The sequence below is a fragment of the Coccinella septempunctata genome, chromosome 4 (assembly GCF_907165205.1).
Source record: "Coccinella septempunctata chromosome 4, icCocSept1.1, whole genome shotgun sequence".
Classification (NCBI taxonomy): domain Eukaryota; kingdom Metazoa; phylum Arthropoda; class Insecta; order Coleoptera; family Coccinellidae; genus Coccinella; species Coccinella septempunctata.
This window is the reverse complement of record NC_058192.1, coordinates 27234496-27306584: the sequence shown is the minus strand read 5'-3', so window position 1 is coordinate 27306584 and position 72089 is coordinate 27234496. Positions and strand designations below refer to the sequence as shown.

The following is a 72089-nucleotide window of genomic DNA, read 5'->3' as shown; positions in this document are numbered from 1 at the left end:
AGTCTCGGGATTGTGAGTGGTTTTAAAGGCGATACTTTGGTTTTGGAGCAAAGCATTGTAACTTTGCATTCCTTGGACGGAGTTCGAACGAGAAGGTAGAGAACGGCTGAAATGGCGAGTTGAGATGCATCAGAGAAGCCGTGGACTTGAATGAAAGAACCCTCTTGAGTGTTAATCCATCTTGGAATTGTGATGCTGGCCAGCTTGGAGAGATCTTCACTGATGTCGTACCATTTCTGTTGGAGTAGTTGAGGTAGAGGTTCGTCCCATGATAACTTTTGGAGCCATAATTCCTGCAACAACATTTTAGCCCTAATCGTAACAGGGGAGACTAAACCGAGTGGATCAAATATTTTAGCAATATGAGATAGAACTGATCGCTTGGTGATCAAAGACCCAGATAGATTGGAGCTGACTTTAAAAGTGAAATAGTCTTCTTGAGGGTACCAGATTAGACCTAACACTTTAGTTGAGTGAGAACCTTCATCGAATGAGATTGGAGTGGGTGTTGATTCTTCCTCTTGAGTGACGTGAGAGAGACTTGAGACGTTTGACTGCCATTTTGCTAGCGGAAGGCCGGCCGCCATGCAAAGGTTCTGGAGTTGTTTGGCAATTTCGAGAAGTTGATGTTCAGTATCTGCTCCACCACAAATATCATCAACATAACGACCTTTTGTTAATGGAGGAATGGCTAGTGGAAAGTTGTGACCCTCATCTTTGAGAAGTTGGAGAAGAACTCTGATTGCCAAAAATGGAGCTGATCTAGTTCCGTATGTGACTGTTGTGAGATGGTATGTCTTTACGTTGTTATTTGAGTCGAGCCAAAGGATGCTTTGAAGATCCCAATCATCAGGATGAACAAGAATCTGTCTGTACATCTTTGTGATATCTGTAGAGAAGACAAATTTAAATTTACGCACCCACATAAGAACATCAATCACGTCGAGTTGTAGTTTCGCTCCGGTGTGCATAATATCGTTGAGAGAAATGCCAGTCGAGGTGGGGCTGGAGCCGTTGAAGACTACTCGCAGTTTCGTTGTAGAGCTGTCTGTTTTGAGAACACCATGATGAGGAAGAAAATATCTTGAGTTGACCTTTTCTGACGAGACTGGTTGCATGTGCTGGAGGAGTTCATATTCATCGAGAAATTGGTGGTAGAGCAGAGAGTAGTCAGGATCCTTGTCGAATTTCCGAATCAAGGCTTGCAGACATCGGAAGGCTCGTTGTCTGGAAGAACCTAAGACGTCGATAGATGATTTCAATGGTAATCTTACCATGTATTTCCCTGAGGAGAGCCTAGAGTGAGTGGAGACAAAGTGGTTTTCACATTCTTGCTCGTCAGAGGTGAGATGTGACGTAGACGTTGGTTGAATTTCTTCCTGTTCCCAAAACTTAGTGAGGAGATGATGAAGGTCTTCATCTTGAACAGTATGAAACATTGGAGATTGGATTGGAAGGCGTTCCTGTTCTTGACACACAGGGCCTAGGATTAGCCAGCCGAAGATTGAGAGTTGCGCGATTGGAGATGATGGAGGGCCTTTTTTCATCTGAGGAAGAACAACTGAGCCATATACATCAGCACCCAAAATGATGTCGATGGCTCTTGAGATGTGGTATTCTGGATCAGCTAACTTGAGATGCTGGAGATGTAGAGATTGCTGAAAACATGTATAGAAGGAAGGCAAATTAGAGAAAGATGATGAGAGAATGTGAGCATCAATATTTATGGTTTGATGGTCATACGTCGACTTGAGAGTAAGGGCAAGAGATCCCTGTGTCTTAGAAGTCTTTCCATGAATTCCCACAATTGTAACATGCGACTTCCTTCTAGAGGTGTTGAGTTTTCTGGCTAGATCTTGAGAGATGAAGGTCAGCTCGGATCCACTGTCGATGAGTAGTCGAACCGTGTGTGATCCTGTTGAGGTGATGAGATGGGCGATGGCAGTGGCGAGGAGAGTGTTGAGTCGTGGTTGAGGTAGCTCCCTTTGAGCAGATTTTTGAGATGTGAGAGCGTATTGTGGAAGCACTCGAGGGGGTACCGGTGGAACTTTGCAGTGTGGTTTACTGCTGAGAGAAGCATCATGTAGAAGAGTGTGATGACGACTTCCACAGATTTTGCAGATCTTTGTCGTTCTGCAAGAGTGGCGATGATGTCTACCGAGGCAGTTAGAGCAGAGGATGCGATGTAATACTACATCAGCTTTTTCTTGAGGTGAGCGTTTGGAGAAGCGAGGGCAATCTGCAGCGAAGTGGTCGCGTCCACAATCATCACAGGTGTAGCCCGGCATAGAAGAGACTTTCGAGATTGGAGTGTTCGAGGAGGCCGATTTGCTTGAGATGAGTGAAGGAGAAGGTTTAATTGGAGCAGTAACCTTTTGAGAGATGGTGTGCACTGTTGTGCGAGAGCGAGAGGATTCTTGAGGTGACTGTCTCTGATTGGACTCAGTCCATTCTAGAGCTCTGGAGCGAGATTGGAGGAACTCCATCAACTGAGCGAAGGAGGGAAATTCGTTATTAGAGGAGATGAGAGTTTCCCAATGAGTGCGAGAGGCGTGATCCATACGATTGATGATATGGAACACCAAGAGATTGTTATTCTGCTCTAGATCTTCACCTAGAGCTTTCAAACTTTGGAGAGGATTGACGATGCTGTCAATAAATTGACGAAGAGATGAGGCGGTAGAATTTTTCTGATTCGCCAATGAGAAGGAGAGAAGTTTTGAGTATTGAGAAGAGAGGAGCAGCCTTTTATTTTCATATTTATCCATAAGCTTCTTCCAAGCTATGGGAAAAGAGACTTCCGTTAAGGGAAGACTAAAGATGGCGTCGAGAGGTTCGTGAGAGAGACATGTGCGAAGGTAATGTAACCTTTCAATGTCAGAAATTGAGGTGCTATTGATCACGAGTGATTGAAAAAGGTCTCGGAATGCAGGCCATTTTGAGAAGTCGCCTGAGAAGGTGGGAATTGAGATGTCAGGCAATCGAGGACGAGTTTGAGAAGGCTGAGGGGCTTGAGCAGAAGTGGATGGCTGTGAATCCACAGGATTGAGTGACATATTGAGTTGTATTAATTTCGAGATGGCTGATTGGTATAGAGAGTATTCCTCGAAGAAGACTGAGGATGCGAAGTATTCGTGGTCGAGACAAGACTCAGGCCACGCTGACTCAAAATACGAGTGAGTCTTTGAGAAGTTCTTATGAAGGTCTTGCAGCTGTTCTTGAGTGTGTGACAGGTCTTGCACAGTCCATGTTGAGATGTTGGACAGCTTGGAGAAGATGTCCTTCATGAGTTGTAGTCTACTCAGTTGAGTAGCGACTTTCAATTTGAGGTTGGTGGGAAGACCAGCCGAGCGAGTTTGAGGTCCCACATCAGGCTGCGAAGATGTGGAAGATCTGGATGATCGAGTAGGAGGGACCTGGAGTTGAGCGTCATCCTCTTTTGGAGATGGAGAAGATCTTCCCGACTTTTGAGACATGACCTTTTGAGAAGAATGTGATATGAATGAATGATTATTCCAATTCAACCATCCGGCCCGAAGGACCAAATGTTCAAAAATCTGGGTGTTGAGATTTTTGGCAATTACTTAAAAGTGGACTGTTACCAAATGATTGAGTTGGAGATGGTAAAATAAAATCTTTATTGTATATCAAACACGTCACATAATAAATAGACACTCGCATGAAGTAAAATTGTATACAACATCTAAACAGAGTGAACCTATTTACAAGTATTGAGAAGTTATTGAGAGAATTTGAAAGAAATATTTCAATGAGAAAATCAACGTTGTATTTGCTTGAGAGAAAGAGCAGGTTGAGTGAATTTCATGTATCGAGTAACAAGATCAATTATTATGTGTTTGATAAGAATTGAGAGAATTGAGATAGATCTACATCAAAACGTGTTTATGTATTTTGAGTTGCATAATAATTGAGCTTGATAGTTATGAATTGATGTGAGTGTTATCATGCAAGCACAACGTTTACAGTGATAGAGTTTACGATTTCATAAACTGTCTCGCTATCAGAAAAACAGAAGGTTGCAGTGACAACTTGAGAAGTTAGAGATATGTAATGTAGTGAGACAGGTGTAATGAGACAGAATGAGAGAGATGATTACCAACGCTTACAGGAATAGCAAATCTATTAGAAAAGCAGAAGGTGTTTTATGAGAGTACATAAATTGAGGGAGTTGTGTAACAAATGTAATGTAGAGAGATGATTACCAACGCTTACAGGAATAGCAAATCTATTAGAAAAGCAGAAGGTGTTGTATGAGAGTACATAAATTGAGGTGAGTTGTGTTACAAATGCAATGTAGAGAAATGAAATATTGTAAACGTAGAAGGAATTAATGAATAGTATTCATAATTGAGATGAAACAAGAAGAGCAGTTCACAACGTTACAGAAAATAAATAAGGTATCATAAGTTTCAGGTAATAGAGACATGCAAAAGTGTATAATAAATTAAACTTATTGAGTTGAAATCAGATTGGACCTCCTCGAGCATTATCACAAACCAGTCTGTCCAATAGAGTTGATAGAGTGTAGTCCATTATTCAGAGTTCTGAGTGTAGTGAGATGGATTTCGATCTGGTCTATGAGAAGCCTTCGAAGTGTCCAACTTGAGCGTAGAGGTACCTGAAACTTAAGAGGCCTGAGAAGTCTGATCGTAAGAGGTGTAAAGTTAATCTGAGATGACATAAATACAAAATGAGAGTGAATACAAGTATATAAGCTTCTAATAGAGTGGTGTGAAATGTGAACTTGGTGCTAAAATTAGAGAAATTAAAATGTGAGTGGTTGTCGAGATGATGTGATTTTAGGCGAATGGAATATCGATGCATTTTGAGAAGGTTGAAGCAGTTAGGTACATTGAGCACGTGGTTGATTGAGAGATTTGGAGAAAATTGAGAAAATATATATGCAAATATGATATAGAGATGTAGAGCAGAATATTGCAAATGTAATTGTGAGAAAATGCATAGCGATGGAGTGAATGTTGAGAGGAAAATTATGTAGAATGATATTCTAACGTGACACATGCAAAAAATGATTACATTTTTTGTTGAGTGAAAAAAGTACTGTAACTTTTGAGATGTTAATCCTATAATTATTATGAATTAATATTAATATGATTTGAGTTGAATGAATTTAGAATGAGTGAGCACTAAAACCACGATATCGATTACACCAAGTTAACAAATCACTTGAGCGATCGAAGAATCTAGAGAGGATGAATTAAATTGAGCAGATTCAACAGGTTCCACCGGTTTTTTTGAACAGCTGATTGACAGCGATTTAAAGGTTACGTTCACAGAAGCATGTAACGATAAACGTAGTCACTGAGTTGCTAGAGATGTCATCGAGTGGTAGAGTTGGGTTAAAAATTCCTCCAATTTTTAACATATATACTACTTCTCCCCTTGCTGTGTGCGCAAATAATACTCCAAATCGCAGAAAAAAGGGAAAGAAAAAGCACCGAAAAACTAATGGTAATTGATCGAGAAGATTCAAAGGACATACACTTAAACTATTTAATAGACATAAAAATATGCTGACAAACGAAGATTTTTTCGTGATATTTGGATGGTAAATATGTAAATAATACATTTGAATTATACTTTAATTATTCTGTGATATTGATGGTTTCATGAATAATTTTTTTTTAAGAACAAACGAAGATTTTCTCGTTATATTGGAATTGTAAATATGTAAATAATATATTTGAATTGATTGTACATATAGATTGTCCTATGATATTGATGACTTTATAAATATATTTTTCTTAAATATATCTCTTTTTCTCACAAAATCTACATAAAATATATAACATAATATTAAAATTAATAAGATGACAATAAATCAAAGTTGAAACTTTATTTTTGATATTCATCGAGTCATTTTAAATGTCTATACTGCATTCCCATTTATTTTATAGCTCGGTTGGCCATAGAAATTTGACACATTCTACTCTGTTTAGTAGAAAAATGTGGGGTTTTGACGCTTTTCAGAAGATTTCTGGTTCTAGTTCAGCGCTATCTTGAACATTCTATATAAAAGTCTCAGTAATCATGTATTTTCTACAAAAAAATTAATTCGAAAATATGTGATTAACATAATTAACGTTTAAACAAACTGGTTGAAGGGATTCCTTATCCAGTTATTTGCATGGAAAGTACAAGATATCAGTCTTTAAATATATTCATTTTTGCGATGGGTGAAATTTGCTTTAGTGACACATAATAATACGCAGTTGCTTGAAAGGAATTAATGTTGGTTATCTTTTTTGGCCTAATGTTGAAGCCGTTGACGAATAGAAGAATCATTCTATTAAATCCGAGTATCGTCAAGAAACACAAATCTGATATTTTATTCCAAAGATTCATATTGCAAAAATTTCGCTGGAAAGTAATTTTGGCTGCAACGACATGCTTTTGGTCACATAAAATTTTGCGTTCCCTCAACCTTCCGTATTTATAACCCATTGATTTTAAAATTTTTCAAGTGATGTCTGTTCCCCTTTATATTACAAATTATTTTCTGCACAATTAAGTAGTGTGTCAATAGATACTGAAGTATTCATTTTTCAAATCATAATTCAAAATTTGATGTTTTCCAAGGCTCTGTATGATAAGAACTGGAAATGACCAGATGGAAACTGTTCAAAAGAGTTTTAGATGTAAATAGGTACATCAAAGAATTTTGTAACAAAATTTAGGAATTCCGATTAGTGATTAGTTTCAAAGGTTTGATTGATTCGGTCTTTACTTGATGGAAATTCATTTTGAATTAGATGAAATTAAACGACAACTTCCACAAAATATTTTAATAATTTACAACAATTGTTTCGCTTACAGTGAAGCTTCATCAGGTTTTTACAAAAATAATAATATTTTCAAAGTACCCAATAATGTTCCTCCATATAACCAGAGTAGCTGCGTAGGTAATGAAAGTTCAGTGAATACTGGAAGTTATTCATTCAAATGCGTTATTAACACCATTAAGGGAATGATGCATTCCTCAAGGTGGATATAGGTACTTGTTGTCCAAGGAATTCAGGCATAATCAACATTAATACCCAGTTGAATGAAAAAAAAACTTAAAACCAATACTAAAAACATTGACTGTCTCCTTTTTCCCCACAAAAATCTCTCAGAAAGAGACTATCATTTCATTCGGTTTGAACCTAAATGCCTTTAGGCAATATTTCAAAAATTAATGCTGAATTTATCCATTCAAGAAAATGGTTCACCTGAATTATGTTGATATAAATATCTGTTATAAGTATGAATTAACTTAGAGTGGATGCTACAATATTCATTAAATAATTAATCCCAAAAAGTTTCAAATATTCTGACCTCATCCATAATCATAACACAGGCCAACCCACATTTTGGTGCCTGCGATTTTTTAACTATTCCTGAGTAATTTTTGGATGCAGAATCTGAAAGAGTTCTCAGATTTTGTCTATCAGATCTAGTTTTTGAGATTTTCTGAAAAAATTGTGTATATAATTTACGTTATAACTGTTATTATATATAATATTACTATTGACAGTTAAAAAAAACAAAGACACATGGATTTAAGTATTTATTGCAAAAACTTAATTTTCTTTTAATCTGGATGCAAGTAATTCAGGGGATTCCTTTAAGAGATTCAGGTCTCTTATAAGATCGTTTAGTTCTTCTTGATTGAAACACTGCGGAGTTGCTAAATCTGCTTCAAAATCGCTGTCGTTTTCTGATTGAATTCTTTTAACTTCGTCAGACGTTGATGTTTCTGTATCATCTTCTGTCAGTTCGGGTAGACTGCTAAATGATGGAACGGGTATTTCTTCCCAATGCACTACAGGCCTTCTTGCAGAATATAGATCAGGATATGTCCATTTGTGTCTATTGTTTCTATTTATGCCTTTAATATTAACGAGACAAAAATAGCAGTCGTCATTGTAATAAAGCACCCCGTTTCTCGATCAATGGAAGAGCGGCTTTCCACTGATCATGGGATGATTATTTTTAGATGTTAAGTACACAAATTGAAGGCCCTCGAAAAGGGAAAAAATGTGGATCCGGCCCGTCGCACGAAGGACAGGTCTTGAAGTTGAATATTATTATTTCTGGGGAGATGTTTAAATGAAACTCATGAAAAACTTTAACAAATAAATCTATTGGCAAAATAAAATTGGAACTTCTCTACAAATACGTACTCGGTCGAAGACGACCAACAAAAATCTTCAATTTCTTAAACACATGCAAATAAGCGCAAAACAATAAAACATACTTTCATAACCAAAATCTTGGGTTAAAATTCAACTTCCCAACTTAGCGCTCAATAATAAATCAATACTTTATCAATGAATTTTAGAGGAGCTTTCAAGACTCTGGACGAATAAAAATTGGAACTTTCTACCTTTTTCTGCGACTGCTGTTTGTCTGACGCTGCCGATGAAAACTTTTCGACACCAGACTTTACCCGCACTAATCGGCGAAGTCTTTACACTCAACCGAACTTCCCGCACCTTTCCGTCGCAAACGTTTTTCGCTTTAAGTTTCCCTATCTAAAAATTTCAACACAAGTTTATATCTGGTCGTACTACGAATCAAAATAGACGATCACTCCTCGAATGCTACTTTACTGATTTCCGATAAACTGACTTTAACTTCAAATTATTTCCAAATTTCTTCAACTACCAAATTCCTGATATTCCGGTTCTACTTGAACAAAATCAACAAAAACAAAGGACTGGACTTTTCTTTATACTCAACTTTTCCAAATATTTATGAGCCGACCGAGTCTCCGATTCTATTCCGTGATCTACCTATACTTTTCTCTTATTTCGTGAAAACCTACTTATTCTAAGTCCCTTTTCTCTATCTTTAATTGCTGACTCTACAATGACTTATAATTTCTCTTCTTATCCGTACCGACTCGAAGGGGTATATTTTCGATATTTTTCAGATCACGTCCCCGGACCGACTTGAAGGGGTATTATTTTTGATCACGCTCCTCGGACCGACTTAAAGGGGTATTATTTTTGATCACGCTCCCCGGACCGACTGACTAACTTTTTCCGATGTAGTTTTTCCCCGGTCTTTCTCTCCCATCCTATGGGTGGTACCAAAACGTCCCAAAATTGAAATCATTGGACGATCATTCTTGCTGAGTTGAAAAATCAGCGTTCCCAAGCTCGGCGGTCACAAGAAAATTTCGGCTACTTCGAATTCTGAGAACTGTTTTCCTCTCAGGGTCTCCAGACTAATAAATCTTTCTTAATCTACACGACTGACCGTTTTCGCTTGTTCCGAAGTCCCTATCACCGGATATTGAAATCAATTAAAGATCTCCTTACTGAGTGTCATGAAAAACATTTTCAACTCTTATCGGTCAGGTTATTATTTAAATTCCCGCGACTTAATACCGTCTGATCTCAAGCGCCTCAAAGTATCGTATGTCCAACTAAAAATCGCCTCTGCAGCACGGCTGCAACAATGTATGAATGTTCCAGCGATACCTCGTTTCAATTAATTCGAATTCTCTTATTCCGATTTATTACATCATGATGGTTTCGCGGTTCTCTACAAACCATTGGTACACCAAACTTTAGGCACTTCCTCTTTCCAGTTGTCCACTGTCGCAAATGTTCAACACATGTTTTACATATGAAATGTGGGGCCCAAGATTTATCTTGATCTCCTAAATGCACGCCAAAATAGGCAAGATAAGCTCTTTTCACAAAGTCAGAAATCGTTTTTTTGCTCTCTTTCAAAGTGTATTCACCACACACATAACAAAAAACATCGGGATGATTTACACAGGTACGTCTGCTTGTGGATGCCATTGTTTATTGTTTATTGTTTATTGTTGTTAATCAGGACACATACAGGTAATTGAATACCCAAAAAATGGTCACGATTTAGATTAAAAAAAAATAGAAGTACCTTAAAAAAAAGCAAAAACCACTACAACAGTATACATCATCCATGTGGGCCGAAAGTCAGAATACCACGATCAATGGTAAGATGTGATGAAATAACTCTTTAGCCTTGACTTGACAGAAATTGTGCTGAGAAAAAATGGGTCAATTACTTCTTTGAAGCTGTTTCATTGACTGAGCATTCTATGAACAGGAGAGTTCATAGCGCTATTGGTTTGTCTCTTCGGTATGTGAAAGATGTCAAATTGCCTAATCCTCCTTATTGGAGCGTAAATATTCAGTCTGGAGGTGATGAAGATACTTTCCAGGTCCCCATTTATCAATTTCCGAAGAAATATGATGTCACCAATACATCAGCGATCCTGAAGTCTGATCATATTGAAATATCGCAATCTTCTACTGTAATTTTCAGGATCCCCCGACTCAAATTCATATTACACTTAAATCCTAAAAATCTCAAGAATCTACGTTGAACCTTTTCAAGACGATTAATATACACCAAATAACATGGATTCCATACAATAGATGCGAAGTTCAATTTATTGAAAACATAAGCAAAATAGATTATTGCTCTGCAGTTAGAGAAGCATCTACTCTGCCTCAGTATAAATCCTAGCATTCTATTGCATGAAGTGACAACACAATCAACATGTATATCAAATTTCAACTTTGAGTCAAATGTTACTCCCAGATCCCTCACGTGTGATGACCGCTTCAAGATGACATCATGCAACATGTACTGATATGAAAAGATATTTAAATTCCTAGTATGGGAAATTACCTGACATTTTGCTAGGTTCAAGTAGAGACCCCCTGTCTCACAAAAACGCATAAGAGCATTTAAATCATCCTGCAGAAACCGGCAGTCGTGCTCACCTCTGATTCGGAAGAATATTTTTAGATCGTCAGCAAAAAGTAAGATTTGACAGGTTTCAAGACAGTTTATTATGTTATTAATGTAAATAACGAAAAGTAGGGGACCTAATTGGGAACCCTGAGGAACACCAGAAGTTGACATGAAATACCTGGATTTAAAACCTTCTATAAAAACGTACTGTGACCGATTAAGTAAATATGATTCAAACCATCTAAGAAGCGAGCCGCAAAACCCAACCGCCAGCGGTCTGGAAACCAATTTTTGAGTACTTATCCTATCAAAGGCTTTGCTGAAATCAGTATATATGCAGTCCACCTGAATTCCACAATCAAGGTTCTCCTGCAAATACTCAACGAAAGATACCAAATTTGTTTCTATTGAGCGACCCTTAACAAAACCGTGCTGTTCAGGAATGATCTGAGTTTTTACCAAATGAAACAAATGTGGATAAATCAATGTTTCGAATATCCTCTCGAAGATACACAGCTTGCTAATTGGTCTGTAGTTCTCAATCTGATCTCTACTGCCGGATTTAAATATTGGGGTAATGGAGGCTACCTTCCATCGGTTCGGGAAAACTCCACTTTCCAGCGATTTGTTAAAAATGATTGTCAAAGGATACGATAATTGTACACTGCAAGCTTGAACAAAGCAACCAGGAATTAAATCCGGCTCTGAACCTTTCCAAACATTCAATCCTCTGAGCGCAGCCTCCACATCATCTCTTGCTAAAGTAATATGACTTAGATTACATGTACTGAATTGACTGTACCGGTCGCTATCATCATCAATTTTGCTGTTCGATTGTACATAAACACTTTCGAAGAATTTAGCAAAGAGATTACTTATTTCATGAGCTCCAGTTGCGGTTTCATCATTCAACGACATAGAGTTAGGAGAGGTGGAAAACTTATTCTTAGAAGAGACAAAATCAAAGAATTTTTTTGGATTATTCAACAAATCAGACTCAATTGAATCTTTATAGTTTTCGAAATCTTGTTTGACTGAATATTTGCATCTAGAGCGTAGAGTCCTAAATTCAAGCTGATCGGATATATTATGATATATTTTCCACTTTTTATGGAATTTCCTCTTACGTTTTATCAATTCAATAGTCTCATAGGAGAGCCATTGTTTCAGTTTAGTGTCTTGATACTACAAAATTTACACAAAATGATAGCACAACTCCACTTGGGAAAACTAAGTAATATACTAAATCAAGTACAGCCAAGCAGGTATAGAAGGATCGGGTCATAGGCAATTATAGGTATAAAAGTAATTAAGAGCATTGTATTGAGTAGTTCCTAGTATAGGAACATTGGGTCAGGGACAATTCCAGGTATCCATTTGGCTAATTAGATTCTGGGAAATTTCTATTTTGACGATTAATTACATGTTTATCTCTTTATTTGTTGTCCTTTATCAGAAAAAAATATACCATTTAACCTGTAACATGTATCTCATAAAATAGAGCTGATAGAAAAAATCTGGTGGCATTTTTGGAATCAGCACATTAAAAATATCTAAAATCAGATGTTAGATTTCCGGCACCAATTTTTTTTTTTCATTTTGTTAGCCTGTGTAATCATGCAACAGACAAATATGAAATCTAGTTATTAAAATACAATGAGTTCATTCAAAAAGAAATATAAGAACAAATATTTACTTGTAAAACAGATTCATTAGAAGGTATTGTTCTAATTTTAATACAATTCTGCCAATTGATGGAAATCAAAAGCTTCTAACGTTTTGAAAACAATCGTATTCTATTATTTCAGAAACTCCTCATATTAAATATCACAATCGAAAATAAAATATATATATATATATATATATAAATCATAACCAGAAACCCATAAATTTTTCGCCAATTTGAAAAAAAGTTATTTTTACTCCAGTAACTTCGCACTTAATCAAAGGAACAATAAGTATGGAAACTAAATAATAGTAAAGTTTTACTAGGTACCAAATACATTAAGATACGCAAGCGCATCTGTCAAGTGATTCCTCTACTAAGCGGACAATCATAGAAGAGTAGGGGTAACTCAGAAAAAGCTGGCAGGTAGAAAAAAGAAAGTTTCTCATTTTATACCGATAGTTTGAAGAGTAGAGTGCACGTCCCATTGAGATTGAACAGTTGAATTTGAAGTTGCGTGTTGTGTTGTGTGGTGCGTATCTGAAAATGGTAAGTTAAATTCAATTCAAGTTATCATAGTATTGAGAAATTAGTCTTAGAGTTTGACTAAACATTTTGATTTGAAAGTAACCAAGTGGATAAAATATATTTAGAAGGAATCTAATACATTTATTTTATAGTTATTAATTCCTAGTGGGCAGTATCGTTTCCATAGTTATAATTTTGAGTTTTGTTTTTCATAATAAGTTATCGAGAATATTGTGATATTGCTTATCTTATTCCACTTGGGTTTCTGAGTATTAATACCGATTTATAAGATTCTTTATTCTCACTTGAAACTTTTAACAGATTTTAACCGGAAGTAATAAAAAACATGTCATTAAAAACATTGAAAAATTATGGAAAATCATATTGAATACATACCTGAAGTAAAATCGGTATTAGAAGTCAGAAACCCAAGTGGAATAAGATTAGCAATATGACAATATTCTCAAAAACTTATTATGAACGATTATTATGAGAAACAAAACTTAAAAATAGAACTTTGGTAACGATAGTGCCTACTAGGAATCAATAACTATAAAATAAAAGTATTGGATTACTTTTACATATATTCCAGGAACTGTATTTGACATTAAATCTCTACTGCGTTTTTTTTCTAGAACTATAGATGTAGAATTTAACTAATATTTCCCATTGATTCTAATTTTCTTCTTATGTTTTTTATTTCTAGAAATTTGAAATTTTATTGAAATATTCCGTAAATAGTATCGAACTGTTGATAGTGATAGTTTGAATGTATTGACATTTTTTGTAATGGTTCAGTTATAATCAAATTTTTGTAAATAATGATATTCTAATATTTGTTTTTGTTGCAGACGATCAAAATCTCAAGAAAGAACGGAAACATCAACCCAAAAAGTTCCATCAATTTTACAAGGTTGGTCATATCCACCCAAGAAAAAATGGAAACTGTTAAAACGGAAGATTTGCGGAAAATAGTGATTATAGGAAACTTCATAGAAAATAATGAGAGTCTGCAGAAAGGGCTGCAGAATTTGTCATGCCCACCAAGCAAGAAGAAAAAATCTTCAGGCCTTCTCGAAGAGAAATTGGAGAAGGCATTTTATATGAAAAATATTTTAGAAGGGGCTGTGCAAGGGAATAAACAAAAAAAAATAGCACATAATGAATTGGCTGAATTATGTGAGAAACGAACGAGGCAAGTCAGATTCAGGCATCATGATTTTATATATACTTCTTCTCCCCTTGCTGTGTGCGCAAATAATACTCCAAATCGCAGAAAAAAGTGAAAGAAAAAGCACCGAAAAACTAATGGTAATTGATCGAGAAGATTCAAAGGACATACACTTAAACTATTTAATACACATAAAAATATGCTGACAAACGAAGATTTTTTCGTGATATTTGGATGGTAAATATGTAAATAATACATTTGAATTATACATTAATTATTCTGTGATATTGATGGTTTTATGAATAATTTTTTTTTTAAGAACAAACGAAGCTTTTCTCGTTATATTGGAATTGTAAATATGTAAATAATATCTTTGAATTGATTGTACATATAGATTGTCCTATGATATTGATGACTTTATAAATATATTTTTCTTAAATTTATCTCTTTTTCCCACAAAATCTACATAAAATATATAACATAATATTAAAATTAATAAGATGACAATAAATCAAAGTTGAAACTTTATTTTTGATATCCATCGAGTCATGTTAAATGTCTAAACTGCATTCACATTTATTTTATCACTCGGTTAGCCATAGAAATTTGACACATTCTACTCTGTTTAGTAGAAAAATGTGGGGTTTTGACGCTTTTCAGAAGATTTCTGGTTCTAGTTCAGCGCTATCTTGAACATTCTATATAAAAGTCTCAGTAATCATGTATTTTCTACAAATAAAATGATTCGAAAATATGTGATTAACATAATTAACGTTTATACAAACTGGTTGAAGGGATTCCTTATCCAGTTATTTGCATGGAAAGTAAAGGAGATCAGTCTTTAAATATATTCATTTTTGCAATGGGTGAAATTTGCTTTAGTGACACATAAAAATACGCAGTTGCTTGAAAGGAATTAATGTTGGTTATCTTTTTTGGCCTAATGTTGAAGCCGTTGACGAACAGAAGAATCATTCTATTAAATCCGAGTATCGTCAAGAAACACAAATCTGATATTTTATTCCAAAGATTCATATTGCAAAAATTTCGCTGGAAAGTAATTTTGGCTGCAACGACATGCTTTTGGTCACATAAAATTTTGCGTTCCCTCAACCTTCCGTATTTATAACCCATTGATTTTAAAATTTTTCAAGTGATGTCTGTTCCCCTTTATATTACAAATTATTTTTTGCACAATTAAGTAGTGTGTCAATAGATACTGAAGTATTCATTTTTCAAATCATAATTCAAAATTTGATGTTTTCCAAGGCTCTGTATGATAAGAACTGAAAATGACCAGATGGAAACTGTTCAAAAGAGTTTTAGATGTAAATAGGTACATCAAAGAATTTTGTAACAAAATTTAGGAATTCCGATTAGTGATTAGTTTCAAAGGTTTGATTGATTCGGTCTTTACTTGATGGAAATTCATTTTGAATTAGATGAAATTAAACGACATTTTCCACAAAATATTTTAATAATTTACAACTATTGTTTCGCTTACAGTGAAGCTTCATCAGGTTTTTACAAAAATAATAATATTTTCAAAGTACCCAATAATGTTCCTCCATATTCACAGTCCAGATGCGCAACGTATGAGACGTGCCTTCGTATCGCTCCCTATAAACTGAATATACAAAATAAGAAATAATTGTTTTAATTAAGCATACCATCAAGATTTTGTGAAATTCAGTATGCCTCCAAAAACAACAGGTGACATTAAAAATGCTATAAAAGATTCGCTTCGAGAACTGCTCTGCGATGAAGAATTCATTGGTAATTTACTAGCCAAGGTCGAGGAAAAACTAGCTACCTTCCAAAAAACTGTTGATAAACATACCGATGCGATAAGGATTCTTGAAGAGAAAATGGACAAAGTTCAGCAGAACGAGAAGGTAAACAATATATGTGTTTACAACTTGCCGGAAGAACAGGATCGAGATACAAGGGAAATTTTCATCCAACTTTGTAAGGATAAAATGAACATCAAAATACCTCAAGAAAACATCGCTACATGCTACAGGGTCGGCAAGGTCAGTGAGAAACCACGGCCAGTGATCATAAAATTTCAGCAATATGCAGCGAAAAAATTAGTTTTGAAGAATGTTTATAAATTGAAAGGAACAAAGGTGGGCATTGCGGAAGATTTGACGAAGAATCGTCTAATACTATACCGTTCGGCACAGGAATTGACTTACAAACAAAGTGTTTTCACTAGATATGGAAATATTTATGTGAAGATAAACGAGAAAGTCCACAAGATACCTGATGTTAAATCAATGAAAAACTTGATTGAATGAGTTAGGTTTTGAATGTTTTGATTTTGTTTTTCCCATAATCTTTTTAAATTGTAGTTCAGTATCTATTAAAGATAAATAATTTGGAGTGATGCGGCGACGCTGCCGACGTACTTTTCAGTAAAATTTCTGCTTTTTTGGATTTTAGTGATGAGCTTGGAGAGTACAGTGGGCTGGACGCGAGAGAGATTGATGATTTGGTAGAGGTACGTACGATTTTTGAAGGTCCAAATAGGTTGAACATTGTTCATTTGAATATTCGTAGTCTCCATAAGAATTTTGACGAACTGTTGGTATATTTGCACGCGATGAATCTTGATGAGATAGATGTATTGGTTTTGTCCGAAACTTTTCAACTTAATAACGTGGATATATTTCGATTGCCTGATTTCGATATATTGTACAACAATTCTAAGTTCAATAGAAATGACGGCTGTATAATTTATATTAGAAAGTCCTTTAATGCTTCATCAAATGTGATTGAATTAACTGAAATAAATGTAATCAGATGTGCGTTTACAGTGAATAATGAACGTTTTGGAATTACTGGTGTTTATAGACCGCCACCTACAAGGTTGGATGGCTTTCTGCATGAGATGGAAAATATGTTGTTAAATTACGGGTTGAACAGTGAAGTTGAAATAATGGTTGGAGATTATAATATAGATATATTAGATGAGACAGAGCTCTCTGTTGCAAATTACTTGAATATTATGGCAGTCAATGGTTTTATTCAATGTATAAACAAACCTACAAGGGTGACCGCTAGTTCTTCCACATGTATCGACCACATTTTCGTTAAAAATTTAGACAAAATCAAACACCAGATGATATCGGCGGTGATTCAAAGTTCGCTAACTGACCATTATTTTACTATTTTGAGTATCAATTTACCGGGTAGCGCGCGCTCAATTCCTAACAAGCAGGTTAAGTTAAATAAAATACTATGTTAATTTGAAAAGAGAATTAGAAAATGAAAACTGGAACGAAATTCTAGAAAATAATACCGATGTTGAAGTGGCATATAGGGGAGAGTGGGGTAATTGGGAACGGCGGGTAATTGGGAACAGATAGATAAAAAATACTTCCTCATGTGCGACACTGTCCTCAACATTTTCAACGGATGCATCTGGCGATTCTCAGGGCTTACTCAAAAGTTGCAGCGATAAGTTGCATATTTCCTGTAAGAGTGAGTCGATGAATGGATTCCGCATTTCAACTATAATTTTTTCGTGTGTTAATAATAATTAAAACTATCTTATTTTGAAGTTTAGAGGGGCCATATTTTGTTGATTCCATACTGGTACTATGTTTTTCCAAAACCTACGTGATTTGAAGTTTAAAGAAAATGGGTAAGTGAATGCCAGCCATTTTTAATTCTTTTGATAACTTGGGGTAATTAGGAACGATGTCAGGTGGGTAATTGGGAACGTTCCTTATATCCCTTGTATTCCCGATTACTTCTGTGCTGCTCTGGTTGATGGTTAACGAATATATTAACGTTGAAATGTGTTCTATCTAGATGCCAAGAAATTATACAAAGAAGACCGAAACTAAATATAAAATTGAATATACCTCCTGTGTTTTCGAAGATTTAAGAAACAAAAAGCTCACTTAGGCTAAGCTTGAACTAAATACTCTGTTCCGAAAATTGAAATAAAATGAATTCAAGATATTATCAAGTTCACTAATGAAAAATCAACACGAAGAAAAGCAAAGAAGGCAAATACCTACAGAGAAATGTTAAGAAGGAAAAATATGACATAAAGAACCTAAAACCAACATAAAAAGCGTACAAAAAGGCACGCCAAAAGCAAAGGACTGAGAAATTCAACCCAGGTCACACAGAAGAAGAATTTTTCTGCATAATTTGCTATGTAAGGTATGAAGCCGCACCAATGGAAGATTGGATCATATGAGATACCTGCAAACTAGGGGCACATGAAAAATGTACTGCAAGAGAAACAAGACGTGGATACTTGTGTTATATGTGCCACTTCTAATTATTTTCATTTGCTCCAGGATTGTTCACAATTACCCCATAGGGTGTCGGGTAAATAGAAACGACAGTATTTTTTGATTTCGTTGATATTTTTTAGGAAACGTTGATTTTTTATAGTTTTTTGTTTCCGATTAGTACATAAATGAGCAAAGTTCATTCTTCAATGGAAGTTTAATACTTTTAGTTATTTTTTGTATAATTTTTCAGCGTTTGAAATTAAGTGTTCCCAATTCCCCCACTTTCCCCTACATTTTTTATAGAAAATCTGAGAAAATATATTGATAGGAACACAGAGACCATTGTTATATCGAGCAAAAACCATAAGAGAAAACCATGGATTACTGAGGGAATTTTAAACTCAATAAAACACAGAGATGCAATGAAGAAAAGACTTATTCGTAACTCCTCGAATGACGCTTCAGAAATTCTTGAATACAAACGTTTTAGAAATCTCTTGAATAAGGTTATAAAGTCAGCAAAAAATGAATATTATAAATATAGAATTATTGAGTCAAAAAATAACTATAAACAAATCTGGAATTTGATTAATGATGCAACTAACTCACCAGAAAAGGAAAAAATTCGAAATTTCAATTTGAAAGTAAATCACTCCCACATAACAGATGAAAGAGAGGTAAGTAATGAATTCAATGACTTCTTTATCAACATAGGTAAGACAATACAATCTGGTTTAATGGGGAATTCGGGCATTCAGTATAGAAAAAAAAAGGAAGATGAACTCGTTCTTTTTGAGTCCGGTTACTCGCAATGAATTGATTATACACATCAATACGTTGAAAAATCACTCGGCCCCCGGAAAAGACGGAATTACATCAATAATGATTAAAAACATCCATAACAGCATTTTAGAACCTCTGCTTCATATAATAAATTTATCTTTTGCTACCTCAACAATTCAATCTGGCTGGAAGACATCACTTGTCACCCCTGTATTCAAATCGGGAAGTAAATGTGAGTTGAATAACTATCGTCCAATATCAGTCATCTCTTGCTTCGCGAAAGTTTTCGAAAAATGCTTAAAAGAAAAAATCACGAATTTTCTGGAAAGCAACCACTTACTTTATAACAAACAGTTTGGTTTCCGAAAGGGTAAAAATACCGAGGATGCGATATTAGAACTTGTAAGTGAAATACATTCCAATTTAAGAAATGAGAAAAAAAATCTGGCAGTATTCCTTGATCTAACTAAGGCTTTCGATACAGTCTCACATGAGTTGCTTTTCGACAGACTTGAGGAAGTAGGAATAAGGGGAGGGCCACTGAATTTACTAATTAACTATTTATCAGAAAGAAGTCAGTGTGTTAAAATTAATGATGTAATTAGTGAAATGCAGATAATAAATACAGGTGTGCCTCAAGGTACAGTTCTGGGCCCCCTCCCCTTTCTTATCTATATAAATAACATAGGTGAAATCTTCGAAGAATGTCGTGTTATATCGTATGCTGATGACACAGCTCTGTTGTTTTCGGGTAATTCTTGGGACGAGGTGTATGAGCGGGCGGAGAGGGGTGTCAGTGCAGTCTACACGTGGTTAAGTGATGGCCTCCTGGCCTTAAACTTTACCAAGACCTTTTTTATGACTTTCAGTGCTACAATGGCTGATCAGCCATCACAAACCATAATAAAAATTCATAATTTTTTTTGTACACACAGCACATGCAATTGCCCACAAATCAAAAGAGTAGACAAAATGAAATATCTAGGTATATTTCTTGATCAAAATCTCAGATGGGACGAACACCTTGCCTTTTTGAATAAAAAAATCAGAAATATTTTTTATAAATTCTATCAATTGCGCGAAATATTGAATAATGAAATGCTCAAAATCGTGTATTATTCATTGGTCGAATCAAATTTGAGATATTGCATTGCCGTGTGGGGGGGAGCCTACAATAATGTTTTTAAAAGAGTAATGACCTGCCAAAACTTAATATTGAAAATCATATGCAGAAAACCGTTCAACTACCCTTCGATCAACCTTTATGAGAACTGTAATATACTGAGAGTAAGAAATTTATATGTGCACGTCGTTTTGGATTACATAACTAAAGGTCAAAGCCTATATGTAAATCGATTTTACAACACGAGACATGCTTGTCAAAAAAACTTGCCGGTGCCTTTAATGCCATCTGATCTATGTCAGAGATTTTTGACTTATTTGGGTCCTAAATTATTTAATAAACTACCAAGTGAGATAAAGAATCGGTATGACTCAAAAGAATTCAAAATCATAACCAAAAAGTTTTTACTTCAGAACCAGGAATACTTCAGCGATTTCTTTTGATTTTTGTTGTTAAGATTGTACTGTTTTTGCTCGCCCGCTGTGCTCTCTTCGCTCTCATTGTTGCTTCATTTTTTATTCTTCATTTTGCGTTCATGGGTGGAGGTTTTTAGGGAACTTCATATCAGCACACAAGATTAGCATCTTAGGCTGGTTGAATTCCTTCATTTTACAGAGTGGAAAAGAAAAAATAATGTCTGTTATTGAGTAGTTTGTTAGTAGTAAGTATAACTGCCTGTAAAACTATTTGATTTATTTAACTTGTTAATAAAGTTTGATTTGATTTGATTTGATATAACCAGAGTACCTGCGTAAGTAATGAAAGTTTAGTGAATACTGGAAGTTATTCATTCAAATGCGTTATCAACACCATTAAGGGAATGATGCATTCCTCAAGGTGGATATAGGTACTTGTTGTCCAAGGAATTCAGGCATAATCAACATTAATACCCAGTTGAATGAAAGAAAAAACTTAAAACCAATACTAAATACATTGACTGTCTCCTTTTTCCCCACAAAAATCTCTCAGAAAGAGACTATCATTTCATTTGGCTTGAACCTAAATGCCTGTAGGCAATATTTCAAAAATTAATGCTAAATTTATCCATTCAAGAAAATGGTTCACCTGAATTATGTTGATAAAAATATCTGTTATAAGTATGAATTAACTTTGAGTGGATGCTACAATATTCATTAAATAATTAATCCCAAAAAGTTTCAAATATTCTGACCTCATCCATAATCATAACACAGGCCAACACACATTTTGGTGCCTGCGATTTTTTAACTATTCCTGAGTAATTTTTGGATGCAGAATGTGAAAAAGTTCTCAGATTTTGTCTATCAGATCTAGTTTTTGAGATTTTCTGAGAAAATTGTGTATATAATTTACGTTATAACTGTTATTATATATAATATTACTATTGACAGTTAAAAAAAACAAAGACACATGGATTTAAGTATTTATTGCAAAAACTTAATTGTCTTTTAATCTGGATGCAAGTAATTCAGGGGATTCCTTTGAGAGATTCAGGTCTCTTATAAGATCGTTTAGTTCTTCTTGATTGAAACACTGCGGAGTTGCTAAATCTGCTTCAAAATCGCTGTCGTTTTCTGATTGAATTCTTTTAACTTCGTCAGACGTTGATGTTTCTGTATCATCTTCTGTCAGTTCGGGTAGACTGCTAAATGATGGAACGGGTATTTCTTCCGAATGCACTACAGGCCTTCTTGCAGAATCTAGATCAGGATATGTCCATTTGTGTCTATTGTTTCTATTTATGCCTTTAATATTAACGAGACAAAAAAAGCAGTCGTCATGATGGTTTCGCGGTTCTCTCCAAACCATTGGTACACCAAACTTTAGGCACTTCCTTTTTCCAGTTGTCCACTGTCGCAAATGTTCAACACATGTTTTACATATGAAATGTGGGGCCCAAGATTTATCTTGATCTCCTAAATGCACGCCAAAATAGGCAAGATAAGCTCTTTTCACAAAGTCAGAAATCGTTTTTTTGCTCTCTTTCAAAGTGTATTCACCACACACATAACAAAAAACATCGGGATGATTTACACAGGTACGTCTGCTTGTGGATGCCATTGTTTATTGTTTATTGTTTATTGTTTATTGTTGTTAATCAGGACACATACAGGTAATTAAATACCCAAAAAATGGTCACGATTTAGATTAAAAAAAATATAGAAGTACCTTAAAAAAAAGCAAAAATCACCACAACAGTATACATCATCCATGTGGGCCGAAAGTCAGAATACCGCGATCAATGGTAAGATGTGATAAAATAACTCTTTAGCCTTGACTTGACAGAAATTGTGCTGAGAAAAAATGGGTCAATTACTTCTTTAAAGCTGTTACATTGACTGAGCATTCTATGAACAGGAGAGTTCATAGCGCTATTGGTTTGTCTCTTCGGTATGTGAAAGATGTCAAATTGCCTAATCCTCCTTATTGGAGCGTAAATATTCAGTCTGGAGGTGATGAAGATACTTTCCAGGTCCCCATTTATCAATTTCCGAAGAAATATGATGTCACCAATACATCAGCGATCCTGAAGTCTGATCATATTGAAATATCGCAATCTTCTATTGTAATTTTCAGGATCCCCCCGACTCAAATTCATATTACACTTAAATCCTAAAAATCTCAAGAATCTACGTTGAACCTTTTCAAGACGATTAATATACACCAAATAACATGGATTCCATACAATAGATGCGAAGTTCAATTTATTGAAAACATAAGCAAAATAGATTATTGCTCTGCAGTTAGAGAAGCATCTACTCTGCCTCAGTATAAATCCTAGCATTCTATTGCATGAAGTGACAACACAATCAACATGTATATCAAATTTCAACTTTGAGTCAAATGTTACTCCCAGATCCCTCACGTGTGATGACCGCTTCAAGATGACATCATGCAACATGTACTGATATGAAAAGATATTTAAATTCCTAGTATAGGAAATTACCTGACATTTTGCTAGGTTCAAGTAGAAACCCCCTGTCTCACAAAAACGCATGAAAGCATTTAAATCATCCTGCAGAAACCGGCAATCGTGCTCACCTCCGATTCGGAAGAATATTTTTAGATCGTCAGCAAAAAGTAAGATTTGACAGGTTTTAAAACAGTTTATTATGTTATTAATGTAAATAACGAAAAGTAGGGGACCTAATTGGGAACCCTGAGGAACACCAGAAGTTGACATGAAATACCTGGATTTAAAACCTTCTATAAAAACGTACTGTAACTGATTAAGTAAATATGATTCAAACCATCGAAGAAGCGAGCCGCAAACCCCAACCGCCAGCGGTCTGGAAAACAATTTTTGAGTACTTATCCTATCAAAGGCTTTGCTGAAATCAGTATATATGCAGTCCACCTGAATTCCACAATCAAGGTTCTCCTGCAAATACTCAACGAAAGATACCAAATTTGTTTCTATTGAGCGACCCTTAACAAAACCGTGCTGTTCAGGAATGATCTGAGTTTTTACCAAATGAAACAAATGTGGATAAATCAATGTTTCGAATATCCTCTCGAAGATACACAGCTTGCTAATTGGTCTGTAGTTCTCAATCTGATCTCTACTGCCGGATTTAAATATGGGGGTAATGGAGGCTACCTTCCATCGGTTCGGAAAAACTCCACTTTCCAGCGATTTGTTAAAAATGATTGTCAAAGGATACGATAATTGTACACTGCAAGCTTGAACAAAGCAACCAGGAATTAAATCCGGCTCTGAACCTTTCCGAACATTCAATCCTCTGAGCGCAGCCTCCACATCATCTCTTGCTAAAGTATTATGACTTAGATTACATGTACTGAATTGACTGTACCGGTCGCTATCATCATCAATTTTGCTGTTCGATTGTACATAAACACTTTCGAAGAATTTAGCAAAGAGATTACTTATTTCATGAGCTCCAGTTGCGGTTTCATCATTCAACGACATAGAGTTAGGATAGGTGGAAAACTTATTCTTAGAAGAGACAAAATCAAAGAATTTTTTTGGATTATTCAACAAATCAGACTCAATTGAATCTTTATAGTTTTCGAAATCTTGTTTGACTGAATATTTGCATCTAGAGCGTAGAGTCCTAAATTCAAGCTGATCGGATATATTATGATATATTTTCCACTTTTTATGGAATTTCCTCTTACGTTTTATCAATTCAATAGTCTCATAGGAGAGCCATTGTTTCAGTTTAGTGTCTTGATACTACAAAACGACCAAAATTTACACAAAATGATAGCACAACTTCACTTGGGAAAACTAAGTAATATACTAAATCAAGTACAGCCAAGCAGGTATAGAAGGATCGGGTCATAGGCAATTACAGGTATAAAAGTAATTAAGAGCATTGTATTGAGTAGTTCCTAGTATAGGAACATTGGGTCAGGGACAATTCCAGGTATCCATTTGGCTAATTAGATTCTGGGAAATTTCTATTTTGACGATTAAGTACATGTTTATCTCTTTATTTGTTGTCCTTTATCAGAAAAAAATATACCATTTAACCTGTAACGTGTATCTCATTAAATAGAGCTGATAGAAAAATCAGGTGGCATTTTTGGAATCAGCACATTAAAAATATCTAAAATCAGATGTTAGATTTCCGGCACCAAATTTTTTGTTTTCATTTTGTTAGCCTGTGTAATCATGCAACAGACAAATATGAAATCTAGTTATTAAAATACAATGAGTTCATTCAAAAAGAAATATAAGAACAAATATTTACTTGTAAAACAGATTCATTAGAAGGTATTGTTCTAATTTTAATACAATTTTGCCAATTGATGGAAATCAAAAGCTTCTAACGTTTTGAAAACAATCGTATTCTATTATTTCAGAAACTCCTCATATTAAATATCACAATCGAAAATAAAAAAAATATATATATATATATATATAAATCATAACCAGAAACCCATAAATTTTTCGCCAATTTGAAAAAAAGTTATTTTTACTCCAGTAACTTCGCACTTAATCGAAGGAACAATAAGTATGGAAACTAAATAATAGTAAAGTTTTACTAGGTACCAAATACATTAAGATACGCAAGCGCATCTGTCAAGTGATTCCTCTACTAAGCGGACAATCATAGAAGAGTAGGGGTAACTCAGAAAAAGCTGGCAGGTAGAAAAAAGAAAGTTTCTCATTTTATACCGATAGTTTGAAGAGTAGAGTGCACGTCCCATTGAGATTGAACAGTTGAATTTGAAGTTGCGTGTTGTGTTGTGTGGTGCGTATCTGAAAATGGTAAGTTAAAAACAATTCAAGTTATCATAGTATTGAGAAATTAGTCTTAGAGTTTGACTAAACATTTTGATTTGAAAGTAACCAAGTGGATAAAATATATTTAGAAGGAATCTAATACATTTATTTCATAGTTATTAATTCCTAGTGGGCAGTATCGTTTCCATAGTTATAATTTTGAGTTTTGTTTTTCATAATAAGTTATCGAGAATATTGTCATATTGCTTATCTTATTCCACTTAGGTTTCTGAGTTTTAATACCGATTTATAAGATTCTTTATTCTCACTTGAAACTTTTAACAGATTTTAACCTGAAGTAATAAAAAACATGTCATTAAAAACATTGAAAAATTATGGAAAATCATATTGAATACATACCTGAAGTAAAATCGGTTTTAGAAGTCAGAAACCCAAGTGGAATAAGATTAGCAATATGACAATATTCTCAAAAACTTATTATGAACGATTATTATGAGAAACAAAACTTAAAAATAGAACTTTGGTAACGATAGTGCCTACTAGGAATCAATAACTATAAAATAAAAGTATTGGATTACTTTTACATATATTCCAGGAACTGTATTTGACATTAAATCTCTACTGCGTTTTTTTTCTAGAACTATAGATGTAGAATTCAACTAATATTTCCCATCTGATAGTGACAAAATGTTCTAGAAATATTTCGGAAATTCCCATTGATTCTAATTTTCTTCTTAGGTTTTTTATTTCTAGAAATTTGAAATTTTATTGAAATATTCCGTAAATAGTATCGAACTGTTGATAGTGATAGTTTGAATATATTGACATTTTTTGTAATGGTTCAGTTATAATCAAATTTTTGTAAATAATGATATTCTAATATTTGTTTTTGTTGCAGACGATCAAAATCTCAAGAAAGAACGGAAACATCAACCCAAAAAGTTCCATCAATTTTACAAGGTTGGTTTTATCCACCCAAAAAAAAATGGAAACTGTGAAAACGGAAGATTTGCGGAAAATAGTGATTATAGGAAACTTCATAGAAAATAATGAGAGTCTGCAGAAAGGGCTGCAGAATTTGTCATGCCCTTCAAGCAAGAAGAAAAAATCTTCAGGCCTTCTCGAAGAGAAATTGGAGAAGGCATTTTATATGAAAAATATTTTAGAAGGGGCTGTGCAAGGGAATAAACAAAAAGAAATAGCACATTATGAATTGGCTGAATTATGTGGGAAACGAACGAGGCAAGTCAGATTCAGGCATCATGATTTTATATATACTACTTCTCCCCTTGCTTTGTGCGCAAATAATACTCCAAATCGCAGAAAAAAGGGAAAGAAAAAGCACCGAAAAACTAATGGTAATTGATCGAGAAGATTCAAAGGACATACACTTAAACTATTTAATACACATAAAAATATGCTGACAAACGAAGATTTTTTCGTGATATTTGGTTGGTAAATATGTAAATAATACATTTGAATTATACTTTAATTATTCTGTGATATTGATTGTTTCATGAATATTTTTTTTTTAAGAACAAACGAAGATTTTCTCGTTATATTGGAATTGTAAATATGTAAATAATATATTTGAATTGATTGTACATATAGATTGTCCTATGATATTGATGACTTTATAAATATATTTTTCTTAAATATATCTCTTTTTCTCACAAAATCTACATAAAATATATAACATAATATTAAAATTAATAAGATGACAATAAATCAAAGTTGAAACTTGATTTTTGATATTCATCGAGTCATTTTAAATGTCTATACTGCATTCCCATTTATTTTATTACTCGGTTGGCCATAGAAATTTGACACATTCTACTCTGTTTAGTAAAAAAATGTGGGGTTTTGACGCTTTTCAGAAGATTTCTGGTTCTAGTTCAACGCTATCTTGAACATTCTATATAAAAGTCTCAGTAATCATGTATTTTCTACAAAAAAATTAATTCGAAAATATGTGATTAACATAATTAACGTTTATACAAACTGGTTGAAGGGATTCCTTATCCAGTTATTTGCATGGAAAGTACAAGAGATCAGTCTTTAAATATATTCATTTTTGCAATGGGTGAAATTTGCTTTAGTGACACATAATAATATGCAGTTGCTTGAGAGGAATTAATGTTGGTTATCTTTTTTGGCCTAATGTTGAAGCCGTTGACGAACAGAAGAATCATTCTATTAAATCCGAGTATCGTCAAGAAACACAAATCTGATATTTTATTCCAAAGATTCATATTGCAAAAATTTCGCTAGAAAGTAATTTTGGCTGCAACGACATGCTTTTGGTCACATAAAATTTCGCGTTCCCTCAACCTTTCGTATTTATAACCCATTGATTTTAAAATTTTTCAAGTGATGTCTGTTCCCCTTTATATTACAAATTATTTTTTGCACAATTAAGTAGTGTGTCAATAGATACTGAAGTATTCATTTTTCACATCATAATTCAAAATTTGATGTTTTCCAAGGCTCTGTATGATAATAACTGAAAATGACCAGATGGAAACTGTTCAAAAGAGTTTTAGATGTAAATAGGTACTTCAAAGAATTTTGTAACAAAATTTAGGAATTCCGGTTAGTGATTAGTTTCAAAGGTTTGATTGATTCGGTCTTTACTTGATGGAAATTCATTTTGAATAAGATGAAATTGAACGACATCTTCCACAAAATATTTTAATAATTTTACAACAATTCTTTCGCTTACAGTGAAGCTTCATCAGGTTTTTACAAAAATAATAATATTTTCAAAGTACCCAATAATGTTCCTCCATATAACCAGAGTAGCTGCGTAAGTAATGAAAGTTTAGTGAATACTGGAAGTTATTCATTCAAATGCGTTATCAACACCATTAAGGGAATGATGCATTCCTCAAGGTGGATATAGGTACTTGTTGTCCAAGGAATTCAGGCATAATCAACATTAATACCAGTTGAATGAAAAAAAAACTTAAAACCAATACTAAAAACATTGACTGTCTCCTTTTTCCCCACAAAAATCTCTCAGAAAGAGACTATCATTTCATTCGGTTTGAACCTAAATGCCTTTAGGCAATATTTCAAAAATTAATGCTAAATTTATCCATTCAAGAAAATGGTTCACCTGAAATATGTTGATATAAATATCTGTTATAAGTATGAATTAACTTAAGTGGATGCTACAATATTCATTAAATAATTAATCCCAAAAAGTTTCAAATATTCTGACCTCATCCATAATCATAACACAGGCCAACACACATTTTGGCGCCTGCGATTTTTTAACTATTCCTGAATAATTTTTGGATGCAGAATGTGAAAAAGTTCTCAGATTTTGTCTATCAGATCTAGTTTTTGAGATTTTCTGAAAAAATTGTGTATATAATTTACGTTATAACTGTTATTATATATAATATTACTATTGACAGTTAAAAAAAACAAAGACACATGGATTTAAGTATTTATTGCAAAAACTTAATATACATAATTACATAAGTCACTAATCACATAAAAACCTCGACAAAGTAGATTTTTTTTCTTTTAATCTGGATGCAAGTAATTCAGCGGATTCCTTTGAGAGATTCAGGTCTCTTACAAGATCGTTTAGTTCTTCTTGATTAAAACACTGCGGAATTGCTAAATCTGCTTCAAAATCGCTGTCGTTTTCTGATTGAATTCTCTTAACTTCGTCAGACGTTGATGTTTCTGTATCATCTTCTGTCAGTTCGGGTAGACTGCTAAATGATGGAACGGGTATTTCTTCCGAATGCACTGCAGGCCTTCTTGCAGAATCTAGATCAGGATATGTCCATTTGTGTCTATTGTTTCTATTTATGCCTTTAATATTAACGAGACAAAAATAGCAGTCGTCATGATGGTTTCGCGGTTCTCTCCAAACCATTGGTACACCAAACTTTAGGCACTTCCTCTTTCCAGTTGTCCACTGTCGCAAATGTTCAACACATGTTTTACATATGAAATGTGGGGCCCAAGATTTATCTTGATCTCCTAAATGCACTCCAAAATAGGCAAGATAAGAATATTCGAGAATGGCGGACGAGAGTGACGATGTCTCGGAAGCGGGCTCTCAAAAGTATAATTCTGTTGATAATAATGGACTAAAAATCGAAAAAAGTTATTCATGCTGCTCAAAACGATGTAGTGTTGTGATTTGTGTATTCTGCGATAAAATAATGCATAAATCTTGTGTCAAGAGAATGGAAAATGTAAAATTCATTGATGATTTTCATATGAACTGCTGCCAGTCAAGCGAAATTACACCAAAAAACGCTGATAAATCGACTGTGTATACATCAGATATTGCCGATCGAAGGATACTGGAAATGAAAGTTCAGTACTTAACCCAGTTATTGGAATCATCAAGGGAAAATAATGAAGTCCTGAAATTGAATAATTCACTTCTACTGAGGAGAATAAAATATGATATCGAGAGTAAACAAGATCCGTTAAATAAAAAGGTACATAAATACAAACCTTCAACCGATTATCATGAACATATGTCTCACGGTTCAATGCCGGTCATCAAAATCGACGAAATAAATGAAATTCCTCCCGAAGCTGTAACTAATGATCCTAATAACACGATGAGAATGGAAGTTGTTTCTCCATCCCTCCCTGTAACTGGTGATCTTATCAGGAGTACCTCTAAGTCTAAGGGTCTCCAATCGTTTAAAACTGTCCGACCTACCAACAATGAACAGGAAAATATTAGAAATATGCAAACGTCAAATGCTAACACGTCACGACAAAGTGAATTTCAATGGACCACGGTGGTAAAGAAAAAACAGACAAACCGAAAACCTTCCATAAGTTGTATTGGGTCAAAACAGATCACACCTGAATCCAAGATCAAGGGTGCACCAAGAAAGAAATGGTTATACGTCGGCAGAATTTGTGGTAAGGATGTGAGTGAGAACGATATAATGGATTTTCTTCAGGATTCCACTGAATGCAGGGAGTTCGAGGTAAAAAAACTCATCACTAAGGGTTGCAATTCCGCCTTTAGCGTGGGGATACCTTCTGATGATTTGTTCTCTGAGTTGTCCAAACCGGAAGCATGGCCTACCGGAGTTGTACTGCGGGAGTTCAATTTCAAAAATTTTTTTCGGAGGGGAACACCTCCCCTAAACACAATAAAGTAAAAAAGAAAGAATCCCAACTATGTTTGCTGCATCAGAATATTCAGTCAATCAATACGTCGTTTTTCAAATTACAACATGTTTTGTCCAGCCATAATGTAAACATTCTATGTCTAACCGAACACTGGCAATCCGAAGAGGAACTATCAGTATACACTCCTCCAGGTTACGTCCTGGCTTCCTTCCACTGCAGAGATAAGGGTCTACATGGTGGTTGCGCCATTTTTTTGGAAAGGGGTACGAAGTTCAATGATAGGAAAGATTTCAAGCAACTTAATGTAACTGGTTCTTTTGAATGCTGTGCAACACAAGCTATTTTTGGCTCAGAAAAATATTTGATTATTTGTGTTTATAGGCCGAATACTTTTCCTGCTAGTCGTGTTGATATTTTCTTTGAAAGTTTTACGATGATACTTGATAAATGTCAAACTGAAAATGTGAAATTTATTATTGCTGGAGATTTTTATGTGAACTTATTATCTGTACACCGTGATTCGAAAATGTTTTTCTCAATTTTGGAGACATATGACTTGGCCGTGTCCACTCTTGAACCCACTAGAATAACGCCAAATAGCGCAACTTGTGTTGATAATAATATTATTTCAAATATAGACGGAATTACTGATGTTATTGAGGAACACTTGGCTGACCACTCCGGCCAAAAATTTACATTTTCTCGTGGAAGCTATCCCAATATACCCTGTCGAAAGAGGAATTTTAGGCAATATGGTGGAGATAATCATCAACTATTCGAGAAGTTACTTGTTGGTGTGGACTGGTCTGACCTATATAAAATACCGGAACACAATGTGAATGAAATGTGGGAGTTTTTTACAGAAAAGTTTGCCACCTGTTTCCAAATGGCATTTTCGATGAAATCTATTGATTTCTCCTGAAAAAAGAAAATTCGGCCCTCCCCAAAATCGGAATCATTGAAAAAACAACTTGATGTACTGTTTGTTATCTCCAAATACAAACCAGAACTTGAAAAAAATTATAAAATAGTGAAGCGCCTTTATGAGGCTTCTTTGACAGCCGACAAAAGCAGTTTTAATTCGTCTCTCATAGATAAGGCTGATAACAAATCTAAAACTGCGTGGAAGGTTGTTGGGGAAGTTACTAATAAGAATAAATCAGATCATAGTTCAGTACTTCCTGATGGTGATCTCAATATGCTAGCAGATCAATTCAACGACTTCTTTATTAATATGTCGAATGCTACTTCGAGTGATACCGGACACAACATTAGGACTTGTAGTAAACCTAGAACTGCCAATTCTTTTTGTCTATTTGAAGTTCTAGAAATCGAAATCTTATCTGTTGTCAGAACGATGAAAAACAAAAAATCATTTGGGTATGATGAAGTCCCAATGACGGTGGTAAAGAAACACATTTCATTAATAGTCAAGCCTCTTTGTTTCATGCTGAATTGTGCATTCAAGTCTGGAATCTTTCCAGATGCTTTGAAAAAGTCTATTGTCAGACCTTGCCACAAGAAAGGGAATTTGAATGATCTCTCCAATTACAGGCCGATTAGTCTTATAACATCATTTGCCAAGATTTTTGAAAAAATTCTGGTGAATCGTCTGCTGAACTTCTTCAAGAAGTTTAATGTTCTGTCCAAGAAGCAACATGGCTTCACTCGAGGCAGAAGCACGGAGACAGCCATTTTCAAATTCATCCAAAATATAATTGTCTCCCTGGAAGGTGGTGAGTTTCCTGGTGGACTTTTTATTGATTTCTCTAAGGCCTTTGACAGTGTTAACCATCAGATCTTACTCTCTAAACTTGAGGTCTGTGGAGTCAGGGGTGTGGCACTCGATCTGTTCGAGAGCTACTTGACAAATAGAGTTCAAGTCGTGATGTTGCACGATGGGGGTGGTTGTCGTGTGTCGTCTGAGGGTACCTTATCTAAGGGTGTACCTCAAGGTACGATGCTGGGACCCATTCTTTTCGTGGTATATATTGATGACCTACCGGAGATCTTCCGGCTGAAGAATGAAATTGCGCTAGAGCTACCCATGAATCAGATTGATTCGAGATCCGGTCTGCATTATGAGAAACAACCCTGCTCGGCTGACGTAATAGGTGTCTCTGGGAAGATCATCTCTGGCCAACCTAGCACCTCTTCGGACAATGATGTAGCGGTAACAATAGAAGAATATCTCTATGCCGATGATACGAATATTCTGGTGTCCTCTAGAACTGCTGAGGGTACATCATTTCATTTAACTGAAGCAATGTCATTGATTGAGGGCTGGTGCAGAGAAAATCGCCTTGTTCTCAATAGTGAGAAAACTAATGTAGTAATGTTTTCTAGTAATCGATCTAACTTGACTTGCCCTGAGAATATTGGTTTCAGTAATGGTGTGGTGCAGGTTGGCTCGAGTACGAAACTTTTGGGAGTTCACATCGATAGTTATTTAAGTTGGTCAGTTCAGTGTGAATCACTAACAAGCAGATTAAACTCAACAATACATATGTTGAGAGTTTTACGAAACCAAGTTGACAGTATCACTCTTAAGGTTGTTTATTTCGCAAATTTCCAGTCAGTTATGTCTTACGGAATAATTTTTTGGGGGGGAAGCTCCTCAGCAGAACATGTCTTCGTCACGCAGAAACTTGCTATAAGAACTATTTTCAATATGAAATTTAGAGAATCATGTAGAGGTACATTTAAGAGGAATCGAATTTTGACGCTGCCAGGTCTATATGTTTATAGAGTTTTACTCTTTCTTCATAAGAACAGACATTATTTCCAGGATTGTAAAAATGTGAATTCTACAAGGAGAATGCATGAATATTTCTTTCCTAGACACAAACTTTCTCTAACTGAGCGAAATGTATTTTATATGTGTATGAAGATATTTAATTATTTACCCCGTATGATAAGGAATATTGGTGTTTATGACAATTTCAGAAAACGAATATTTTCATTAATAGTTGAGTGTGAGCCTTATACGATACTTGAGTTTAAGGATTTCTGTAATAGATTATAGTTCTCGGGGCTTTGGGTTGAACTTGACTTGTTTCAATTTGTTAATTTTAGCAATTATGGAAATAAAATCATATTATTATTATTATTATTATTATAAGCTCTTTTCACAAAGTCAGAAATCGTTTTTTTGCTCTCTTTCAAAGTGTATTCACCACACACATAACAAAAAACATCGGGATGATTTACACAGGTACGTCTGCTTGTGGATGCCATTGTTTATTGTTTATTGTTTATTGTTGTTAATCAGGACACATACAGGTAATTAAATACCCAAAAAATGGTCACAATTTAGATTTAAAAAAAATAGAAGTACCTTAAAAAAAAAAGCAAAAAAATGCTGGAGAATTAAAATTACGTATTCAATATAAAAAGAAAAAACCACCACAACAGTATACATCATCCATGTGGGCCGAAAGTCAGAAAAACGCGATCAATGGTAAGATGTGATGAAACAACTCTTTAGCCTTGACTTGACAGAAATTGTGCTGAGAAAAAATGGGTCAATTACTTCTTTGAAGCTGTTACATTGACTGAGCATTCTATGAACAGGAGAGTTCATAGCGCTATTGGTTTGTCTCTTCGGTATGTGAAAGATGTCAAATTGCCTAATCCTCCTTATTGGAGCGTAAATATTCAGTCTGGAGGTGATGAAGATACTTTCCAGGTCCCCATTTATCATTTTCCGAAGAAATATGATGTCACCAATACATCAGCGATCCTGAAGTCTGATCATATTGAAATATCGCAATCTTCTATTGTAATTTTCAAATTCATATTACACTTAAATCCTAAAATTCTCAAGAATCTACGTTGAACCTTTTCAAGACGATTAATATACACCAAATAACATGGATTCCATACAATAGATACGAAGTTCAATTTATTGAAAACATAAGCAATATAGATTATTGCTCTGCAGTTAGAGAAGCATCTACTCTGCCTCAGTATAAATCCTAGCATTCTATTGCATGAAGTGACAACACAATCAACATGTATATCAAATTTCAACTTTGAGTCAAATGTTACTCCCAGATCCCTCACGTGTGATGACCGCTTCAAGATGACATCATGCAACATGTACTGATATGAAAAGATATTTAAATTCCTAGTATGCGAAATTACCTGACATTTTGCTAGGTTCAAGTAGAGACCCCCTGTCTCACAAAAACGCATGAAAGCATTTAAATCATCCTGCAGAAACCGGCAGTCGTGCTCACCTCTGATTCGGAAGAATATTTTTAGATCGTCAGCAAAAAGTAAGATTTGACAGGTTTTAAAACAGTTTATTATGTTATTAATGTAAATAACGAAGAGTAGGGGACCTATTTGGGAACCCCGAGGAACACCAGAAGTTGACATGAAATACCTGGATTTAAAACCTTCTATAGAAACGTACTGTGACCGATTAAGTAAATATGATTCAAACCATCGAAGAAGCGAGCCGCAAACCCCAACCGCCAGCGGTCTGGAAAACAATTTTTGAGTACTTATCCTATCAAAGGCTTTGCTGAAATCAGTATATATGCAGTCCACCTGAATTCCACAATCAAGGTTCTCCTGCAAATACTCAACGAAAGATACCAAATTTGTTTCTATTGAGCGACCCTTAACAAAACCGTGCTGTTCAGGAATGATCTGAGTTTTTACCAAATGAAACAAATGTGGATAAATCAATGTTTCGAATATCCTCTCGAAGATACACAGCTTGTTAATTGGTCTGTAGTTCTCAATCTGATCTCTACTGCCGGATTTAAATATGGGGGTAATGGAGGCTACCTTCCATCGGTTCGGGAAAACTCCACTTTCCAGCGATTTGTTAAAAATGATTGTCAAAGGATACGATAATTGTACACTGCAAGCTTGAACAAAGCAACCAGGAATTAAATCCGGCTCTGAACCTTTCCGAACATTCAATCCTCTGAGCGCAGCGCAGCCTCCACATCATCTCTTGCTAAAGTAATATGACATAGATTACATGTACTGAATTGACTGTACCGGTCGCTATCATCATCAATTTTGCTGTTCGATTGTACATAAACACTTTCGAAGAATTTAGCAAAGAGATTACTTATTTCATGAGCTCCAGTTGCGGTTTCATCATTCAACGACATAGAGTTAGGATAGGTGGAAAACTTATTCTTAGAAGAGACAAAATCAAAGAATTTTTTTGGATTATTCAACAAATCAGACTCAATTGAATCTTTATAGTTTTCGAAATCTTGTTTGACTGAATATTTGCATCTAGAGCGTAGAGTCCTACATTCAAGCTGATCGGATATATTATGATATATTTTCCACTTTTTATGGAATTTCCTCTTACGTTTTATCAATTCAATAGTCTCATAGGAGAGCCATTGTTTCAGTTTAGTGTCTTGATACTACAAAATTTACACAAAATGATAGCACAACTCCACTTGGGAAAACTAAGTAATATACTAAATCAAGTACAGCCAAGCAGGTATAGAAGGATCGGGTCATAGGCAATTATAGGTATAAAAGTAATTAAGAGCATTGTATTGAGTAGTTCCTAGTATAGGAACATTGAGTCAGGGACAATTCCAGGTATCCATTTGGCTAATTAGATTCTGGGAAATTTCTATTTTGACGATTAAGTACATGTTTATCTCTTTATTTGTTGTCCTTTATCAGAAAAAATATACCATTTAACCTGTAACGTGTATCTCATAAAATAGAGCTGATAGAAAAAAATCAGGTGGCATTTTTGGAATCGGCACATTAAAAATATCTAAAATCAGATGTTAGATTTCCGGCACCAAATTTTTTTTTTTCATTTTGTTGGCCTGTGTAATCATGCAACAGACAAATATGAAATCTAGTTATTAAAATACAATGAGTTCATTCAAAAAGAAATATAAGAACAAATATTTACTTGTAAAACAGATTCATTAGAAGGTATTGTTCTAATTTTAATACAATTTTGCCAATTGATGGAAATCAAAAGCTTCTAACGTTTTGAAAACAATCGTATTCTATTATTTCAGAAACTCCTCATATTAAATATCACAATCGAAAATAAAATATATATATATATATATATATATATATATATATATATATATATATATATATATATATATATATATAAATCATAACCAGAAACCCATAAATTTTTCGCCAATTTGAAAAAAAGTTATTTTTACTCCAGTAACTTCGCACTTAATCAAAGGAACAATAAGTATGGAAACTAAATAATAGTAAAGTTTTACTAGGTACCAAATACATTAAGATACGCAAGCGCATCTGTCAAGTGATTCCTCTACTAAGCGGACAATCATAGAAGAGTAGGGGTAACTCAGAAAAAGCTGGCAGGTAGAAAAAAGAAAGTTTCTCATTTTATACCGATAGTTTGAAGAGTAGAGTGCACGTCCCATTGAGATTGAACAGTTGAATTTGAAGTTGCGTGTTGTGTTGTGTTGTGCGTATCTGAAAATGGTAAGTTAAATTCAATTCAAGTTATCATAGTATTGAGAAATTAGTCTTAGAGTTTGACTAAACATTTTGATTTGAAAGTAACCAAGTGGATAAAATATATTTAGAAGGAATCTAATACATTTATTTTATAGTTATTAATTCCTAGTGGGCAGTATCGTTTCCATAGTTATTATTTTGAGTTTTGTTTTTCATAATAAGTTATCGAGAATATTGTCATATTGCTTATCGTATTCCACTTGGGTTTCTGAGTTTCAATACCGATTCAAAAGATTCTTTATTCTCACTTGAAACTTTTAACAGATTTTTACCTGAAGTAATAAAAAACATGTCATTAAAAACATTGAAAAATTATGGAAAATCATATTGAATACATACCTGAAGTAAAATCGGTTTTAGAAGTCAGAAACCCAAGTGGAATAAGATTAGCAATATGACAATATTCTCAAAAACTTATTATGAACGATTATTATGAGAAACAAAACTTAAAAATAGAACTTTGGTAACGATAGTGCCTACTAGGAATCAATAACTATAAAATAAAAGTATTGGATTACTTTTACATATATTCCAGGAACTGTATTTGACATTAAATCTCTACTGCGTTTTTTTTCTAGAACTATAGATGTAGAATTCAACTAATATTTCCCATCTGATAGTGACAAAATGTTCTAGAAATATTTCGGAAATTCCCATTGATTCTAATTTTCTTCTTATGTTTTTTATTTCTAGAAATTTGAAATTTTATTGAAATATTCCGTAAATAGTATCGAACTGTTGATAGTGATAGTTTGAATATATTGACATTTTTTGTAATGGTTCAGTTATAATCAAATTTTTGTAAATAATGATATTCTAATATTTGTTTTTGTTGCAGACGATCAAAATCTCAAGAAAGAACGGAAACATCAACCCAAAAAGTTCCATCAATTTTACAAGGTTGGTCATATCCACCCAAGAAAGAATGGAAACTGTTAAAACGGAAGATTTGCGGAAAATAGTGATTATAGGAAACTTCATAGAAAATAATGAGAGTCTGCAGAAAGGGCTGCAGAATTTGTCATGCCCACCAAGCAAGAAGAAAAAATCTTCAGGCCTTCTCGAAGAGAAATTGGAGAAGGCATTTTATATGAAAAATATTTTAGAAGGGGCTGTGCAAGGGAATAAACAAAAAGAAATAGCACATAATGAATTAGCTGAATTATGTGGGAAACGAACGAGGCAAGTCAGATTCAGGCATCATGATTTTATATATACTACTTCTCCCCTTGCTGTGTGCGCAAATAATACTCCAAATCGCAGAAAAAAGGGAAAGAAAAGGCACCGAAAAACTAATGGTAATTGATCGAGAAGATTCAAAGGACATACACTTAAACTATTTAATACACATAAAAATATGCTGACAAACGAAGATTTCTTCGTGATATTTGGATGGTAAATATGTAAATAATACATTTGAATTATACTTTAATTATTCTGTGATATTGATGGTTTCATGAATAAGTTTTTTTTAAGAACAAACGAAGATTTTTTCGTTATATTGGAATTGTAAATATGTAAATAATATATTTGAATTGATTGTACATATAGATTGTCCTATGATATTGATGACTTTATAAATATATTTTTCTTAAATATATCTCTTTTTCTCACAAAATCTACATAAAATATATAACATAATATTAAAATTAATAAGATGACAATAAATCAAAGTTGAAACTTTATTTTTGATATTCATCGAGTCATTTTAAATGTCTATACTGCATTACCATTTATTTTATCACTCGGTTGGCCATAGAAATTTGACACATTCTACTCTGTTTAGTAGAAAAATGTGGGGTTTTGACGCTTTTCAGAAGATTTCTGGTTCTAGTTCAGCGCTATCTTGAACATTCTATATAAAAGTCTCAGTAATCATGTATTTTCTACAAAAAAATTAATTCGAAAATATGTGATTAACATAATTAACCTTTATACAAACTGGTTGAAGGGAATCCTTATCCAGTTATTTGCATGGAAAGTACAAGAGATCAGTCTTTAAATATATTCATTTTTGCAATGGGTGAAATTTGCTTTAGTGACACATAATAATATGCAGTTGCTTGAGAGGAATTAATGTTGGTTATCTTTTTTGGCCTAATGTTGAAGCCGTTGACGAACAGAAGAATCATTCTATTAAATCCGAGTGACGTCAAGAAACACAAATCTGATATTTTATTCCAAAGATTCATATTGCAAAAATTTCGCTAGAAAGTAATTTTGGCTGCAACGACATGCTTTTGGTCACATAAAATTTCGCGTTCCCTCAACCTTTCGTATTTATAACCCATTGATTTTAAAATTTTTCAAGTGATGTCGGTTCCCCTTTATATTACAAATTATTTTTTGCACAATTAAGTAGTGTGTCAATAGATACTGAAGTATTCATTTTTCACATCATAATTCAAAATTTGATGTTTTCCAAGGCTCTGTATGATAATAACTGAAAATTACCAGATGGAAACTGTTCAAAAGAGTTTTAGATGTAAATAGGTACTTCAAAGAATTTTGTAACAAAATTTAGGAATTCCGGTTAGTGATTAGTTTCAAAGGTTTGATTGATTCGGTCTTTACTTGATGGAAATTCATTTTGAATAAGATGAAATTAAACGACATCTTCCACAAAATATTTCAATAATTTTACAACAATTGTTTCGCTTACTTCATCAGGTTTTTACAAAAATATTAATATTTTCAAAGTACCCAATATTGTTCCTCCATATAACCAGAGTAGCTGCGTAAGTAATGAAAGTTTAGTGAATACTGGAAGTTATTCATTCAAATGCTATATCAACACCATTAAGGGAATGATGCATTCCTCAAGGTGGATATCGGTAATTGTTGTCCAAGGAATTCAGGCATAATCAACATTAATACCCAGTTGAATGAAAAAAAAACTTAAAACCAATACTAAAAACATTGACTGTCTCCTTTTTCCCCACAAAAATCTCTCAGAAAGAGACTGTCATTTCATTCGGTTTGAACCTAAATGCCTTTAGGCAATATTTCAAAAATTAATGCTAAATTTATCCATTCAAGAAAATGGTTCACCTGAATTATGTTGATATAAATATCTGTTATAAGTATGAATTAACTTAGAGTGGATGCTACAATATTCATTAAATAATTAATCCCAAAAAGTTTCAAATATTCTGACCTCATCCATAATCATAACACAGGCCAACACACATTTTGGTGCCTGCGATTTTTTAACTATTCCTGAATAATTTTTGGATGCAGAATGTGAAAAAGTTCTCAGATTTTGTCTATCAGATCTAGTTTTTGATATTTTCTGAAAAAATTGTGTATATAATTTACGTTATAACTGTTATTATATATAATATTACTATTGACAGTTAAAAAAAACAAAGACACATGGATTTAAGTATTTATTGCAAAAACTTAATTTTCTTTTAATCTGGATGCAAGTAATTCAGGGGATTCCTTTAAGAGATTCAGGTCTCTTATAAGATCGTTTAGTTCTTCTTGATTGAAACACTGCGGAGTTGCTAAATCTGCTTCAAAATCGCTGTCGTTTTCTGATTGAATTCTTTTAACTTCGTCAGACGTTGATGTTTCTGTATCATCTTCTGTCAGTTCGGGTAGACTGCTAAATGATGGAACGGGTATTTCTTCCCAATGCACTACAGGCCTTCTTGCAGAATCTAGATCAGGATATGTCCATTTGTGTCTATTGTTTCTATTTATGCCTTTAATATTAACGAGACAAAAATAGCAGTCGTCATTGTAATAAAGCACCCCGTTTCTCGATCAATGGAAGAGCGGCTTTCCACTGATCATGGGATGATTATTTTTAGATGTTAAGTACACAAATTGAAGGCCCTCGAAAAGGGAAAAAATGTGGATCCGGCCCGTCGCACGAAGGACAGGTCTTGAAGTTGAATATTATTATTTCTGGGGAGATGTTTAAATGAAACTCATGAAAAACTTTAACAAATAAATCTATTGGCAAAATAAAATTGGAACTTCTCTACAAATACGTACTCGGTCGAAGACGACCAACAAAAATCTTCAATTTCTTAAACACATGCAAATAAGCGCAAAACAATAAAACATACTTTCATAACCAAAATCTTGGGTTAAAATTCAACTTCCCAACTTAGCGCTCAATAATAAATCAATACTTTATCAATGAATTTTAGAGGAGCTTTCAAGACTCTGGACGAATAAAAATTGGAACTTTCTACCTTTTTCTGCGACTGCTGTTTGTCTGACGCTGCCGATGAAAACTTTTCGACACCAGACTTTACCCGCACTAATCGGCGAAGTCTTTACACTCAACCGAACTTCCCGCACCTTTCCGTCGCAAACGTTTTTCGCTTTAAGTTTCCCTATCTAAAAATTTCAACACAAGTTTATATCTGGTCGTACTACGAATCAAAATAGACGATCACTCCTCGAATGCTACTTTACTGATTTCCGATAAACTGACTTTAACTTCAAATTATTTCCAAATTTCTTCAACTACCAAATTCCTGATATTCCGGTTCTACTTGAACAAAATCAACAAAAACAAAGGACTGGACTTTTCTTTATACTCAACTTTTCCAAATATTTATGAGCCGACCGAGTCTCCGATTCTATTCCGTGATCTACCTATACTTTTCTCTTATTTCGTGAAAACCTACTTATTCTAAGTCCCTTTTCTCTATCTTTAATTGCTGACTCTACAATGACTTATAATTTCTCTTCTTATCCGTACCGACTCGAAGGGGTATATTTTCGATATTTTTCAGATCACGTCCCCGGACCGACTTGAAGGGGTATTATTTTTGATCACGCTCCTCGGACCGACTTAAAGGGGTATTATTTTTGATCACGCTCCCCGGACCGACTGACTAACTTTTTCCGATGTAGTTTTTCCCCGGTCTTTCTCTCCCATCCTATGGGTGGTACCAAAACGTCCCAAAATTGAAATCATTGGACGATCATTCTTGCTGAGTTGAAAAATCAGCGTTCCCAAGCTCGGCGGTCACAAGAAAATTTCGGCTACTTCGAATTCTGAGAACTGTTTTCCTCTCAGGGTCTCCAGACTAATAAATCTTTCTTAATCTACATGACTGACCGTTTTCGCTTGTTCCGAAGTCCCTATCACCGGATATTGAAATCAATTAAAGATCTCCTTACTGAGTGTCATGAAAAACATTTTCAACTCTTATCGGTCAGGTTATTATTTAAATTCCCGCGACTTAATACCGTCTGATCTCAAGCGCCTCAAAGTATCGTATGTCCAACTAAAAATCGCCTCTGCAGCACGGCTGCAACAATGTATGAATGTTCCAGCGATACCTCGTTTCAATTAATTCGAATTCTCTTATTCCGATTTATTACATCATGATGGTTTCGCGGTTCTCTACAAACCATTGGTACACCAAACTTTAGGCACTTCCTCTTTCCAGTTGTCCACTGTCGCAAATGTTCAACACATGTTTTACATATGAAATGTGGGGCCCAAGATTTATCTTGATCTCCTAAATGCACGCCAAAATAGGCAAGATAAGCTCTTTTCACAAAGTCAGAAATCGTTTTTTTGCTCTCTTTCAAAGTGTATTCACCACACACATAACAAAAAACATCGGGATGATTTACACAGGTACGTCTGCTTGTGGATGCCATTGTTTATTGTTTATTGTTTATTGTTGTTAATCAGGACACATACAGGTAATTGAATACCCAAAAAATGGTCACGATTTAGATTAAAAAAAAATAGAAGTACCTTAAAAAAAAAGCAAAAACCACTACAACAGTATACATCATCCATGTGGGCCGAAAGTCAGAATACCACGATCAATGGTAAGATGTGATGAAATAACTCTTTAGCCTTGACTTGACAGAAATTGTGCTGAGAAAAAATGGGTCAATTACTTCTTTGAAGCTGTTTCATTGACTGAGCATTCTATGAACAGGAGAGTTCATAGCGCTATTGGTTTGTCTCTTCGGTATGTGAAAGATGTCAAATTGCCTAATCCTCCTTATTGGAGCGTAAATATTCAGTCTGGAGGTGATGAAGATACTTTCCAGGTCCCCATTTATCAATTTCCGAAGAAATATGATGTCACCAATACATCAGCGATCCTGAAGTCTGATCATATTGAAATATCGCAATCTTCTACTGTAATTTTCAGGATCCCCCGACTCAAATTCATATTACACTTAAATCCTAAAAATCTCAAGAATCTACGTTGAACCTTTTCAAGACGATTAATATACACCAAATAACATGGATTCCATACAATAGATGCGAAGTTCAATTTATTGAAAACATAAGCAAAATAGATTATTGCTCTGCAGTTAGAGAAGCATCTACTCTGCCTCAGTATAAATCCTAGCATTCTATTGCATGAAGTGACAACACAATCAACATGTATATCAAATTTCAACTTTGAGTCAAATGTTACTCCCAGATCCCTCACGTGTGATGACCGCTTCAAGATGACATCATGCAACATGTACTGATATGAAAAGATATTTAAATTCCTAGTATAGGAAATTACCTGACATTTTGCTAGGTTCAAGTAGAGACCCCCTGTCTCACAAAAACGCATAAAAGCATTTAAATCATCCTGCAGAAACCGGCAGTCGTGCTCACCTCTGATTCGGAAGAATATTTTTAGATCGTCAGCAAAAAGTAAGATTTGACAGGTTTCAAGACAGTTTATTATGTTATTAATGTAAATAACGAAAAGTAGGGGACCTAATTGGGAACCCTGAGGAACACCAGAAGTTGACATGAAATACCTGGATTTAAAACCTTCTATAAAAACGTACTGTGACCGATTAAGTAAATATGATTCAAACCATCTAAGAAGCGAGCCGCAAACCCCAACCGCCAGCGGTCTGGAAACCAATTTTTGAGTACTTATCCTATCAAAGGCTTTGCTGAAATCAGTATATATGCAGTCCACCTGAATTCCACAATCAAGGTTCTCCTGCAAATACTCAACGAAAGATACCAAATTTGTTTCTATTGAGCGACCCTTAACAAAACCGTGCTGTTCAGGAATGATCTGAGTTTTTACCAAATGAAACAAATGTGGATAAATCAATGTTTCGAATATCCTCTCGAAGATACACAGCTTGCTAATTGGTCTGTAGTTCTCAATCTGATCTCTACTGCCGGATTTAAATATTGGGGTAATGGAGGCTACCTTCCATCGGTTCGGGAAAACTCCACTTTCCAGCGATTTGTTAAAAATGATTGTCAAAGGATACGATAATTGTACACTGCAAGCTTGAACAAAGCAACCAGGAATTAAATCCGGCTCTGAACCTTTCCAAACATTCAATCCTCTGAGCGCAGCCTCCACATCATCTCTTGCTAAAGTAATATGACTTAGATTACATGTACTGAATTGACTGTACCGGTCGCTATCATCATCAATTTTGCTGTTCGATTGTACATAAACACTTTCGAAGAATTTAGCAAAGAAATTACTTATTTCATGAGCTCCAGTTGCGGTTTCATCATTCAACGACATAGAGTTAGGAGAGGTGGAAAACTTATTCTTAGAAGAGACAAAATCAAAGAATTTTTTTGGATTATTCAACAAATCAGACTCAATTGAATCTTTATAGTTTTCGAAATCTTGTTTGACTGAATATTTGCATCTAGAGCGTAGAGTCCTAAATTCAAGCTGATCGGATATATTATGATATATTTTCCACTTTTTATGGAATTTCCTCTTACGTTTTATCAATTCAATAGTCTCATAGGAGAGCCATTGTTTCAGTTTAGTGTCTTGATACTACAAAATTTACACAAAATGATAGCACAACTCCACTTGGGAAAACTAAGTAATATACTAAATCAAGTACAGCCAAGCAGGTATAGAAGGATCGGGTCATAGGCAATTATAGGTATAAAAGTAATTAAGAGCATTGTATTGAGTAGTTCCTAGTATAGGAACATTGGGTCAGGGACAATTCCAGGTATCCATTTGGCTAATTAGATTCTAGGAAATTTCTATTTTGACGATTAATTACATGTTTATCTCTTTATTTGTTGTCCTTTATCAGAAAAAAATATACCATTTAACCTGTAACATGTATCTCATAAAATAGAGCTGATAGAAAAAATCTGGTGGCATTTTTGGAATCAGCACATTAAAAATATCTAAAATCAGATGTTAGATTTCCGGCACCAATTTTTTTTTTTCATTTTGTTAGCCTGTGTAATCATGCAACAGACAAATATGAAATCTAGTTATTAAAATACAATGAGTTCATTCAAAAAGAAATATAAGAACAAATATTTACTTGTAAAACAGATTCATTAGAAGGTATTGTTCTAATTTTAATACAATTCTGCCAATTGATGGAAATCAAAAGCTTCTAACGTTTTGAAAACAATCGTATTCTATTATTTCAGAAACTCCTCATATTAAATATCACAATCGAAAATAAAATATATATATATATATATATATATATATATATATATATAAATCATAACCAGAAACCCATAAATTTTTCGCCAATTTGAAAAAAAGTTATTTTTACTCCAGTAACTTCGCACTTAATCAAAGGAACAATAAGTATGGAAACTAAATAATAGTAAAGTTTTACTAGGTACCAAATACATTAAGATACGCAAGCGCATCTGTCAAGTGATTCCTCTACTAAGCGGACAATCATAGAAGAGTAGGGGTAACTCAGAAAAAGCTGGCAGGTAGAAAAAAGAAAGTTTCTCATTTTATACCGATAGTTTGAAGAGTAGAGTGCACGTCCCATTGAGATTGAACAGTTGAATTTGAAGTTGCGTGTTGTGTTGTGTGGTGCGTATCTGAAAATGGTAAGTTAAATTCAATTCAAGTTATCATAGTATTGAGAAATTAGTCTTAGAGTTTGACTAAACATTTTGATTTGAAAGTAACCAAGTGGATAAAATATATTTAGAAGGAATCTAATACATTTATTTTATAGTTATTAATTCCTAGTGGGCAGTATCGTTTCCATAGTTATAATTTTGAGTTTTGTTTTTCATAATAAGTTATCGAGAATATTGTGATATTGCTTATCTTATTCCACTTGGGTTTCTGAGTGTTAATACCGATTTATAAGATTCTTTATTCTCACTTGAAACTTTTAACAGATTTTAACCGGAAGTAATAAAAAACATGTCATTAAAAACATTGAAAAATTATGGAAAATCATATTGAATACATACCTGAAGTAAAATCGGTATTAGAAGTCAGAAACCCAAGTGGAATAAGATTAGCAATATGACAATATTCTCAAAAACTTATTATGAACGATTATTATGAGAAAAAAAACTTAAAAATAGAACTTTGGTAACGATAGTGCCTACTAGGAATCAATAACTATAAAATAAAAGTATTGGATTACTTTTACATATATTCCAGGAACTGTATTTGACATTAAATCTCTACTGCGTTTTTTTTCTAGAACTATAGATGTAGAATTTAACTAATATTTCCCATCTGATAGTGACAAAATGTTCTGGAAATATTTCGGAAATTCCCATTGATTCTAATTTTCTTCTTATGTTTTTTATTTCTAGAAATTTGAAATTTTATTGAAATATTCCGTAAATAGTATCGAACTGTTGATAGTGATAGTTTGAATGTATTGACATTTTTTGTAATGGTTCAGTTATAATCAAATTTTTGTAAATAATGATATTCTAATATTTGTTTTTGTTGCAGACGATCAAAATCTCAAGAAAGAACGGAAACATCAACCCAAAAAGTTCCATCAATTTTACAAGGTTGGTCATATCCACCCAAGAAAAAATGGAAACTGTTAAAACGGAAGATTTGCGGAAAATAGTGATTATAGGAAACTTCATAGAAAATAATGAGAGTCTGCAGAAAGGGCTGCAGAATTTGTCATGCCCACCAAGCAAGAAGAAAAAATCTTCAGGCCTTCTCGAAGAGAAATTGGAGAAGGCATTTTATATGAAAAATATTTTAGAAGGGGCTGTGCAAGGGAATAAACAAAAAAAAATAGCACATAATGAATTGGCTGAATTATGTGAGAAACGAACGAGGCAAGTCAGATTCAGGCATCATGATTTTATATATACTTCTTCTCCCCTTGCTGTGTGCGCAAATAATACTCCAAATCGCAGAAAAAAGTGAAAGAAAAAGCACCGAAAAACTAATGGTAATTGATCGAGAAGATTCAAAGGACATACACTTAAACTATTTAATACACATAAAAATATGCTGACAAACGAAGATTTTTTCGTGATATTTGGATGGTAAATATGTAAATAATACATTTGAATTATACATTAATTATTCTGTGATATTGATGGTTTTATGAATAATTTTTTTTTTAAGAACAAACGAAGCTTTTCTCGTTATATTGGAATTGTAAATATGTAAATAATATCTTTGAATTGATTGTACATATAGATTGTCCTATGATATTGATGACTTTATAAATATATTTTTCTTAAATTTATCTCTTTTTCCCACAAAATCTACATAAAATATATAACATAATATTAAAATTAATAAGATGACAATAAATCAAAGTTGAAACTTTATTTTTGATATCCATCGAGTCATGTTAAATGTCTAAACTGCATTCACATTTATTTTATCACTCGGTTAGCCATAGAAATTTGACACATTCTACTCTGTTTAGTAGAAAAATGTGGGGTTTTGACGCTTTTCAGAAGATTTCTGGTTCTAGTTCAGCGCTATCTTGAACATTCTATATAAAAGTCTCAGTAATCATGTATTTTCTACAAATAAAATGATTCGAAAATATGTGATTAACATAATTAACGTTTATACAAACTGGTTGAAGGGATTCCTTATCCAGTTATTTGCATGGAAAGTAAAGGAGATCAGTCTTTAAATATATTCATTTTTGCAATGGGTGAAATTTGCTTTAGTGACACATAAAAATACGCAGTTGCTTGAAAGGAATTAATGTTGGTTATCTTTTTTGGCCTAATGTTGAAGCCGTTGACGAACAGAAGAATCATTCTATTAAATCCGAGTATCGTCAAGAAACACAAATCTGATATTTTATTCCAAAGATTCATATTGCAAAAATTTCGCTGGAAAGTAATTTTGGCTGCAACGACATGCTTTTGGTCACATAAAATTTTGCGTTCCCTCAACCTTCCGTATTTATAACCCATTGATTTTAAAATTTTTCAAGTGATGTCTGTTCCCCTTTATATTACAAATTATTTTTTGCACAATTAAGTAGTGTGTCAATAGATACTGAAGTATTCATTTTTCAAATCATAATTCAAAATTTGATGTTTTCCAAGGCTCTGTATGATAAGAACTGAAAATGACCAGATGGAAACTGTTCAAAAGAGTTTTAGATGTAAATAGGTACATCAAAGAATTTTGTAACAAAATTTAGGAATTCCGATTAGTGATTAGTTTCAAAGGTTTGATTGATTCGGTCTTTACTTGATGGAAATTCATTTTGAATTAGATGAAATTAAACGACAACTTCCACAAAATATTTTAATAATTTACAACTATTGTTTCGCTTACAGTGAAGCTTCATCAGGTTTTTACAAAAATAATAATATTTTCAAAGTACCCAATAATGTTCCTCCATATTCACCGTCCAGATGCGCAACGTATGAGACGTGCCTTCGTATCGCTCCCTATAAACTGAATATACAAAATAAGAAATAATTGTTTTAATTAAGCATACCATCAAGATTTTGTGAAATTCAGTATGCCTCCAAAAACAACAGGTGACATTAAAAATGCTATAAAAGATTCGCTTCGAGAACTGCTCTGCGATGAAGAATTCATTGGTAATTTACTAGCCAAGGTCGAGGAAAAACTAGCTACCTTCCAAAAAACTGTTGATAAACATACCGATGCGATAAGGATTCTTGAAGAGAAAATGGACAAAGTTCAGCAGAACGAGAAGGTAAACAATATATGTGTTTACAACTTGCCGGAAGAACAGGATCGAGATACAAGGGAAATTTTTATCCAACTTTGTAAGGATAAAATGAACATCAAAATACCTCAAGAAAACATCGCTACATGCTACAGGGTCGGCAAGGTCAGTGAGAAACCACGGCCAGTGATCATAAAATTTCAGCAATATGCAGCGAAAAAATTAGTTTTGAAGAATGTTTATAAATTGAAAGGAACAAAGGTGGGCATTGCGGAAGATTTGACGAAGAATCGTCTAATACTATACCGTTCGGCACAGGAATTGACTTACAAACAAAGTGTTTTCACTAGATATGGAAATATTTATGTGAAGATAAACGAGAAAGTCCACAAGATACCTGATGTTAAATCAATGAAAAACTTGATTGAATGAGTTAGGTTTTGAATGTTTTGATTTTGTTTTTCCCATAATCTTTTTAAATTGTAGTTCAGTATCTATTAAAGATAAATAATTTGGAGTGATGCGGCGACGCTGCCGACGTACTTTTCAGTAAAATTTCTGCTTTTTTGGATTTTAGTGATGAGCTTGGAGAGTACAGTGGGCTGGACGCGAGAGAGATTGATGATTTGGTAGAGGTACGTACGATTTTTGAAGGTCCAAATAGGTTGAACATTGTTCATTTGAATATTCGTAGTCTCCATAAGAATTTTGACGAACTGTTGGTATATTTGCACGCGATGAATCTTGATGAGATAGATGTATTGGTTTTGTCCGAAACTTTTCAACTTAATAACGTGGATATATTTCGATTGCCTGATTTCGATATATTGTACAACAATTCTAAGTTCAATAGAAATGACGGCTGTATAATTTATATTAGAAAGTCCTTTAATGCTTCATCAAATGTGATTGAATTAACTGAAATAAATGTAATCAGATGTGCGTTTACAGTGAATAATGAACGTTTTGGAATTACTGGTGTTTATAGACCGCCACCTACAAGGTTGGATGGCTTTCTGCATGAGATGGAAAATATGTTGTTAAATTACGGGTTGAACAGTGAAGTTGAAATAATGGTTGGAGATTATAATATAGATATATTAGATGAGACAGAGCTCTCTGTTGCAAATTACTTGAATATTATGGCAGTCAATGGTTTTATTCAATGTATAAACAAACCTACAAGGGTGACCGCTAGTTCTTCCACATGTATCGACCACATTTTCGTTAAAAATTTAGACAAAATCAAACACCAGATGATATCGGCGGTGATTCAAAGTTCGCTAACTGACCATTATTTTACTATTTTGAGTATCAATTTACCGGGTAGCGCGCGCTCAATTCCTAACAAGCAGGTTAAGTTAAATAAAATACTATGTTAATTTGAAAAGAGAATTAGAAAATGAAAACTGGAACGAAATTCTAGAAAATAATACCGATGTTGAAGTGGCATATACATTTTTTATAGAAAATCTGAGAAAATATATTGATAGGAACACAGAGACCATTGTTATATCGAGCAAAAACCATAAGAGAAAACCATGGATTACTGAGGGAATTTTAAACTCAATAAAACACAGAGATGCAATGAAGAAAAGACTTATTCGTAACTCCTCGAATGACGCTTCAGAAATTCTTGAATACAAACGTTTTAGAAATCTCTTGAATAAGGTTATAAAGTCAGCAAAAAATGAATATTATAAATATAGAATTATTGAGTCAAAAAATAACTATAAACAAATCTGGAATTTGATTAATGATGCAACTAACTCACCAGAAAAGGAAAAAATTCGAAATTTCAATTTGAAAGTAAATCACTCCCACATAACAGATGAAAGAGAGGTAAGTAATGAATTCAATGACTTCTTTATCAACATAGGTAAGACAATACAATCTGGTTTAATGGGGAATTCGGGCATTCAGTATAGAAAAAAAAAGGAAGATGAACTCGTTCTTTTTGAGTCCGGTTACTCGCAATGAATTGATTATACACATCAATACGTTGAAAAATCACTCGGCCCCCGGAAAAGACGGAATTACATCAATAATGATTAAAAACATCCATAACAGCATTTTAGAACCTCTGCTTCATATAATAAATTTATCTTTTGCTACCTCAACAATTCAATCTGGCTGGAAGACATCACTTGTCACCCCTGTATTCAAATCGGGAAGTAAATGTGAGTTGAATAACTATCGTCCAATATCAGTCATCTCTTGCTTCGCGAAAGTTTTCGAAAAATGCTTAAAAGAAAAAATCACGAATTTTCTGGAAAGCAACCACTTACTTTATAACAAACAGTTTGGTTTCCGAAAGGGTAAAAATACCGAGGATGCGATATTAGAACTTGTAAGTGAAATACATTCCAATTTAAGAAATGAGAAAAAAAATCTGGCAGTATTCCTTGATCTAACTAAGGCTTTCGATACAGTCTCACATGAGTTGCTTTTCGACAGACTTGAGGAAGTAGGAATAAGGGGAGGGCCACTGAATTTACTAATTAACTATTTATCAGAAAGAAGTCAGTGTGTTAAAATTAATGATGTAATTAGTGAAATGCAGATAATAAATACAGGTGTGCCTCAAGGTACAGTTCTGGGCCCCCTCCCCTTTCTTATCTATATAAATAACATAGGTGAAATCTTCGAAGAATGTCGTGTTATATCGTATGCTGATGACACAGCTCTGTTGTTTTCGGGTAATTCTTGGGACGAGGTGTATGAGCGGGCGGAGAGGGGTGTCAGTGCAGTCTACACGTGGTTAAGTGATGGCCTCCTGGCCTTAAACTTTACCAAGACCTTTTTTATGACTTTCAGTGCTACAATGGCTGATCAGCCATCACAAACCATAATAAAAATTCATAATTTTTTTTGTACACACAGCACATGCAATTGCCCACAAATCAAAAGAGTAGACAAAATGAAATATCTAGGTATATTTCTTGATCAAAATCTCAGATGGGACGAACACCTTGCCTTTTTGAATAAAAAAATCAGAAATATTTTTTATAAATTCTATCAATTGCGCGAAATATTGAATAATGAAATGCTCAAAATCGTGTATTATTCATTGGTCGAATCAAATTTGAGATATTGCATTGCCGTGTGGGGGGGAGCCTACAATAATGTTTTTAAAAGAGTAATGACCTGCCAAAACTTAATATTGAAAATCATATGCAGAAAACCGTTCAACTACCCTTCGATCAACCTTTATGAGAACTGTAATATACTGAGAGTAAGAAATTTATATGTGCACGTCGTTTTGGATTACATAACTAAAGGTCAAAGCCTATATGTAAATCGATTTTACAACACGAGACATGCTTGTCAAAAAAACTTGCCGGTGCCTTTAATGCCATCTGATCTATGTCAGAGATTTTTGACTTATTTGGGTCCTAAATTATTTAATAAACTACCAAGTGAGATAAAGAATCGGTATGACTCAAAAGAATTCAAAATCATAACCAAAAAGTTTTTACTTCAGAACCAGGAATACTTCAGCGATTTCTTTTGATTTTTGTTGTTAAGATTGTACTGTTTTTGCTCGCCCGCTGTGCTCTCTTCGCTCTCATTGTTGCTTCATTTTTTATTCTTCATTTTGCGTTCATGGGTGGAGGTTTTTAGGGAACTTCATATCAGCACACAAGATTAGCATCTTAGGCTGGTTGAATTCCTTCATTTTACAGAGTGGAAAAGAAAAAATAATGTCTGTTATTGAGTAGTTTGTTAGTAGTAAGTATAACTGCCTGTAAAACTATTTGATTTATTTAACTTGTTAATAAAGTTTGATTTGATTTGATTTGATATAACCAGAGTACCTGCGTAAGTAATGAAAGTTTAGTGAATACTGGAAGTTATTCATTCAAATGCGTTATCAACACCATTAAGGGAATGATGCATTCCTCAAGGTGGATATAGGTACTTGTTGTCCAAGGAATTCAGGCATAATCAACATTAATACCCAGTTGAATGAAAGAAAAAACTTAAAACCAATACTAAATACATTGACTGTCTCCTTTTTCCCCACAAAAATCTCTCAGAAAGAGACTATCATTTCATTTGGCTTGAACCTAAATGCCTGTAGGCAATATTTCAAAAATTAATGCTAAATTTATCCATTCAAGAAAATGGTTCACCTGAATTATGTTGATAAAAATATCTGTTATAAGTATGAATTAACTTTGAGTGGATGCTACAATATTCATTAAATAATTAATCCCAAAAAGTTTCAAATATTCTGACCTCATCCATAATCATAACACAGGCCAACACACATTTTGGTGCCTGCGATTTTTTAACTATTCCTGAGTAATTTTTGGATGCAGAATGTGAAAAAGTTCTCAGATTTTGTCTATCAGATCTAGTTTTTGAGATTTTCTGAGAAAATTGTGTATATAATTTACGTTATAACTGTTATTATATATAATATTACTATTGACAGTTAAAAAAAACAAAGACACATGGATTTAAGTATTTATTGCAAAAACTTAATTGTCTTTTAATCTGGATGCAAGTAATTCAGGGGATTCCTTTGAGAGATTCAGGTCTCTTATAAGATCGTTTAGTTCTTCTTGATTGAAACACTGCGGAGTTGCTAAATCTGCTTCAAAATCGCTGTCGTTTTCTGATTGAATTCTTTTAACTTCGTCAGACGTTGATGTTTCTGTATCATCTTCTGTCAGTTCGGGTAGACTGCTAAATGATGGAACGGGTATTTCTTCCGAATGCACTACAGGCCTTCTTGCAGAATCTAGATCAGGATATGTCCATTTGTGTCTATTGTTTCTATTTATGCCTTTAATATTAACGAGACAAAAAAAGCAGTCGTCATGATGGTTTCGCGGTTCTCTCCAAACCATTGGTACACCAAACTTTAGGCACTTCCTTTTTCCAGTTGTCCACTGTCGCAAATGTTCAACACATGTTTTACATATGAAATGTGGGGCCCAAGATTTATCTTGATCTCCTAAATGCACGCCAAAATAGGCAAGATAAGCTCTTTTCACAAAGTCAGAAATCGTTTTTTTGCTCTCTTTCAAAGTGTATTCACCACACACATAACAAAAAACATCGGGATGATTTACACAGGTACGTCTGCTTGTGGATGCCATTGTTTATTGTTTATTGTTTATTGTTTATTGTTGTTAATCAGGACACATACAGGTAATTAAATACCCAAAAAATGGTCACGATTTAGATTAAAAAAAATATAGAAGTACCTTAAAAAAAAGCAAAAATCACCACAACAGTATACATCATCCATGTGGGCCGAAAGTCAGAATACCGCGATCAATGGTAAGATGTGATAAAATAACTCTTTAGCCTTGACTTGACAGAAATTGTGCTGAGAAAAAATGGGTCAATTACTTCTTTAAAGCTGTTACATTGACTGAGCATTCTATGAACAGGAGAGTTCATAGCGCTATTGGTTTGTCTCTTCGGTATGTGAAAGATGTCAAATTGCCTAATCCTCCTTATTGGAGCGTAAATATTCAGTCTGGAGGTGATGAAGATACTTTCCAGTTCCCCATTTATCAATTTCCGAAGAAATATGATGTCACCAATACATCAGCGATCCTGAAGTCTGATCATATTGAAATATCGCAATCTTCTATTGTAATTTTCAGGATCCCCCCGACTCAAATTCATATTACACTTAAATCCTAAAAATCTCAAGAATCTACGTTGAACCTTTTCAAGACGATTAATATACACCAAATAACATGGATTCCATACAATAGATGCGAAGTTCAATTTATTGAAAACATAAGCAAAATAGATTATTGCTCTGCAGTTAGAGAAGCATCTACTCTGCCTCAGTATAAATCCTAGCATTCTATTGCATGAAGTGACAACACAATCAACATGTATATCAAATTTCAACTTTGAGTCAAATGTTACTCCCAGATCCCTCACGTGTGATGACCGCTTCAAGATGACATCATGCAACATGTACTGATATGAAAAGATATTTAAATTCCTAGTATAGGAAATTACCTGACATTTTGCTAGGTTCAAGTAGAGACCCCCTGTCTCACAAAAACGCATGAAAGCATTTAAATCATCCTGCAGAAACCGGCAATCGTGCTCACCTCCGATTCGGAAGAATATTTTTAGATCGTCAGCAAAAAGTAAGATTTGACAGGTTTTAAAACAGTTTATTATGTTATTAATGTAAATAACGAAAAGTAGGGGACCTAATTGGGAACCCTGAGGAACACCAGAAGTTGACATGAAATACCTGGATTTAAAACCTTCTATAAAAACGTACTGTAACTGATTAAGTAAATATGATTCAAACCATCGAAGAAGCGAGCCGCAAACCCCAACCGCCAGCGGTCTGGAAAACAATTTTTGAGTACTTATCCTATCAAAGGCTTTGCTGAAATCAGTATATATGCAGTCCACCTGAATTCCACAATCAAGGTTCTCCTGCAAATACTCAACGAAAGATACCAAATTTGTTTCTATTGAGCGACCCTTAACAAAACCGTGCTGTTCAGGAATGATCTGAGTTTTTACCAAATGAAACAAATGTGGATAAATCAATGTTTCGAATATCCTCTCGAAGATACACAGCTTGCTAATTGGTCTGTAGTTCTCAATCTGATCTCTACTGCCGGATTTAAATATGGGGGTAATGGAGGCTACCTTCCATCGGTTCGGAAAAACTCCACTTTCCAGCGATTTGTTAAAAATGATTGTCAAAGGATACGATAATTGTACACTGCAAGCTTGAACAAAGCAACCAGGAATTAAATCCGGCTCTGAACCTTTCCGAACATTCAATCCTCTGAGCGCAGCCTCCACATCATCTCTTGCTAAAGTATTATGACTTAGATTACATGTACTGAATTGACTGTACCGGTCGCTATCATCATCAATTTTGCTGTTCGATTGTACATAAACACTTTCGAAGAATTTAGCAAAGAGATTACTTATTTCATGAGCTCCAGTTGCGGTTTCATCATTCAACGACATAGAGTTAGGATAGGTGGAAAACTTATTCTTAGAAGAGACAAAATCAAAGAATTTTTTTGGATTATTCAACAAATCAGACTCAATTGAATCTTTATAGTTTTCGAAATCTTGTTTGACTGAATATTTGCATCTAGAGCGTAGAGTCCTAAATTCAAGCTGATCGGATATATTATGATATATTTTCCACTTTTTATGGAATTTCCTCTTACGTTTTATCAATTCAATAGTCTCATAGGAGAGCCATTGTTTCAGTTTAGTGTCTTGATACTACAAAACGACCAAAATTTACACAAAATGATAGCACAACTTCACTTGGGAAAACTAAGTAATATACTAAATCAAGTACAGCCAAGCAGGTATAGAAGGATCGGGTCATAGGCAATTACAGGTATAAAAGTAATTAAGAGCATTGTATTGAGTAGTTCCTAGTATAGGAACATTGGGTCAGGGACAATTCCAGGTATCCATTTGGCTAATTAGATTCTGGGAAATTTCTATTTTGACGATTAAGTACATGTTTATCTCTTTATTTGTTGTCCTTTATCAGAAAAAAATATACCATTTAACCTGTAACGTGTATCTCATTAAATAGAGCTGATAGAAAAATCAGGTGGCATTTTTGGAATCAGCACATTAAAAATATCTAAAATCAGATGTTAGATTTCCGGCACCAAATTTTTTGTTTTCATTTTGTTAGCCTGTGTAATCATGCAACAGACAAATATGAAATCTAGTTATTAAAATACAATGAGTTCATTCAAAAAGAAATATAAGAACAAATATTTACTTGTAAAACAGATTCATTAGAAGGTATTGTTCTAATTTTAATACAATTTTGCCAATTGATGGAAATCAAAAGCTTCTAACGTTTTGAAAACAATCGTATTCTATTATTTCAGAAACTCCTCATATTAAATATCACAATCGAAAATAAAAAAATATATATATATATATATATATATATATAAATCATAACCAGAAACCCATAAATTTTTCGCCAATTTGAAAAAAAGTTATTTTTACTCCAGTAACTTCGCACTTAATCGAAGGAACAATAAGTATGGAAACTAAATAATAGTAAAGTTTTACTAGGTACCAAATACATTAAGATACGCAAGCGCATCTGTCAAGTGATTCCTCTACTAAGCGGACAATCATAGAAGAGTAGGGGTAACTCAGAAAAAGCTGGCAGGTAGAAAAAAGAAAGTTTCTCATTTTATACCGATAGTTTGAAGAGTAGAGTGCACGTCCCATTGAGATTGAACAGTTGAATTTGAAGTTGCGTGTTGTGTTGTGTGGTGCGTATCTGAAAATGGTAAGTTAAAAACAATTCAAGTTATCATAGTATTGAGTAATTAGTCTTAGAGTTTGACTGAACATTTTGATTTGAAAGTAACCAAGTGGATAAAATATATTTAGAAGGAATCTAATACATTTATTTCATAGTTATTAATTCCTAGTGGGCAGTATCGTTTCCATAGTTATAATTTTGAGTTTTGTTTTTCATAATAAGTTATCGAGAATATTGTCATATTGCTTATCTTATTCCACTTAGGTTTCTGAGTTTTAATACCGATTTATAAGATTCTTTATTCTCACTTGAAACTTTTAACAGATTTTAACCTGAAGTAATAAAAAACATGTCATTAAAAACATTGAAAAATTATGGAAAATCATATTGAATACATACCTGAAGTAAAATCGGTTTTAGAAGTCAGAAACCCAAGTGGAATAAGATTAGCAATATGACAATATTCTCAAAAACTTATTATGAACGATTATTATGAGAAACAAAACTTAAAAATAGAACTTTGGTAACGATAGTGCCTACTAGGAATCAATAACTATAAAATAAAAGTATTGGATTACTTTTACATATATTCCAGGAACTGTATTTGACATTAAATCTCTACTGCGTTTTTTTTCTAGAACTATAGATGTAGAATTCAACTAATATTTCCCATCTGATAGTGACAAAATGTTCTAGAAATATTTCGGAAATTCCCATTGATTCTAATTTTCTTCTTATGTTTTTTATTTCTAGAAATTTGAAATTTTATTGAAATATTCCGTAAATAGTATCGAACTGTTGATAGTGATAGTTCGAATATATTGACATTTTTTGTAATGGTTCAGTTATAATCAAATTTTTGTAAATAATGATATTCTAATATTTGTTTTTGTTGCAGACGATCAAAATCTCAAGAAAGAACGGAAACATCAACCCAAAAAGTTCCATCAATTTTACAAGGTTGATCATATCCACCCAAGAAAAAATGGAAACTGTGAAAACGGAAGATTTGCGGAAAATAGTGATTATAGGAAACTTCATAGAAAATAATGAGAGTCTGCAGAAAGGGCTGCAGAATTTGTCAAGCCCACCAAGCAAGAAGAAAAAATCTTCAGGCCTTCTCGAAGAGAAATTGGAGAAGGCATTTTATATGAAAAATATTTTAGAAGGGGCTGTGCAAGGGAATAAACAAAAAGAAATAGCACATAATGAATTGGCTGAATTATGTGGGAAACGAACGAGGCAAGTCAGATTCAGGCATCATGATTTTATATATACTACTTCTCCCCTTGCTGTGTGCGCAAATAATACTCCAAATCGCAGAAAAAAGGGGAAGAAAAAGCACCGAAAAACTAATGGTAATTGATCGAGAAGATTCAAAGGACATACACTTAAACTATTTAATACACATAAAAATATGCTGACAAACGAAGATTTTTTCGTGATATTTGGATGGTAAATATGTAAATAATACATTCGAATTATACTTTAATTATTCTGTGATATTGATGGTTTCATGAATAATTTTTTTTTAAGAACAAACGAAGATTTTCTCGTTATATTGGAATTGTAAATATGTAAATAATATATTTGAATTGATTGTACATATAGATTGTGCTATGATATTGATGACTTTATAAATATATTTTTCTTAAATATATCTCTTTTTCTCACAAAATCTACATAAAATATATAACATAATATTAAAATTACTAAGATGACAATAAATCATAGTTGAAACTTTATTTTTGATATTCATCGAGTCATTTTAAATGTCTATACTGCAATCCCATTTATTTTATCACTCGGTTGGCCATAGAAATTTGACACATTCTACTCTGTTTAGTAGAAAAATGTGGGGTTTTGACGCTTTTCAGAAGATTTCTGGTTCTAGTTCAGCGCTATCTTGAAGATTCTATATAAAAGTCTCAGTAATCATGTATTTTCTACAAAAAAAAATAATTCGAAAATATGTGATTTACATAATTAACGTTTATACGAACTGGTTGAAGGGAATGCTTATGCAGTTATTTGCATGGAAAGTACAAGAGATCAGTCTTTAAATATATTCATTTTTGCAATGGGTGAAATTTGCTTTAGTGACACATAATAATATGCAGTTGCTTGAGAGGAATTAATGTTGGTTATCTTTTTTGGCCTAATGTTGAAGCCGTTGACGAACAGAAGAATCATTCTATTAAATCCGAGTATCGTCAAGAAACACAAATCTGATATTTCATTCCAAAGATTCATATTGAAAAATTTCGCTAGAAAGTAATTTTGGCTGCAACGACATGCTTTTGGTCACATAAAATTTCGCGTTCCCTCAACCTTTCGTATTTATAACCCATTGATTTTAAAATTTTTTAAGGGATGTCGGTTCCCCTTTATATTACAAATTATTTTTTGCACAATTAAGTAGTGTGTCAATAGATACTGAAGTATTAATTTTTCACATCATAATTCAAAATTTGATGTTTTCCAAGGCTCTGTATGATAATAAATTAAAATGACCAGATGGAAACTGTTCAGAAGAGTTTTAGATGTAAATAGGTACTTCAAAGAATTTTGTAACAAAATTTAGGAATTCCGGTTAGTGATTAGTTTCAAAGGTTTGATTGATTTGGTCTTTACTTGATGGAAATTCATTTTGAATAAGATGAAATTAAACGACATCTTCCACAAAATATTTTAATAATTTTACAACAATTGTTTCGCTTACAGTGAAGCTTCATCAGGTTTTTACAAAAATAATAATATTTTCAAAGTACCCAATAATGTACCTCCATATAACCAGAGTAGCTGCGTAAGTAATGAAAGTTTAGTGAATACTGGAAGTTATTCATTCAAATGCGTTATCAACACCATTAAGGGAATGATGCATACCTGAAGGTGGATATAGGTACTTGTTGTCCAAGGAATTCAGGCATAATGCATAATCAACATTAATACCCAGTTGAATGAAAAAAAAACTTAAAACCAATACTAAAAACATTGACTGTCTCCTTTTTCCCCACAAAAATTTCTCAGAAAGAGACTATCATTTCATTTGGTTTGAACCTAAATGCCTGTAGGCAATATTTCAAAAATTAATGCTAAATTTATCCATTCAAGAAAATGGTTCACCTGAATTATGTTGATATAAATATCTGTTATAAGTATGAATTAACTTAGAGTGGATGCTACAATATTCATTAAATAATTAATCCCAAAAAGTTTCAAATATTCTAACCTCATCCATTGTTAAGAATTTACTGAAATTTTATTATTTTCATTTCGATTTGGCAACATGTCATTCCGGTGTCTGCGTACACCTCATCAAGATATGGGAGACATGTGTGCACATTATTATTCTGAAAATTCAATTCGATTCAATTCATTCCTGAGAGAGATTCATAGCGATATATAATAAACTATAAAACAAATCAGCAATTTTATTCAATACAGTCCACTAGAATCAATCTTGAAAATTAAGAACCAGCAACCTAAAAATCAAACATAAGATTTTGGTCCTTCGGGCCGGATATTCAATTCCATTAATATCAAGAAAGAAGCTTAGTGCTCTGCAATTATTGGCTGTACCCAAACTACCACGAACTACCATCTTCAAGATCTTCAAGACTATTCTTCAACTCCGATTATTTCCATTGATCTGCAGCCCAAAGAGGAGTCATAAATCAAGAACAAAACTGCAGATGCTGTTGTCCAGATATTCGGAAAATACGAAGAAGATCTCGGAACCACAGGGTGACTATTAACAATTTGACCATTATTTCCTAATTTCCTGCCATTTTGGTTTATTTGGATCATTCGATATTTTTTTCTAGATTTGATTTATCAATTTAGATTTATCACTCTTCATTACATTAATTATCAATTACGTAATCATAAATTATTAACAAAATGTCCGAATCAGAAATGAAAGTTTTGATTCGCAAACGGGGTACTATTAAACAAACACTCACTATATTGGAGAAATTTATAACAACTATTAAAAATTCGACTTCAAATAAGCTCATATCTATTACTAAGGTTGATTTAAGATATAAAGATAGTTCATGTCTTATGTCGGAATTTGATGCTGTTCAATCGATGATAGAATCTATGTGCACAGATGAACAGTTACAGTCGCATTTTTTAGATCGAGAAGATTTTCAAGAAAGATATTATGCTACTCAGGACTTTTTTATGCAGTATTTACAAACTAAATTGCGTCGATCTTACAGTACATCAGCTTTATCTCATCAACCTATCAATTCAGATCCTCTACTGAATGTTTTAGTTCCTAAGGTTAAATTACGTACTTTTTCTGGCGAGTTTAAACACTGGATTAATTTCAAGAATAATTTTGAATCTACTGTTTCATCAAGTCAGAATTTGACTGAAAATCAAAAATATCAGTTGTTGAAGGCTTCATTAGAAGGATATGCTTCTAGATATGTAGAAGGTGTAGACAGTTCGGTTAGACCTTTTGAACTTGCATGGGAATTACTATGCGAACGATTCGATAAAAAACAATTTTTAGTTGATAGCCATTTCAAATCACTTTTGAATATAAAAACCTTGCATAAGGAAAATTATTTTGAATTCCGAAAAATTCTCGATGAAATCTGTATGCATTTAACAGCTCTAGATGCATTAAATTTATCAAAGGAAGATCTTTGACTCGTTTATCATTCACGTGTTGGCCAATAAATTAGATAAAAATACTTTTCGTGAATGGAAAGAATTAAAATACGAAAGTGATATGCCAACCTTAGATGAGTTTACTAATTTCTTAAAGAATAAATCTGATGTTTTACAATGCTTAAACGATTCCCTCGATTTAAGAGATAACAATAGTCGACCGAAACCCGATTCTTCTTCTCGTAAAAATAATAATTCACATATGTTCTGCTCGGCGAACAACAAAGTTTTTTGTAACTATTGTAAAAAGGAAAATCATACGATTTATAAATGTTCCGAATTCCTAGCGTTACCTGTCGATATTCGAATTCAGAAGGTCAAGGCCTTAAATTTATGCGAAAATTGTCTACGTACGGGACATACAAAGATGCAATGTAAACTTGTTCCATGTACTAATTGTAAGAATAAGAAACACAATACTTTGTTACATCTTAATATTAATAATAATATTCCTTCATCATCTTTCCACGTAAACACTATGATAAATGCAGATGCTAATTTAATTGCATCACCTAATCAGGTTCTTCTATCTACAATTACTTGTAATGACTTAGATGACAATGGTAAGTTCACAACTCTGAGAGCATTATTAGATTGTGGTGCACAAACAAATTTAATAACCGAAAATTGCGTTAAAAAACTCAATATTCCTTTATCATCTACTAATCATAAAATTATTGGAATCAATCAAATAAGTTCACAATTAAGTAAAAAATGTACAATTCGTATTCATTCCAAATTCGCTGAATACAATTCGACTATTTCGTGTTTCGTTGTTCCTGCTATCGCTACTTTGACACCTTCTTTCTAAATCGACTGAGGACTGGCCATGGTCGGTGTAATAGCATGCTCTTTAGGTGGAATGCTGTTGATAGTCCAAGATGTGAGTGTGGTGCAGAAGAAGAAACTATAGACCACTTGGTGAACAGTTGTGGAATATATCGTTTTCAGGGTGGTTTCGAAGCTATTCATTCGGTTACCGATTCTTTTTTGAGTTGGGTTACTAATTTCAAAATTATTTAATGAGTAATATAAAATGCAACACACCCCTCTCGTTTTTTCTTTCTTTTTTGTTTTCAGATTATTCTTCGTCAACCATCATAGTACAAAGAATGGGAGGAAGTTTTTGGATTTTGGCATATGAAGAAGATGTCCTTCAATTTCAATTATTTTCAGCTTATTCTTTACACAAATACATCATCATTACACTTATACGGGCAAACAGAGAGTTTTTCTGAGGTTTTTATCTCTGTTTTTTTCATGTATCATACGAAGATATGTATGGTACCCCGTTGACATTTTTCCTCTGCTTACACTGAGATCTGGAACGTGGAACAGGTTTTTAGGATCTGTTTCTTGTTCCATTTCTTTACACCCGCTTCATTGTTATTTTCAGATTGTAAAAGTTTGTAACACTCTTTTTCAAAAGAATATATATATATTTTAAAAATGAATTTACCAGCCCATGTTCATTTATCCGATCCAAGAGTTGAAACACCCGCTGAAATAGATTTACTATTAGGTGCTAATGTTTTCTGGGAATTACTCGAAGATGGGAAAATTTCGCTTGGTAAAAATATGCCTACATTACATAATACGAAATTTGGTTGGATAGTTACAGGTATCATACCTGATACTAACAATTATTTGTGCAATTTTTCCAAAGTATATATTCCAGAGGATGAACAGTTAAGAAAGTTCTGGGAATTAGAAGATATTTCAAATAAGAAACTACTTATGACTTATGACGACGAACAATGCGAAGAACTATTCAAAAAACATACCACAAGAAATAGTGATGGTCAATTCATTGTCAGATATCCTTTAAAGCACTCTCCACAATTGTTAGGTGATTCAAAACAAAATGCCATTAACCGATTCAAGTTATTAGAAAAAAAGTTTAGTAACAACACTTTTAAAAATTTATAGTTTGATTTCATTCATGAATATATACGATTAGGTCATATGAGTGAAGTAACAAATCCTTCAAATTCTATACAATATTATCTTCCCCATCATGGCATTTTGAAAGCCGAAAGTATCACTACGAAATTGAGGACGGTTTTTGATGGTAGTTCTAAAAGCTCCTCTGGATGGTCTCTTAACGATTTACAGTATATCGGTCCAAGAGTTCAGAATGAAATAGTAGATATTTTGATGAGATTTAGAATTTTTCAGTACGTTGTGTCTGCAGATATTTGTCAAATGTTTAGGCAAATTCTCATGCATAATGAACATAGACCTTTACAACAAATAATTTGGAGAGAAAATGTTAACGAAGAATTTTCTATTTTTCAATTAAATACAGTCACCTATGGTACTAGGTCAGCTCCATATTTAGCAATCAAATGTCTGAAATATTTGGCTGAAATGAATCTGACTGAATACCCAATTGCTTGTGAGACTATTTTGAATGATTTTTTTGTCGATGATCTGCTTACTGGATCTAACGATAAAGAGGAACTTAAACAAAGATGTAAGGATATTTACAATATACTGGATTCTGCAAAATTTACGCTTAGGAAATGGGTCTCAAATGACTCAGATATAATTTCACAATTTGAAGAAATACAAATTTCAAATGCCGTGCTTGATTTAGGAGACCAATCAAGCTGTAAAACACTCGGTATTCAATGGACCGTCAAAACCGATTCATTAACCTTCAAAATTAAACAACTTTCGATACCATCAATTTTGTCCAAAAGATATATACTATCAGTTACTGCACAAATCTATAATCCTTCAGGACTTATAAGTCCAGTTACAATTCTGAGTAAAATACTAATTCAAAACTTGTGGTCATACATATTTCGTGGGACAGCGAAGTTCCTAAAAAACTGAAATCATTTTGGCTCAATTTTCAAGTTAGCTTAGAAACCTTGAATTCCCTATCTATTCCAAGAAGTGCAATTCCTATTACTCAAAAGTTAACTGATATTCATTGTTTTTGCGATGCTTCAAAGGACGCATACGCAAGTTGTATTTATGTTCGAAGTTCAGATGCCTTTCAAAATTTTAATGTTCGATTGTTTTGTGCCAAAACGAAGGTAGCACCTCTAAAATCTATCACTATTCCAAAACTTGAATTGTGCGCTTGCCTGTTAGGTGCAGAGTTGATGAAAAAAGTATCAAGTGCAATTGGTGTAACAACCCAGGTGACCAGTAACATATCTGTTATGTTTTCTCGGGAGATCGAATGGGGAACTTTGTTATGTGTTAGTTTTCTGTAACCATTACGTGTCTGATCTGATAATTGGGATGTACCTGTGCTGTATTTAAATTATATCCACATTTTGTAAATTTCATGTACCCGCTCCAAGATATTCACGTAACATATTTGTAACATTGTTCTTTATTTGCCATGTATCATTTTGAGATCATCGACAGAGCATGACACCATAAGCGTTTTAACTACCGTCGAGGGCGCTGTAAAACGTAAACAAATATGGAGGATTGTGAGAAATGCTATTGATACTGCTGTCGTTTCGATACTTATTTATTTATTTTTTAGACGTTTTGTCAGTTGAATAGTGGATTACTGAAAGTGAAGTGCAGATAGAATAACTATCTTATAGTGTGTTTTATTACAATACCCTTATGATGAAGTGCAGATATTGAACGTTTGATAAGTTATTTGTGTGTCATAATGATTTTCCAGTGAAATGGTGAATTACTGAAAAGAAAGTGCTATGGATATAGAACTGTAGGTCAATAAATCATTTCTCGTATTTTCATAGCAGTCCTATAAAACATAATAGGCTATAGTTCCATTATATTCAGCATATAAAAATTATATTTGAATGAATAATGTCCTGTTTGATATAAATTTCGATATAGGTTATTTTCTCACGTGTTGCATGTACCTCATATGTAAAAATAAATGAATAAATCATATACCTATATTGAAAATTTTTTCTTCAGAAAGATATGAAATATGCATATAGTATTCTTATCATTTTCATAACGCATAACATGGACAAAATTCTTCTAAAAACTTTTTGACCTAAGCCAAAAGATTAATGAACTGTTGATTATTCTTTTTATGGAATGCAGGAAAGTGCAAAGACCAGGAAGACATGTCCTAATCTTTCTTGGAGAACAATAATCATGAACCCAGCAGTTTGCATGATGTAATTTATTCTTTCTAGTTCTATTAACGTGTGCACTAATTTTGTAATCTGAAGTTTATGAAAATATATTGTTTTTGAACATTAGTTTCATTCGTTCACATACCTCACCGAACTGATGTGAGATGTTTTTGAATTTTATTTTCAAAAATGATTGCTGAACACTCACTATTTGAAAAATCAAAATTCGAGTTCCTTATTATTGCAATAGTTTATATTAATTTCCATAATTTTTCATATTTTTGTTGAAAGCGTTCTTAATAACAAATGAAACATAATAAACATAACACATGAAGGTAATATATATAGATCTCCCATGAAACAAATATTTGCATGATCCATGTTTGAACTATTTATGCTCCTTTCAGAAAGGAGATGTGTTCCTTGTTTGAGGCGGACATAGGAGCATAGCTGCTACATAAGCGTTCTGTATTTGTACTCTTATTGTGATATATCTGTTATAAAACAAGGAGCGCGGGATACATTTCTGCTTCATAACTGTTATGAGATATGGTCACCTGGGAATCCCTATTTTTATGTGGTCAGATTCGAAAGTTGCCTTATCTTGGATTCATACTGAGCCAAGTTTATTGCAGATTTTTGTTGCAAATAGAGTAGCTAATATTCAATCTTTAACCAATAGTTTTATATGGAACTACGTTAGCTCTAATGATAACCCTGCAGACATTGCCTCAAAGGGTTTAATGCCCGACAAACTGATGGAAAATGAATTATGGTAGTATGGACCTGATTTCCTGAAATCCTGTAACGAAGAATGGCCTATCTCAACCTTTCATGTCGAAAAGCATGAATTACCTGAGCTCAAAAAAGTTACCACAATTTATAATTGTAATAATGATGAAAGGTCATATCTGTTCTATCAATTTTCTAATTTGAATAAATTACATTGTGTTACAGCACAATGCATTCGATTTATAAACAATATTCAAATCAATAAAAATAAAATATTTGGACCGCTTTCATTACAAGAGTTGGAACATGCAAAAATGTTACTGATCAAATTATGTCAGCAAGAAAGTTTCCCTACAGAATTGAAAAGTTTGAAGTGCAGAAAATTTTTAGAATCGAAAAATCGGTTGTCATCATTGACTCCATTTCTAGATGAGTATGGTGTTATAAGGGTTGGAGGTAGACTAAAAGCAACTCATTTACCTTTTCACGTAAAACATTCTATTTTATTATGTTCAAAATACCAATACACAAAATTAATTTTTGAATACAAACACCGCCAACTTTTGCATTCAGGACCTCAATCTTTATTATTTTCAATAAGACAATTTTATTGGCCTATAGGTGGTCTAATTTTAGCAAAGAAAACTGTTAGAAGTTGCTTGAGGTGTTTTAAATATAATCCAGTTCTTTTGTCATGTCCGATGTCGAGTCTGCCTAACGAAAGGGTAAGGCCTCAGTTGCCATTTGAAATAGTAGGTATCGATTATGCAGGACCATTTTTTATTTTGAATAAGAAGGGTAGAGGATCTAAATTGACAAAGTGTTACCTTTCAATTTTCGTATGTTTCTGTACGAAATCTATTCACATTGAATGCATTACTGACTTAACAACAGAGAGTTTTTTGGCCTGTTTGAAAAGATTCACGTCAAGGCGTGGTATTCCGTCAATTATTTATTCCGATAACGGTAGTACATTTGTTGGAGCTAGCAATGAATTGCGCGAATTGGGCAATTTTCTGTTCAAGACACAAGATACTATCGTTGATTCAACTTCTATTTTAAATGTAAAATGGAAATTTATTCCACCATATACACCTAATCACGGTGGACTTTGGGAAAGTGCAGTAAAAAGCACCAAATTTCATTTGAAAAGAGCAATTTTGAAAAATAATGTTACTTTAGAAGAGTTCAACACATTAGTTATACATATAGAAGGTATATTGAATTCACGTCCATTATTTGCAATGTCGAATGACCCAAATGATTTAACACCTCTTTCTCCTTCCCATTTCCTCATAGGTCGCATAATTACCTCTATCCCCAATTATGACTGGACAGGAACCAAGACTTACCGAATTTCAAGACTCCAGCACGTTCAACAAATCTATCAGCGATTCTGGAAGCAATTCTCAAAAAAAGTATATATCACAACTGCATCAACAATATAAATGGAAAACCGAACCAATGCGATTGGAGATAGGTACATTGGTTCTCATAAAAAAGGACCATCAACCCCCCTGTAAATGGCGTACTGGACGAGTTACAAGATTGTTCGAAGGAAAAGATGGTGTATCCCGAATAGCAGAACTGTGCACTGTGAATGGTCAAGTGACAAGATCTATGCGTCATTTGTGTCCTTTACCTCTACAAGATTCTATTGACAATTAATTAGTATCATGTTTAAATTTATATTACATGCAATGTAATTTTCTTTCAACCAATTTTCATACTCCGCTTTATTAACACATTCGAGCTATCAATATTCTTTAGTTTTGAAGGAGTCCTTCAAAGGAGGGGCTATGTTAAGAATTTACTGAAATTTTATTATTTTCATTTCGATTTGGCAACATGTCATTCCGGTGTCTGCGTACACCTCATCAAGATATGGGAGACATGTGTGCACATTATTATTCTGAAAATTCAATTCGATTCAATTCATTCCTGAGAGAGATTCATAGCGATATATAATAAACTATAAAACAAATCAGCAATTTTATTCAATACAGTCCACTAGAATCAATCTTGAAAATTAAGAACCAGCAAACACAAAAATTGTGTATATAATTTACGTTATAACTGTTATTATATATAATATTACTATTGACAGTTAAAAAAAAACAAAGACACATGGATTTAAGTATTTATTGCAAAAACTTAATTTACATAATTACATAAGTCACTAATCACATAAAAACCTCGTCAAAGTAGATTTTTTTCTTTTAATCTGGATGCAAGTAATTCAGCGGATTCCTTTAAGAGATTCAGGTCTCTTATAAGATCGTTTAGTTCTTCTTGATTGAAACACTGCGGAGTTGCTAAATCTGCTTCAAAATCGCTGTCGTTTTCTGATTGAATTCTTTTAACTTCGTCAGACGTTGATGTTTCTGTATCATCTTCTGTCAGTTCGGGTAGACTGCTAAATGATGGAACGGGTATTTCTTCCGAATGCACTACAGGCCTTCTTGCAGAATCTAGATCAGGATATGTCCATTTGTGTCTATTGTTTCTATTTATGCCTTTAATATTAACGAGACAAAAATAGCAGTCGTCATGATGGTTTCGCGGTTCTCTCCAAACCATTGGTACAACAAACTTTAGGCACTTCCTCTTTCCAGTTGTCCACTGTCGCAAATGTTCAACACATGTTTTACATATGAAATGTGGGGCCCAAGATTTATCTTGATCTCCTAAATGAACGCCAAAATAGGCAAGATAAGCTCTTTTCACAAAGTCAGAAATCGTTTTTTTGCTCTCTTTCAAAGTGTATTCACCACACACATAACAAAAAACATCGGGATGATTTACACAGGTACGTCTGCTTGTGGATGCCATTGTTTATTGTTTATTGTTTATTGTTGTTAATCAGGACACATACAGGTAATTGAATACCCAAAAAATGTTCACAATTTAGATTAAAAAAAAATAGAAGTACCTTAAAAAAAAGCAAAAAAAAAAGCTGGAGAATTAAAATTACGCATTCAGTATAAAAAGAAAAAACCACCACAACAGTATACATCATCCATGTGGGCCGAAAGTCAGAATAACGCGATCAATGGTAAGATGTGATGAAATAACTCTTTAGCCTTGACTTGACAGAAATTGTGCTGAGAAAAAATGGGTCAATTTCTTCTTTAAAGCTGTTACATTGACTGAGCATTCTATGAACAGGAGAGTTCATAGCGCTATTGGTTTGTCTCTTCGGTATGTGAAAGATGTCAAATTGCCTAATTCTCCTCCTTATTGGAGCGTAAATATTCAGTCTGGAGGTGATGAAGATACTTTCCAGGTCCCCATTTATCAATTTCCGAAGAAATATGATGTCACCAATACATCAGCGATCCTGAAGTCTGATCATATTGAAATATCGCAATCTTCTATTGTAATTTTCAAATTCATATTACACTTAAATCCTAAAAATCTCAAGAATCTACGTTGAACCTTTTCAAGACGATTAATATACACCAAATAACATGGATTCCATACAATAGATGCGAAGTTCAATTTATTGAAAACATAAGCAAAATAGATTATTGCTCTGCAGTTAGAGAAGCATCTACTCTGCCTCAGTATAAATCCTAGCATTCTATTGCATGAAGTGACAACACAATCAACATGTATATCAAATTTCAACTTTGAGTCAAATGTTACTCCCAGATCCCTCACGTGTGATGACCGCTTCAAGATGACATCATGCAACATGTACTGATATGAAAAGATATTTAAATTCCTAGTATAGGAAATTACCTGACATTTTGCTGGGTTCAAGTAGAGACCCCCTGTCTCACAAAAACGCACGAAAGCATTTAAATCATCCTGCAGAAACCGGCAGTCGTGCTCACCTCTGATTCGGAAGAATATTTTTAGATCGTCAGCAAAAAGTAAGATTTGACAGGTTTTAAAACAGTTTATTATGTTATTAATGTAAATAACGAAAAGTAGGGGACCTAATTGGGAACCCTGAGGAACACCAGAAGTTGACATGAAATACCTGGATTTAAAACCTTCTATAAAAACGTACTGTGACCGATTAAGTAAATATGATTCAAACCATCGAAGAAGCGAGCCGCAAACCCCAACCGCCAGCGGTCTGGAAAACAATTTTTGAGTACTTATCCTATCAAAGGCTTTGCTGAAATCAGTATATATGCAGTTCACCTGAATTCCACAATCAAGGTTCTCCTGCAAATACTCAACGAAAGATACCAAATTTGTTTCTATTGAGCGACCCTTAACAAAACCGTGCTGTTCAGGAATGATCTGAGTTTTTACCAAATGAAACAAATGTGGATAAATCAATGTTTCGAATATCCTCTCGAAGATACACTGCTTGCTAATTGGTCTGTAGTTCTCAATCTGATCTCTACTGCCGGATTTAAATATGGGGGTAATGGAGGCTACCTTCCATCGGTTCGGAAAAACTCCACTTTCCAGCGATTTGTTAAAAATGATTGTCAAAGGATACGATAATTGTACACTGCAAGCTTGAACAAAGCAACCAGGAATTAAATCCGGCTCTGAACCTTTCCGAACATTCAATCCTCTGAGCGCAGCCTCCACATCATCTCTTGCTAAGGTATTATGACTTAGATTACATGTACTGAATTGACTGTACCGGTCGCTATCATCATCAATTTTGCTGTTCGATTGTACATAAACACTTTCGAAGAATTTAGCAAAGAGATTACTTATTTCATGAGCTCCAGTTGCGGTTTCATCATTCAACGACATAGAGTTAGGATAGGTGGAAAACTTATTCTTAGAAGAGACAAAATCAAAGAATTTTTTTGGATTATTCAACAAATCAGACTCAATTGAATCTTTATAGTTTTCGAAATCTTGTTTGACTGAATATTTGCATCTAGAGCGTAGAGTCCTAAATTCAAGCTGATCGGATATATTATGATATATTTTCCACTTTTTATGGAATTTCCTCTTACGTTTTATCAATTCAATAGTCTCATAGGAGAGCCATTGTTTCAGTTTAGTGTCTTGATACTACAAAACGACCAAAATTTACACAAAATGATAGCACAACTTCACTTGGGAAAACTAAGTAATATACTAAATCAAGTACAGCCAAGCAGGTATAGAAGGATCGGGTCATAGGCAATTACAGGTATAAAAGTAATTAAGAGCATTGTATTGAGTAGTTCCTAGTATAGGAACATTGGGTCAGGGACAATTCCAGGTATCCATTTGGCTAATTAGATTCTGGGAAATTTCTATTTTGACGATTAAGTACATGTTTATCTCTTTATTTGTTGTCCTTTATCAGAAAAAAATATACCATTTAA

General features: G+C 33.6%; 4 protein-coding genes across 4 annotated transcripts; 2 read left to right on the top strand and 2 right to left on the bottom strand.

The window, feature by feature from the left end:
* Nucleotides 1-7604: 7604 nt before the first annotated feature.
* On the bottom strand, nt 7605-9842 carry LOC123310968. The gene is made up of 2 exons (XM_044894695.1): nt 9624-9842; nt 7605-7793 (listed from the first exon to the last, which is right to left on the bottom strand). Exons 1-2 carry the CDS (start codon nt 9837-9839, stop codon nt 7605-7607), a joined length of 405 nt encoding a protein of 134 aa, XP_044750630.1. The 5' UTR covers nt 9840-9842.
* Nucleotides 9843-15739: 5897 nt separating this feature from the next.
* LOC123312343 (protein unc-13 homolog C-like) lies at nt 15740-16831 on the top strand. The gene is made up of 2 exons (XM_044896720.1): nt 15740-16447; nt 16593-16831. Exon 1 carries the CDS (start codon nt 15842-15844, stop codon nt 16445-16447), a length of 606 nt encoding a protein of 201 aa, XP_044752655.1. The 5' UTR covers nt 15740-15841; the 3' UTR covers nt 16593-16831.
* A 23714-nt stretch (nt 16832-40545) lies between these two features.
* On the bottom strand, nt 40546-42783 carry LOC123310967. The gene is made up of 2 exons (XM_044894694.1): nt 42565-42783; nt 40546-40734 (listed from the first exon to the last, which is right to left on the bottom strand). The coding sequence occupies exons 1-2, from the start codon at nt 42778-42780 to the stop codon at nt 40546-40548; spliced, it is 405 nt and encodes a 134-aa protein (XP_044750629.1). The 5' UTR covers nt 42781-42783.
* A 6060-nt stretch (nt 42784-48843) lies between these two features.
* LOC123310966 (protein unc-13 homolog C-like) lies at nt 48844-49449 on the top strand. The gene has a single exon (XM_044894693.1). The coding sequence runs from the start codon at nt 48844-48846 to the stop codon at nt 49447-49449; it is 606 nt and encodes a 201-aa protein (XP_044750628.1).
* The last annotated feature ends 22640 nt before the right edge of the window (nt 49450-72089 follow it).

What these genes read in the sequence shown, in the direction of transcription:
- LOC123310968 (XM_044894695.1), bottom strand. Translation starts at nt 9,839, where the DNA reads ATGGCATCCACAAGCAGACGTACCTGTGTAAATCATCCCGATGTTTTT. An exon ending in AACATTTGCGACAGTGGACA is followed by an intron (nt 7,794 to 9,623) that starts ACTGGAAAGAGG and finishes CCCGAACTGACA; the next exon opens with GAAGATGATACAGAAACATC.
- LOC123312343 (XM_044896720.1), top strand. Translation starts at nt 15,842, where the DNA reads ATGCCTCCAAAAACAACAGGTGACATTAAAAATGCTATAAAAGATTCG.
- LOC123310967 (XM_044894694.1), bottom strand. Translation starts at nt 42,780, where the DNA reads ATGGCATCCACAAGCAGACGTACCTGTGTAAATCATCCCGATGTTTTT. An exon ending in AACATTTGCGACAGTGGACA is followed by an intron (nt 40,735 to 42,564) that starts ACTGGAAAGAGG and finishes CCCGAACTGACA; the next exon opens with GAAGATGATACAGAAACATC.
- LOC123310966 (XM_044894693.1), top strand. Translation starts at nt 48,844, where the DNA reads ATGCCTCCAAAAACAACAGGTGACATTAAAAATGCTATAAAAGATTCG.